The 58,373-nt window shown below is 32.9% G+C and overlaps 1 protein-coding gene across 5 annotated transcripts; it reads left to right on the top strand.

Moving 5' to 3' along the window:
- The first annotated feature begins 15,492 nt into the window (after positions 1-15,492).
- On the top strand, positions 15,493-53,644 carry LOC131930760 (thioredoxin domain-containing protein 6). 5 transcript variants are annotated; one of them, XM_059287378.1, is made up of 28 exons: positions 15,493-15,559; positions 20,717-20,824; positions 20,924-21,027; positions 21,220-21,291; positions 21,854-21,970; positions 22,495-22,576; positions 23,992-24,054; positions 26,587-26,663; positions 27,261-27,353; positions 27,795-27,949; positions 28,827-28,901; positions 30,343-30,455; positions 30,967-31,111; positions 31,868-31,975; positions 33,134-33,279; positions 34,185-34,329; positions 36,784-36,891; positions 39,409-39,539; positions 40,038-40,070; positions 40,940-40,999; positions 42,517-42,537; positions 44,603-44,641; positions 44,800-45,105; positions 48,302-48,391; positions 49,022-49,357; positions 51,138-51,272; positions 52,320-52,393; positions 52,889-53,642. In XM_059287378.1, exons 2-27 carry the CDS (start codon positions 20,734-20,736, stop codon positions 52,370-52,372), a joined length of 2,898 nt encoding a protein of 965 aa, XP_059143361.1. In that variant the 5' UTR covers positions 15,493-15,559; positions 20,717-20,733; the 3' UTR covers positions 52,373-52,393; positions 52,889-53,642. The 5 variants fall into 5 exon arrangements, with proteins under 5 accessions (XP_059143361.1, XP_059143354.1, XP_059143371.1 ...); XM_059287371.1 differs by having other exon boundaries at positions 20,704-20,824; XM_059287388.1 differs by lacking the exon at positions 40,940-40,999 and having other exon boundaries at positions 20,704-20,824; positions 52,889-53,644.
- The last annotated feature ends 4,729 nt before the right edge of the window (positions 53,645-58,373 follow it).

The following is a 58,373-nucleotide window of genomic DNA, read 5'->3' as shown; positions in this document are numbered from 1 at the left end:
CCAATCTGGGTAACATGTTATAAAATTTAAGACCCTTATAATCCAGCAGGGAAGTGATCAGACACATTAATACTGATGTTCAACCCTCATGATGGCCAGCTCCACCATTTTCTAGCCCACAATAAAACCAAAGAGGAGTCAGTACCACTGCCCTCCCCTGAAAATTTCTCACCTCCGTGATACCCAGGCCCACAGAGATAGTATCTCTTATATAATTTTGACCCTCAGGGCCCAGCAGGGAGAACAAAGGGGAAAGTCCCACTGCTCTCCCCTCAATATTTCTCACTTCGATGTCATGTTATGTCATTTATAGCACACATGGCTTATCAGGGGAAAGCATTAAGGCAGATTAGTTAGTACCATCCCTTTTTACATCCAAGAATGTTAACTCTGGACAGCTACACACTAGGTGCCTACTGTAAACTACTAGACTGTAGGCCCTATGTAGACCTGCAATTGTATCAATTATAGACTGGGTCCATTGTTATTATTCTAAACCATCTCACTTATAATGTTTCTATCTTGGTTTGTTTCTTTTATAAACAGTGAATTTTAAAAAAAAAAATTAGCCCATTCATTAACCTAATATTAATGTGGTTATTTCTTGTTGGTTGGTATGATCTAGATTCTACTACTAGGCTACATAAACTAGATACCCATTTGAATTTAATTAAACTCAGTCCAGTATCAGATACATATTGCTGTAAAAAGACACAAAGTAGGTAGGCCTTAGTAATTTATTAAAGCCTTCTACTACAATAATATCAACTACATGCTTGTATAAACTTTTAAAAATTTAATTTAAGTAGCAGATTCTAGATCTAAGTCTAGTCATATAATCTATTTCAATTTCAGAAAATTTCGTTTGCTAAAAAATGATTAGATTATAGAGCGAGATTTTAGATCTTAGAGACAATTAATTGCTTTATTAGGCCTATTATGACTACTTTTGATTTATTATGGCTGTATTTTAAATCGAATGTAGATCTAAATTTTGTAATTAAATTTAAGTAAATAAGTAGATTCTACCCAGCGGAGCCAGTCACCCTAAATCCAGAATCTAGATCTGTGGTCCGATTTTTTTTTACGCTATGTTTAGAGCTAGATTCTAGATCTAGACGTTAAAACACTATTATTAGGCCTACTTTTAAATCTTATTATTCTTATTGTTACTTTTGACTTTGTCTTTTACTACACAAAGTGTCGAGAACAGATTCGCATATTATTTTCCGCTGCTTCACTCACACCGCTGCGCTAAATATTGGCTAAAAATTGACGGCGTCTACGTTCTGTTAACTGTCAATCTCTATCATCTTGGTTTAATATAACCCTTGGCAGTCGAAATAAAGGAATCCCTTTAGATCTGCCACTTCGAGTATCACGACCTTTCACAGCACAGATCACCATTTTGAATGAAGATTTGTACACCGCGATGGCGGATGTTTACATTCAAGAACGGATGTGACGTCATATGAAAGGACTCTATTACAAGCTTTTATTTAACTCACTTCCTCTGTCTGTTGTCCGTCTAGATCGAAACGCCGGAGCGAAATTGCGGGTACTTCTAACTGACAGATACGGTTCGTAATTGGTTCTTGGGTCAAGACATGAAGACAATGCATCGTGACATTAAATTTGACTTAATTGGTCGCCTGATTATTTTTTTTATCAATTAATTAAAATTTAGACCAAATTAGTAGGCAGTTCTATCCACACGCGTCCTCACGGCAAAAGCGCGTCATCGCGTTCGATAGCTGCGTAATGGATTTAGTCATTCAGCTCTATTGTAAATAAAAACATGTAAAGTACTGAAAAAATTCATAAAAAATGTTGTAATAACAAGCTTTTATTAGTCATGTAACTCTATTGTAAATAGAAACATGTAAAGTACTAAAAAAAATTCATAAAAACGTTTTAATAACAAGCTTTTATGTTATAATGCACTAAAAAGTAGAACATAAATTATACACAACTATTTAAATTACTATAAATAAAAGCGTGGGTCTCTTCTTAAATATTAGCAAAGGTATCCCATAGATACTAAAGTAGCCCACGCTTTTCTTTATAGTAATTTAAATAGTAGTGTATAATTTAATTTCTACTTTTTTAGTGCATTATTACATAAAAGATTATTATTAAAACGTTTTTTATGAAAAAAAAAATTGCATGATCTTTGGTGAGCGATTTTTACCTGTGTTTCATGTCATGTGACATGGGATTATGTGTAGTTCGTACCTGTAGCCGTGTCAGTCAGACCCAAGGCTGCTGTGGACACGGAGGGTGACGTTGCCTATAGGTAGATCATAACAATGTAGACCTAATGAAGGTAATGTGGTAATATAAATTATGTTTATTATTAGAATACTTATTTGTGTATTCCTGCTAGTGTTGCATGTTGCACACTAGTTAGGTTGAGTATTTATTTAAGCATTTAGCATTGTACTGCTTATTGGTACTTGTTGGCAGTACTGTGTACTGGCCGTAACATATTTAATTACACGTGGTATTTCCAGTGATGTAACCTATTGTTTACATTTAAGGGTTCTGTTTTCGCTGTGTTCTACATTGTTTTTATGTGTTCTACTGTTCTCTACTGTTCTACATCGCCGTTTATGGTTTGATGTTAATGTCAATAAAGCCAGTAGTTGACAACACCAGCGTCGTTTCATTGTGTGCTTTATCTCAGGGTCAGCCCAAATGTAACACTCACTTAATGGGGATGCTTATTACACATTGAGGTGTTGTGTTTAAAAGGTCACACGTCGTCACAAAAAGCTAGACCCTCCCTCATAAAATGATGTCACACCTAAGCCTACCGCCCCCACCCCCCTCAAAATTGCTGTCGAATTGTTTTTAAAACATCGATATTTTTCCAAAATCTTGTCAGAACTCTGTCAACATAGAGTATTTTGATCAAATCCTATTACAATTTTTAAAACTGTTTTCTTAAACGCGAAATAACAGCTAAAACTTGTTTTCTAACATTGCTTTTTTTAATAATGCAAAAACGTCACACCATCTGAACCCCTCATAACACACCGTCACAAAATTACGGACCCCCCCCCCCCCCCACTTATCTCTACGAGTTTGACGTCATTTATGGACGAACCCTAGGCAGCGTGACCGACTGCTCCCCTTTTGATTATTTTCAGCAGAGCAGCGCCTTTATCGGAGATTTAAGTCAAATAAAATGTAAGCAAGTTAGGACTGCTGCAAAGACAACATATATAATCACCTTTCAGAAACTACGAATTGAAGCTGTCACTAAAGCTAATTTTATGTGTTGTAAATGGGCCAACCTAATTTTTATAACTCACTTCATGCTTACTTTTTCGCCTTCTCGGTGCCTGATTGAATAATATGCAAAACAAAAAATGGCTCACATTGTCTGTCAGTATCTTTACATAATATGTTCTTTATGTCATACATATAGCTTATGTATATACGCAGAGTTTCTTCAATGTATCTCTTGAGGGGGATGGGTTGGAAACGTCTAAGCCCCCTAAAGGAAATAGAATTTATATAGAAAATATATACTTCCCCCGGATACAAAAGTTTTTGGAAGAAAAACTGGATATACGCCATCAGTCACAGCAGATTACAAGTAGGCCTACAGACCTAAGTTTGTTTGCTCGTGTTTTATTTGCCATAAATTAAATGAGTGATCTATTTTCTTTTTCTGCTATCATTGGAGTATTTGTTTTTGCGTTGCCAATCTTGTGAGGTATGTTAACTGTTTTAGCAAAATCGTAACGATGCCGTCTGGTACTTCCTTTCAACAGAAAATGACAGGTCACTCGAAGGTCAGCAGAGGCGTAGAGACCCATCCTGCATCCCATGTGAAGTATCAATTTTTGCGCCCTCCCCCTCTCGCCCATTTATAAATATGGTTACCGTGAAAAAGCGCCCCCCTCCCCTGAATTAGAAAAGTTAGTGGCACTTTTTACCATTCACTATCTCGTAATGGATTTTCTTGTAGTGCCACAGAATTGACGTAGAAACAGTTAAATCATATTTGTATAGAATTTAATACTCCAATTTAAAATGAACTTTTAAATTTTTTCTACCACTTTTTGCTCCCCCTTAAGGTCGACCCCCCCCCCCCCCCCCAACCCGCATTCCCCAGCAACGCCATTAGATAGGATATCTTTCCAAGATGTTTTGAATTTTCATTTTAAATAGGTTGTTACTATTTAAATATGAGCCTCTGTTTCATTCAGCCTATGGGCTATCAGGTTCGAAAGATACTTTACTTACTTTTTTTATATTCTTTTAATCTAGAGATAGTTTTTATCTTTTCGAATAACAATAAAAGACTTCACTACATAATTACATGTTTGATGAAAACCAGTGTCATGCGATGATATTTCCCGTCCCGTCCAAGGTGGAGCCCCATCTGCTAGGTAATCAGATTGTATACCAAGATATGTAACCCGTACTACTTAAATAGAATTAAATGCGAAGGACGAATAAAACAACGTGTATAATAGTTTTGAAGCAACAAAAAAGTTTTCCAGAACACAACAGTCTCTGCTAACATGGTGGCCAAGCTTTTGGACTTCTTAAAAAACAAAAACAGATATAGTGTCGACATGGGTTTTGAACCCGAAACTGACGGGATGGATGACATGCTATCAACTCGGTCACTACAACACATATCAACGTATCAAAGTTTAGTAATTTATCGCGTGGTGTCTTTACATGTCGACGGCAGCGGGCTCCTGTGACGAGCAGATTTCTCGATCACGTCCACTGTTATTTGTTTTTAATTCAATCTAGAGTTAAGTACGCTAGCAGGACACGACAATGCACTTACATGCTATTTTTTGGTGATTATGACTTTGCAACCAAGGATTTAAGTAGATTAAAGTAAAGTATCGTAACATTTTTAAAAACCCTGAATACTTAAGACACTAAGAGGACTATCTGAGTCCCCAATCTTAAATGTCTGGAAACCACCGATAACAACACAAATTGTTATACATGAAAACGAACATTTAAATCGTAAAAATTACAAAACTACTACTTACAGGGAAGAAATCGTGATTTTTACAACTAAAATTGTAGATGTCTGGCTGTACAGAAAATAATTGCATTTTATATACGTTTTCATGAATTTGTTAACATCAATCTGAATAATAATGAGTTAGGTATTTTAGAAAATTAGTTTTAATTTTTGAATTGTCTTTGTAGTTGTTTGATCAAAGCTAATTATGCTTGAGCACAGCCTGTGATGACAAACAACCACGGCAGTGGCGGAACTAGAAAAAAAATGGCCTCCCCGCAAAATTTTTTTAGGCCCCCCCCCATATATATATATATATATATATATATATATATATATATATATATATATATATATATATATATATATATATATATATATATATATAAAACACAAAATACGAACAGAGCATAGGATACTGTTCGAGTTAACATTTTTTTTCAATTAAAACAAATTACTACATCATGTCATGTGGAAGTGCATTAGTTTTTTCTTTCTTTTTTTTTTTTTTTTTTTTTTTTTTTTAACTTTTATTTTCCATAAAACAAAAATACAACATATTTACAGTAACATAGTTTACATATCTTTGTAAGTGTATTAGTGTTTTGAGAATATCAGTTTCATTTTACCTGCTAAGTGTTCACTAATCATCAATCTGGCCAAAAGAATATAAAACATGAAATCTTTGTGTAAGTAATGGTATCTTGTGTTATGATTATTTTCATTTATTTATTTATTGTATTTATATTGTTAGTTTTAAATACATTTCCTTTTTATACAAGGTCATTCTTTAGTAAGTACTTCATGAACAAATAATTTGTTAAAGGGAAGTAATTGCTTTTTAATTTGTTTAGTACAAATCTATTAAAAGGAGCTTATGAGCACCCCAATTTGACTATTTAAAAAAGGGAAATAAGCCATGGAAGTGGTTTGAACGTTTCCTTATCTTTGTTAAGTTTAATTGTAGAAGAGAGAGAGATGACTTGGCTTTCACAGTGGTTTAAAAAGAAAGGGAAGAAGATTATACAAGAGCGTGGGGATGGTGTCTATAGAATAAAGGTAATCAAACCACAGCTATGGTAATCGTTTTACAAAACAAACATTAAGTCAAAAATTGCAAGAAAATTTGATTTTTTAAAAACTATAATAAAAACTATTAGGGTCGGCCGTGGGCCCCTAAATGGCATGGGCCCCCCGCATTGCGGGGTCTGGCGGCACTGTAGTTCCGCCCCTGAACCACGGACTAATTAGCAGCACAATTGTATTTTAATACCCGCATAATTTAAATATTTTAGGCACTCACGTGTCGAAGATAATTGTTTTTATCCAAGATGTTGCCAAGCGCAATTTTAAATAAACCGGGAGTGATCTCCCCTAAACTTTCTCGAATATTCTTACATAAAATAACAGGGTATGGAAACTCGGGCTATAGACATGATTTTTAATCCATTTTAAATACTTAAAGTTTTAAAAATAGAATAAAATCTCGTAGAGAAATTAATTGCACACCAAGTGAACGCCAAATAAAAAAGCGCATAATAGTGCGCAATATTATTAGTACTTTTAAAATTTACATTAGTTTTTTGAGAAATCGGAAGTTGCGTAAATTACTACTTCCGGTCAACGGAAATTACTCAAAATTTAACAGAAGGTAGAGAATTAGATCTTTTACTTTCATGTGAAATTTCATTTAACCATCTGAAATAGTACTCAAGTTATAGGCTTTTGAAAAATTCAAAGTAGGAAAAGTACCACTTCCGATTATCGGAAATCGCTCAAAAGTTGATACGGATCTACGATTTTGATAAAATACTTATATAAAAAAATTTCATCAATCTAGCTGTAACGGTACTCAAGTTATCGTGTTTACACACGGACACACACACACACAGACAGACACACAGACACACAGACACACGGACAAGATTGCAAAATTATGTTTTTCCGTATCAGTGAGGTGTAAAACGTCGAGATTTGTAAAAATCTCGAATTTTTTTTTGCACGAATACAAGACTTTCTCTATACTTCCTATATACGAGAAAGTAAAAAAAGGGAGTAGGTGTATGTGTTTGACAACCTATGTGTTTGACAACCTTGTCCATTTGCTATAGAGCCGAACGCTTTGTCATCACATTTGCAGCACAGGGATTGCTGACATAAATTTCTAAACAGAAAATCATTTGTGTTTTAAAATGTTTACATTTTTTGTTAAAAAATAGTAAACTTTTTTTCATATATATTAATTATCTTTTTTAGTAAGCAAATTAAAACAAAATATATATCTTTATAAAATTGTCGTTTTCTAAAAATTACACATTAAAGCATTAAAAGTTAAAAATTATTTTGATTGGAAACAAAGAACTCCCAAATTTATAATTTTACCACTTTGTGTTTGTTCAATTGTCTATGCTATCGTGTCATTAATAATGTTTTTAAATATTCAGTAAATAAAGCTTCCGATTGTAATAGCACTGCGAATTAATATTGTTTAAATTGTTTCATGGGCCGTTGGTAAAGCAATGGTAACCGCTCTTGTAATTTTTATTTTTAACGTATTCCTGACCCTACAGCCGGTTTTTTGTTTTATCTTAGCTTGTTTATTTTACGTGTAATTAAACCAACAATGATGTTTCAACTTTATATTTTAAAATACGTGTAAATGATGGGGGCTGGGGGAGGAGTATTAAATGTCCAACTAACCTTGAAGATTATAACATAGCTCTCGCAAAACACACGAAAAACATGAACATTTGAAATTGTTTTTAGTCAAGCAACTCTATTTGATAGAAAAATTTAAAATACTAAAAAAGTATATAACAAACTTTTTAAGAACAAGCTTTTTATGTAATAATGAAGCGAAACTCAGAAAAGAAATGATTTTATTTCAATATATAATACACTTTTATTTAAATAACTTTACAGAAAAGCGTGGGGTCACCTGATAAATATAAGAAAAGGAACCAAATAGACATAAAGTGACCCACGATTTTTAAAATAGTTATTAAAGTAGGAGTGTATTATTATATTACAATTGTGCAGTCTACATTTAGAAAGATGCCTCATTGGAAGGCAACATAAAATTACAGTTCAGTATGTGGAGTATAGATACTTTTAAAAAAGCAATATGTTTACTATTAAAGCATTTTAGTTAAAGGGCTCTTATTGTAACAGATTTGGAACCGCTGCAATTTTAATTTTACAGAGCGTATGTTAAAGTAGGGGCTTCTATTAATCTATTAGGTGAGCTAGACAGACGTGGGATATAAAATATAATAAATATATATAAATGAAACTTATCAAAAACATAATCTCTGTTCGTTGGTATCAACGAAGTTGTAAATAAAATAAACGGTTACTAAGAATTTAACAGACTTGGGCGTCAGAATTGTTTGAACTGCTGGATATTTTAAAAATGCCATTTTATTGTTCTATAGGGGTCGTCCATAAATGACGTCACATTCGTAATTTTGTGACGGTGTGTGATTAGGGGGAGGGGGGAGGGGTAAAGATGGTGCGACGTCACACTTTTGCATTATAAAAAAGCAATGTTAGAAAACGAATTTTAGACGTTATTTCGCGTTTTAGAAAACTGTTTAATAAATTGTAATAGAATAAAAATACTCTATTTTTGACAGAGTTCAGACAAGATTTTGGAAAAAATATCGATGTTTTAAAAAAAAATCAACTGCAATTTTGAGGGGGGGGGGGGGGTTGTAGGCTGAGGTGTGACGTCATTTTAGGGGGTGGGTCTGGCTTTTTGTGACGGTGTGTGACGGAAGGGTGGGGGGAGGTAAAAATCTCCAAAAAGCGTGACGTCATTTATGGATGACCCCATAAAAATTCTTTATCGTTTGTTTGCCTTCACAAACAAATAAATGACACCTGTTGGTTGAGCTCAGCTGGTGCATAATTAGCTGGAATCCAACAACTACAAAGACATTAAAAAGATTAAATTGTAGATTTCTTTAATATCTAACAAACTATTCTCAGATTACTTTCAAAATGTTTTGTTAAAACATGTATATAAAAATGTGATCTTTTTCTCAATGGTTTTCAAATCAACAGGATACTTCATTTTCGCCTTTTAAGAGAAAGACTTGTTCGCTGTAAAGTTTTATTTTTGTTATATTGTCTATACAACTTCCCATTAAGGTGTAAGGTTTTATATTTGTATCGAAATTGAATAGAAAATATTTGATTTGTGCTATTATAAAAAAGATATACCCCATAAAAAAAATATACAAAATATATTCGTAAGCGCTTTGTGACGTGGCCTAGATGTTCATAACGAAAGCGTGTGGGCACGGAGAGATTATGTGTGAGAGTGGCCTCTCCTTAGTAGTGTGTGAAATATTTTTTTATATGCCTCGTCTGTTTAGCTCACCAGATTAATAGAAGCCCCAGCTTCAGCAATTTTGAAAAATTAAAATTGCAGCTGTTCCAAATCTGTTACAAGAAGAGCCCTTTAACTAAAATGCTTTAATAGTAAATATATTGCTTTTTAAAAAGTATCTATACTGCAGATACTGAACTGTAATTTTATGTTGCCTTCCAATGAGGCATCTTTCTAAAATGTAGACTGCAACATTGTAATATAATAATACACTACTACTTTAATAACTATTTTAAAAATCGTGGGTCACTTTAATGTCTATTGGGTCCCTTTTCAAATATTTATGAGGTGACCCCACGCTTTTCTTTAAAGTTATTTAAATAATAGTGTATTATATATTGAAATAAAATCATTTCTTTTCTGATTTTTGCTTCATTATTACATACAAAGCTTGTTCTTAAAAAGTTTTTTTATGTACATTTTTAAAGTATTAAATTTTTTTTTACTAAATAGAGTTGCATGACTAAAAACAATTTCGCACTAAATATTCGTGTTTTTCGTGTGTTTTACGAGAGCTATACGTGTAATAATCTTCAAGGTTAGTTGTTACATTTAATACTCCCCCCCCCCATTATTTACACGTTTTTTAAATGTAACCTTCAAACATCATTGTTGGTTTAATTACAAGTAAAATAAACAAGCTAAGATAAAACAACACCTGTTGTAGGGCTAGGAATACGTTAAAAATATAAATTACAAGAGCGGTTATCGATTTTTTACCAACGGGCCATGAAACAATTTAAACAATATTAATTCGCAGTGCTATTACAATCGGAAGTTTTATTTACTGAATATTTAAAAACATTATTAATGACACGATAGCATAGACAATTGAACAAACACAAAGTGGTAAAATAATAAATTTGGGAGTTCTTTGTTTCCAATCAAAATAATTTTTAACTTTTAATGCTTTAATGTGTAATTTTTAGAAAACGACAATTTTATAAAGATATATATTTTGTTTTAATTTGCTTACTAAAAAAGAAAATTAATATATATGAAAAAAAGTTTACTTTTTTTACAAAAAAATGTAAGCATTTTAAAACATAAATGATTTTCTGTTTAGAAATTTATGTCAGCAATCCCTGTGCTGCAAATGTGATGACGAAGCGTCAGACTCTAATGCCTATGGAAAATGTAGGTTGATAAACGCAAACACCTACTTCCTTTTTTTTAAAATTACACTTGGCAACATCTTGGATAAAAGCAATTATCTTCGACACGCGGGTGTCTAAAATATTTAAATCATGCGGATATTAAAATACAATGATGCTGCTAATTAGTCCGTGGTTGTTTGTCATCACAGGCTGGGCTTAAGAATAATTAGCTTTGATCAAACATCTACAAAGACAATTCAAAAATTAAACTGTAAATTTCTCCAATAGCTAACTCATTATTATTCAGATTGATGTTAACAAATTCATGAAAACGTATATAAATGCAGTTATTTACTGTAAAGCCAGACATCTACAATTTTTCTTGTAAAAATTACGATTTCTTCCCTGTAAGTAGTAGTTTTGTAATTTTGACGATTTAAATGTTCGTTTTCATGTATAACAATTTGTGTTGTTATCAGTGGCTTCCAGACCTTGAAGATTGGGGACTCAGATAGTCCTCTTAGTGTCACAAGTATTCAGGGTTTTTAAAAATGTTACGATACTTTACTTCAATATTCTTAAATACTTGGTTGCGCAGTCAGAATCACCAAATGTATTATGTAAGTGCGTTGTCGTAACCTGCGAGCGTACTTAACTCTAGATTGAATTAAAAACAAATAACAGTGGACGTGATCGAGAAATCAGCTCGACACAGGAGCCCGCTACAGTCGACATGTAAAGACACCTCGCGATAAATTACTAAACTTTGATACATTGATATGTGTTGTAGTGACTGAGTTGATAGCATGTCATCCATCCCGTCAGTTTCGGGTTCAAAACCCATGTTGACACTATATCTGTTTTTGTTTTTTAAGAAGTCCAAAAGCTTGGCCACCATGTTAGCAGAGACTGTTGTGTTCTGGAAAACTTTTTTGTTGCTTCAAAACTATTATACACGTTGTTTTATTCGTCCTTCGCGTGTAATTCTATTTAAGTAGTACGGGATACATGTCTAGGTATACAATCTGATTACCTAGCAGATGAGGCTCCACATTGGCTCCACCTTGGACGGGATGGGAAATATCATCGCATGACACTGGTTTTCATCAAACATGTAATTATGTAGTGAAGTCTTTTATTGTTATTCGAAAAGATAAAAACTATCTCTAGATTAAAAGAATATAAAAAAAGTAAGTAAAGTATCTTTCGAACCTGATAGCCCATAGGGGTAGAAGAATTAGAGTTTGCGTGTTTTAGTGACGTCGGAATATAAAGTGATTGTGTGGTCGGCTCAACGCCCAGCCGCCTTTACTTTGCCGAACATGATTCAGGTAACCATTACAGCTTGGGTGGACTTTGGGATGTTCTATTAACCGGGAATCGAACTCGAGACTATCGAGGTAAAAGTCGTATGCTCAACCATCCAACCACCCAGTTCCCACAAGACTCGTATTGTAATTGGAACTTAACTCTGTGGAGAAAATATATTAAGTGATACATTTTTCTTCGGACACAACATTATAGTGTGATTATACCATAATGCGTATTATCGACGTGGTCGGGTACAGAGGCGTAGCGACCCTTCCCGGCGTCCGGGGACAAACTTTCGATTTGCACCCCCCCCCCCCCCCTCAAACTTTCTATTTGCACCCCCCACTCAAGATTTCGATTTGCACCCCCTCAAGGTTTCGATTTGCACCCCCAATCAAATTTTCGATTTGCACCCCCCCTTAAGCTTTCATTTTTATTTCCCCCCTCCCCTCACAGCCCCCCCCCTCTCCTCGCTACGCTAATAGTCGGGTCGGTTAAATTCGTGGTTGAGACAACCACTTATCTAGGAGAAACAACTGCTGTATTGTAAGTTTGTTGATTGTTGGACAGAGATTATAAAAGCAAATTCAACAAGAAAAAAAAGGCTCAAATCGGAGTCAACGACCGATGCGGATCATAACAATTTGACAATTAATACTTACTTGTGTTGAAAGGAATCTATTCCATAATAATTATTTAGAACGAAGAAAAATTGTAAATATGCAAATGAGTAACTACTTTTAATATCAACTTCCTAAAAAAAAACGCTTCTTCACAATGCAAAATATATGCTGCCAAATCTTTGATTTATATCTTTATTAAGGGTATTTCATAATCATTACTGCGAAAAGTGCATAATAGCCCATTTGACATAGGCCTACTTCATATCTAAATGTCTGTTTCAGTAATACAAAATGTACGGAAAACTTCTTGTTGTGCTGGGTTTAATTTCAGCAGTTTCATCAACTGACTGTAAGTATTTAGTTGTTACTTTAGACAGATATCATGTATCCTTTCAAATTCTTTATTTTGTTTCAAAAAGTATTTTTATTTTATTTTTCTGCTAAGTAGACGTAGTCTACAATCAAATTTATTGAGATTGTTTAAGGACGAACTTAATTCTACTATGTATAAAATATCATTTATTTGTTTCACTATAAATCTTTCATTTGATCTAAGTCACATTTTATTGATACCCATGATAAATTTGTTAAACAACAAAATAAAGACGATATAAACACGTTATTAACATCAATTTAAAATTGTAAGCAACAAAATTACGTTATCAGTTCCAGCATGCTTACAAAAGCTGGCTGAAAAAGTGGCCGGTCACAAAGAACAAGGTTCTGTCCCCTTTGGAAACTCCAACACCTATCAGGTGTCTGGGAATGATAAGCGAAGTTATCAAACTATCAAGTTCGCCAAGCCTTACGTGACGCCACCAACTGTAGTGGTAACAGTGGAAACTATGGATGCTAGTAAAGACACAAACTTGAGGTATTCGATTTGGGTGGGACAGATCACTACAACTGGTGCTCAAATCAGTTTGGGTACATGGGCAGATACATTGATCTACGGTGCCTATGTGCACTGGTATGCATTTGATTAGAAATCTTAAACAAAATTTAAAGACGGCTCTTTATTTTACATAACTGTTCTGATACTAACGTCTTTAAAAATTATGTTTTAATTTCTGCTCAATAAAAAGCAAAAGTGGCAAAAGTATTTGGTGTTATTTTATTTTAGTCTTTTTTTTTTAAAATCGAAATATTTTTCAGAATGTTAAAACATTTCGTCATTCAAATACAATCTATGATGTGATATTCCTTTTTTTCAAATCTAATTTGAAGAAGATGTTGGTAAATTGCGGGGTTAAGAGCCCCAGAAAGTAAAAGAACCCCAACTTTTAAAACTGCAAACATATCAACCAGCGATGCTTATTAGTGCATGCCTCGCCCAGGGAACTTATAAACATCAGATCCGCACCTGTATCACAGAAAATGATAACATACAATATCTCAGGTTATAATGATCTAGTCCACTAACACATTTGAGTTTTGTCATACATTTAACAGTCGATAACAAAAAATAAGATATATAAAAGAAGAGCCGCTTTCGTGAAGCTTTTTAAATGACATGATTTTACAAAAGCTGTTCTCGACAACATACTATTGAATGAAACACAGGCTCAGATTAAAATAGTAACAACCTATTTAAAATGAAAAGCCAAAACATCGTGGAAAGATGTCCTATCTAATGGCGTTGCTGGGGAATGCGGGTGGGGCGGTCGACCTTAAGGGGGAGCCAAAAGGGGTAGAAAAAAATTAAAAAGTCCATTTTAAGTTGGAGTGTTAAATTCTAAACAAATATGATTTAACTGTTTCTACATCAATTGTTTGGCACCACGAGAAAATCCTTTACAGGATAGTGAATGGTAAAAAGTGCTACTAACCTTTCCAATTCAGGGTGGGGGTGGGGGGAGCTTTTTTGCTAACTTTAACCATATTAATAAATGGGCGAGGGGGGGAAGCGCAAAACTGATACTTCACAGGAGCGCAGAATGGGTCTCTACGCCTCTGCCTATATCAGCTGACCTTCGAGTGACCTGTCATTTTCTGTTGAAAGGAAGTACCAGACGGCATCGTTACGACTTGCTAAAACAGTTAAAATACCTCACAAGATTGGCAATGCAAAAACAAATACTCCAATGATAGCAGAAAAAGAAAATAGATCACTCTTTTAACTTATGGAAAATAAAACACGAGCAAACAAACTTAGGCCTGTAGGCCTACTTGTAATCTGCTGTAACTGATGGCGTATGTCTAGTTTTTCTTCGAAAAACTTTGGATTTTGGAAAAAATATCGATCTTTTAAGAAAAACATCAACAGCAATTTTGAGGGGGGAGGGGGTGTAGGCTGAGGTGTGACGCCATTTTAGGGGGGGGGGGGTCTGGCTTTTTTGTGACGACGTGTGACGGAGGAGAGGGGGGAGGTAAAAATCGTCTAAAACATGAAATAACGGCTAAATTTCGTTTTCTAACATTGCTTTTTTATAATGCAAAAAAGTGACGTCACACCATCTGAACACCCCCCCCCCCTTCCCCTCATCACACACCGTCACGAAATTACGGACCCCCCTACCACCCTACGAGTATGACGTAATTTATGGACGCCCCCCTATACATACACACACACACACATACACACACACACACACACACACATATATATATATATATATATATATATATATATATATATATATATATATATATATATATATATATATATATATATATATTTTATTTTTTTTTTTTTATTTTTTTAATAATATGTTTCCTTCGGTGGAGGTGACACCATGAGTTACCGACCTAGCGACGCCACTGTAGTGGACAACATAATTAGATAGGTTAGGGAACCGGGGAATGGGCGGGTTGGATTTTTGTGAATTCGAACAAGAGGACGGTTTGTTTTTTGACGACTTTGTGAGTGGTGATACTGGAAAGAAAAGAAAGAAGGAGATGAACGTTGAAACTCGGCCAAATCAGTATGGACTTTCTTTAGAATACATTGTAAATTAAATAGTTTGTTCTGTAAAACTACGTAGTAATTTTGAAACCATATTTTTAGAAAGCCTGATTTTTACAAATCTTCCTTACCGGAAGTTTGCGTTACTACCAACAACACACTTCTCTAATTAGTTAAGGTAGTCAAAGGTGCTATCAAGAAACGACACTTACTTAGAAAGAAGCGGTAGGTCTAAACAAAATACGCTGTATCCCATATATTTTTAATTAAATGTCTATTATCGCAATTTCTATTTGCTTTTTTTCTTGGTTGCTTTAAAAATAAAGAATAGTAGTTAGGCCTAAAACTAAAATTGATTGAATTAAATTTGAATCTATTCCAATATTGAATACAATATTCCAATCTATTGATATTGACATTTTTAAAAATGCCTAGGCCCACTTAAAATATAAAAATTTTGCCTAAAAACACACTAAAACACTAAAATATGCCCTACTTTAAAAATTTAAAATAAATATGATGTGGCCATATTAAATTAAAATTAAAAGCATTCAAATTCAAATAAAAAAAACCTAAGTTAGTGTCAATTATTAGGGATTTAGGTAAAAAAACACTAATCATCATATAAAAATAAAAATTACATATTCTTGTAGAGCTCAACTATATGAAAACAAAACAAAAAAGATTTTCTGTCTAGCTCAAATAGTTTTTTTTTGGCGAATTTTTTTGTGAGGGGTGGAATCCCCTTGCTTTTGCATTGGCCAATTGTGACAAGTCATGGTATACCTGAATAAATTGAGCATAGTTATTTTACTTGCAGTTGTATTTTGTTCATATTTGCAGAGTTTAACTAGAATGATATATAGAACTTGTAAATGCTGTTGAAATTAATAAAAATAATACAGAACTTATATTTTTGTGTTGGCTTCCTCCCATAACCCCAAAAAGCTGTGTGCTGCGCAAATATGAAAATGTTTCTAATGCCATATTTTATATAAATACAGCAAATGAAAGAACTACAAAGTTAGAAATCTAAAGTAAATGACTTGAACACTGTTATGTGCATATAATTGCCTCATTATTTTGGGCAGGTGAAGTAGAGTCCATCTTTAAGCCATTTTGTTATAAAACTGCTGCGCAAATATGAAAATGTTTCTAAAGCAATATTTTATATAAATACAGTGAATGAAAGAACTCCATAGTCAGAAATCTAAAGTAAATGACATGAACACTGTAATGTGTCTATAACTGCCTTGTTATTTTGGGCAGGTGAAGTAGAGTCCATATAAAAGCCATTTTGTAATAAGTGAAATGAAGTTATCAGATCAATGTTTTTATGTGTGAATTGTGTATGGATTCTGATTTTCATCATATAACTATATCTAAGGGTAAGTAGAACTTGAATACTTAAAATTACAGTTAGCACAATGTTAGTGTATAGCAACAGACAGGTAACCTAGATCTAGATCTAGGTCTGACTCTTGTCAGTCTAGAGTCTAGTCTGACAAAATTGGATTTTTAGGAAAAACATATTCTAGAAAACTAGAACTAGAGCTGAAAAAATTAAAGATGGGTATGTAAATATATTTTGAAATAAAAAATTAGATTTGTTTGCACATGCCATAAGATTGCTGTTATTAGTGGACCAAACTTAAAGGCAGGAAGATCGGGATGAAAAAATATAACAATGGTGGCAGCGTGACCTACATACAGTGACTACGTTCGGAGGGGTATAACTAATGTCGGAGTCAAAATATCCAAAAACAAATTTCATTTCCAATTACTTAAGATATGTCTGATCAGTAATCTACTCTCATCTAGAGGAATCTTTTAAAAAATCGAGATTCCAACGTATTTGAAACTAACCTTGATACAGGGGGAAGACCAAAGCAGAGACAGCATGCAATCAGGTCGCAAAGCCATTAAAACTAAGGGACAACCACTCTACTTTTTAATTAACCTTAGGAAATGACCTTTTAAACTTAATTAATTACCATAAATTAAAAACTTATTAGTATGCAAAACCAAATCTCGTGGGTCCGGTATCAGAAAGTAATGGGCGATTTCGGGTCATGTTTTTACCGCGAACTCGGCGGATGCCGACAACCCTACAATTATTAATTTGCCTACTAATTAATAGTAATTAGTTATATAGGCCTAGGCCTATAAATAGTAGGGTAAAACTCCATTTTAGCGTATTTTATTCCCCGCTTCACAGACACAGTCACCTCCAGTTGAGCGTATTTTATTATAAACACAACCAAAACACACAAAAACATTAGGAAATCACTCAGGCTATTTCTTTATGGATTTTTGGTTTGGTTTTTTAAATTAATTTTGTCAAAACTTGAGAAAAATCCAAAATTTGGAATATTTAATGTGTACTATTCATCTAGATCTAGATTTAACTTTTTTTTTTCTTGAAAATGTGTGCGTGTCAGTTAAGATTTTCATGGCAATGGGTAAAGTAGAAACGCTATAATTGCAAGGCATGATACTATAAATTAACTTACATGAACTCACAATGACCCTAAGCTATGACGTATGCTGATAATTAAAGTCAATGTGAACTCACGGTGAACCCTTGACCATGTCAGGATTTTTCTCCAGCCGACGATGACACGCTATTTAATTAGAACTAGAATGATTATTTATGATAGGGGCCTATATTTTTTACTTTTTCTAATTAAAAAATATTCATAAAAAAATAAGTAGATCTATAGATCTATCTATCATCTAATGATTCTAGTCCTAGTATTTTCCTAACATTATTGTGGGTTTTGGTTGTGTTTTTAATAAAATATGCTAAACCGGAGGTAAATGCAGAGTTTCTTCCAGGCATCTCTTCGGGGGAAAAATTTCAAGTGCCCCCCCCCCCCCCCCCCCCCCCCGGAGAAAAAAGTCTGGAAGAAACACTATGTGAATGTTAAGCAGCAAATAAAATAAGCTAAAATGGAGTTTTACCAAAGTAGTTAGTTAATTAGGCTAATAATTTAAGTTAATATTTAGGCCTATTCGCCTAACCTAAACTAAACTGGCTAAGCTCGAGATTTTTTAAGGTAGTTTCTGAAACAGAAGTAATCATAAGTTCTATAACAGCTAGACTGCTGCTAGAATAATCAGAGTGCTTTGCTAATAATTAAAAATTTAAATAGGTCTATATATTAATAGTAAATATTACCTAAATAAAACTAGTACTAAGTAGTTACTAGACTAAGCCCTAAGCTGCACTAAGCACTGTACTGAATAAGAGAAAATATAAACAAAAATACATATCACCTGTTTATAATAAGTAGATATTCTCACTAATTCTTAATTGTAATTTGTTTTTGTTTAAAAATACCAATATAAACTAAAGATATATCTTAACCAACCAATTTGGTGATTCTAGCTCATTAGGGGCTAAAATACAGGATTTTAATTATTCGTGCTTAATAGCCGAGCTGGGACATGTTTTTCTGAGACAACCATTTGGAGCTCTAGTTCTAATAGTTGACCAGAATATGACCTTGGTGGTTCATAAAGATCAAGTGTGGGGTGGGGGAAGTGGCGGTATGGCAGCAATAAAACATAATCGAAAGGATATTTCATTATTTGTAACTTGGTTATGTAATCTATTTACAATATTTTAATATATGTCAAATGAATTAGCCAAATATAATCATGTTTAAATGTTAAAAAATACATAGATCTAAACTTTTTAAAGATATTCATTTTCATGTTTTAATCCATTTTGATTAATCAGTGTAAGTATTTTAGCAGTGTTAAATTAGGAAAATTAATAAAAGATTGAGTAAACGGAATCTAACCCTTCTACTTTACCGAGCATGGAACTGGCACGATATTCACAAAGCTTTGTCCAGGCTGAATTTTAAATATTTTAAAATTTATAGACATAAAAAAATATCTATTTGTTTTTTTTTTCTTTTAAAAACTGTCATTACATTAAAATTGATCACATGTGAACAAGAAATGCCTTCCAAACATAGTCACTCATAGGCTGTGCGTAGTGACGGCTCGCTCGCATTGTTTTGTCAACGAGAGAAACATCGCCAGTCCGAAGCTAGACATATCCAGGCGGAGTTTTAATACTTAAATTTGTATCTAGAGCTGGTGTCTAGATCTATTTAAAGATTGTTAGGCAAGGGGTATCATATTTAAGTTGATCTCTTGTGAGTGAAAAATTATGCATATTCGTCACAAGCCCACATGCGTTCTTTTGTCAAGCGAGCATGTGCAAGTCCCAGTACTGTGTTTACTAGATCTAAGCATGCCAACTAATTAGATGTGTTTATGCAGGCCGTCCTTTTCTAATATGATTATCATTTTTAATTTATTAGCCTAGTCCTTCTAGATTTAAATCTTAATAAACAGTTATAAAAAAATAAAAGCAATGAAAATAAAATTAATAACTATATTTAGTAGTATTTAGTAATAATAAAATCAAGCGAATAATACTAACTAGATTTATCGAGATCAGGAGATTGCGGTTCACAAGATCACTGATTTACTGGCTTTTACAGAAATACCAACTAGAATCTAATTCCTGTCTTCCCATGTTCAGATTGAAATGCTCAATTAATTTTTCCAGTAATGTAAAAATCAAAGTTGGAAAATATTCACGTAACACTCGTCAACATAAATATTAAATAAACAACACAAACGTAAAGTGTTGATAGAGCCACCTAGGCCAACGTGTCCCGCCTAATAGCAGTCACATGGGTTATAGAATTTGACTTTTGGTGGTGATTTTTTTTTGTGACTTTTAAAAAATAAAATAAAAGTGCATGTAATATTCGATTTATTTCTTCATTTTCTCTAAATCAAATATGGAACTACAAACGTGCACAATTCTATATCATTGCAGCTGATATTTAAAAGATCTACGAATGTTTATCGGCACCACCCTTTGAAAAAAATCGGTCTTCGTTATCTAAAGCAATTTATAGCATTTTCTCTGGCATATTTAATACTGCCATTTACAGTGTGTGTATATCACGTGGAAAAACTGCCATTTTTACATGGTAAACATTTTTAAAACTAATTCCAGGAAAGCCACTTGAACTAAGTAGGAAAATGTCTGAACACATGTGTCCAGTGAGGATGCCATATTGTTGTTAGCAACAAACCACGCCCCCTAGGTTTATAATTATTGCTATAATAAGTCAACTTGGATTTTATAAAGCTGCTGATGTGACAATACATAATAGAATCTATTGTTTTTTAATGAGTAGTAATGAGGTTTTAGTAATATAATATATTCTTAAAGTTTAAAGAATAAGAATGTGTATCTTTTCTAGATCTAAGTGTTTTGTCAGCCTATTTACAAAACTTAGAAATAAGTTATTATTTTGTATACTCAATTTCAGTATCTTTTATTAGACCAGTAGTACCACGCCATGGCTAGAAAGAAGCAAGAAATTCAGCTTCAGAGAGAAATAGAAACACAAGAAGAATGGGAAGAGGTTATGGCTATGGAAGGCCTTTGGGGTAAATATATGATCTCAAAATTTTCATTGGATTTTACTTTAACGAAAACCAAATGATGTTTTTAAGTTAATCATGTTTGAAAATGTTTATACATTTCAGTTGTTGATGTGTATCAAGAATGGTGTGGCCCATGTTTGGCTTTAGTTGGTAACTTCAGGAGACTTAAAAATGAACTGGGTGACAACTTGTTAAATTTTGCAATAGTAAGTCTGTTTCTCAAATAATTTCTTAAACTGTTTGTATTATTTAGATTTTTAAATTGCTTTTCATGTCATTATGTTTACAACAATATCTGGTACATTGTCATTCATATTACCAAGCACTTCACTAATGCATATCAGCTCTGGAGATATATCACAAATGTTTTTGGCTTAAATTATACATTTATTTTCCAGGCAAAAGCTGACACAATTGACGCTTTAGAAAAATACAGGGGAAGGTGTGAACCAACATTTTTATTTTATGCAGTAAGTCAAATTTTATAAAAAGTTTGTCTCTTGTAAAAAGGTAGGCTACATCAACAAGAAAATCTGCAAAAATATTATTATTCAATAGATGTATAGGGTTTAGTGCTTTTCCAGAATTGAAAAATTACTTAATACGTAAAAGTAAAGTACAAATCCATTTCAATCCTGACGATCCACAGGGAAAGTGAAGTAGAGTTCACCTGTTTCTGTGACCTCAGTATATGAAGAGATAGCATGGTCAACAATTAGCTCAGCTGCCTTATACCCATCAGGGCTTGGTGGAATCAGGGACGTTTTACGGACTTGAACCCGAATTCAAACTCAAGGCTTTCGTTTTGGCAGTCCTTTGCTCTTCCTTTTGACCATTAGTTACTCAATTAATTGTGGGAAATATTGAAACTTAAATGTAAAATCTCCCAAACCCTACCCTAAAAATTGTAGTTGTATGTATAAATATATCCAGCTACTCTGGAATAAACCATAGCATGTACAGACACTAAAGCAAAGTTTCAATAATTCTGTTGTGGCCAGATTTCTAAACAAAACAATGTTCTCTACACAGGGAGGTATCCTGACAAACTACATCCATGGTGCCAACGCACCCAAAGTTCAGCGGGTCATCACAGAGCAGCTGGCCCATGAACATAAAGTACTAGAAGGAACAGCAGAAAGAAAAGAGGTACCGAGACAGATTTTATTTGATGGGTTTTTATAGTTTGCAGCTTGCAACTGTTATTGTTTAATCATCTGTAAATAGTTACTACATAAGTTTAATTTTTTATTGTTAATGTATTAGTTTACCTGAAGGTTTTAATAAATTAGCTGCTACATTTTATTACAAAATTCTATCAAAAATGTTTTCAAATATTTATAACCTCAGCTAAAATTTAAAAAAAATTAATAAAAAATATTTTTAGTAAAAGCTTTTATACTTGTTCTAATAATAAACAAAATAAAATTATTTTCTTTAAATGTATAATAAAACACTACCATTTAAACAACTATAAAAAAAAAGCTATAAATAAACTGAATGCAACTCACACTTATCTTGAGTAGATTATACATTAAATTATTTTAATTTGAAACCAAGTAGTTTGCAGACTGCTTTTTTAAAATAGTTTTCCAAAATGAACATTAAAATACAAGAAATAGAGCTTTATTTTAAAAACCAAGAATTTTGTAAACCATTGAACATTTGTTTAGGTGAGAGATCCTGTCATTACTCGCATGCAAGAGATAGAAGCTGAGAAACTGGAAGAGGAAGAAGCCAGGCAACTAGCAGAAGGTAATGTAATCTTTGTACTATTTGTTTCAGTTTGTATATTTATTACACTTTATTAACTTATAACACTGATAAATATAAATCATATTCTATTCTCTAAATGGTGTTAGAATACACATTAAAAAAAACAACTCAAGTGTAAATTTGTGTCTAATTTTTGTTCAAAGATTTAAAGTAATGCTGTTGATTGTTTGTAAATGATGAATGCAATAATGACTCAGATGCTTTTGTTTTTCCCGGATGTTGTCCCTAAATGACATATTTTCATGTTCACGCCTTAGACACCAGGGCCATATTTAGTAGAGCTAAGCTAATCATGTGAATCAGGCACCCATCTAGGTAATCTCAGGGAATTTGTACAGATTAGAACTCATGACTTTTGTGTTAGCAGTTGAGCACTCTACCGCCCAACCATGTTGTCCCTTTAAGATTGTGACATCATTCTAGGATGGCATCCTTAGGGCATTGACTGTCTTTCAAGTTTTTGTTTGACATTGGCATTTTTATTTCATAGTGTTGTTTGATGTAGAAATCCAGGCAAACTGCATTATCATACAGGTATTAGTGGTAAATGATTGAACAAGCAGTTTATGCATCGTAGTTTTGTTAGTAAAAAAATACTCTTAGCTTTAATAGGTGCAGATGTAGATTTCATCTATTAACGCTTTTACTCTCTGCAATATTAGATATTGCATAAACCCCCATTCCCAACCACATTTAATTTCCCCAATTTAAGCCTGATAACCATTAGAGCTGGGTAGACTCAGATACATTTTATAGACTCGAGACTTTGTGTCATCAATAACATGCTTCAAATCTCAACAATAACTGTCTCCAATTTTACTTTGAATTATTCTACTCAAACTCTTATCCTGTGTATAATTCAACCAAACCCTTAATGTAATTTTTGGTTTATTTGTTTTACCCTACATTAGTAACTAATTAGGCTTATATAATTATAAATGACCATTGCCAACTCTAACTTTGATTTCTGCAGCTGCCAAATTTGAGAAGAGTATGTACCTGATAAATTCATGTTTTACAAATTTCCTCTTGTTCAAATTGAAGTTATTGTTGTTGGAAATAGTTTTGTTTCAAATGTTCTACAAATTGAAGAAAACAACATTACTTAAACAGTATCAGCTATTACATTAACAATTAATGTTATGCCATACAGAAAAAATCCCCACCCTATAATTCTGTGGATACTCATAGATACAGACAATTTAAGTTCTCCAATTTTAAAGATTATTGATAAATAAAAATGCATTTACGCTTATAGATAATATCACAATTTTAAATTGTTTGATATGTACACACCTATTGACCTTTGAAAACATAAAACAACAGTATGTCTACATAAATTACCACATAATATAATCCAGGGTACAATTTTGTTTTTTATTTAATATATTTAGACGATACAGGCACTGTTCCTGTATCTAAAACTCCTTCAGCTAAAAAGGTTAAGGATATGGAAGGTATTAGTTGTAACTGAACCACAACTGTTTTATTTGTAAATAACTAGCTAACCTCTGCTGCTTGTAAACAACAAACAACAACATTTGTGTGTGACTTGAGTTTAATTTACCTTGTATTTTAAAAACCTGCATTCATCTAAAATTTTGATGATGGTTATCTTTAATTTTGCTTTAATAAAAAAAAGAAAAAGCTAAATTAAACAAAGTGAAGATAAAAATGCATTGTGTTTTGCCTTAACCACCAGCCTTTTTTTCTGCTAAGTTTTATTCTCAGGTGCGGGTTTTAGATGTATTTTTGTACTGACTTAACACTTTGTCAAATCACAGAACTTTTCTTTCAGAGTCCTCTCTCTCAGAGGGAAATGTTACCCCTGGTCTAGGTCATGAGGGGTCATATCACGATGATACTGACCCCTCTGACGATGAGATGACGGAGATAATACCAGGTTTCTTGCTGTGGCTGCTACTAACTCACTGGTGTTAGATAGTCACTGTAACTTGCGTCATCTGACACCAATATTAACCACCTTTGTCCCACATCTTATTTAGTCCAGAATTTCACTTTCTCTTTGTTTTAGTTACAATGGTTTTCACTTTCTCATGATTTCACTTGCTCACCATTGACTTCCTCATGATTTCAGTTTTCTCATTGTTTCAGTTTTGCATGATTTCAATCTCTCATGATTTCAATTGCTCATAGTTTCAGTTTCTCATGATTTAATTTCACTAGTTCAATATTTCAATCTCTAGTGATTTAATTTCACTAGTTGAATATTTCCATCTTTCATGATTCCAATTTCTCATGATTTAATTTCACTAGTTTAATTTTTTAATCTCTCATGATTTCAATCTCTTATGATTTCAATCTCTTATGATTTTCAATATCTCATAATTTAATTTCACTAGATTAATAATTCAATCTCTCATGATTTCAATCTTTTATGATTTCAATCTCTTATGAATTCAATCTCTCATGATTTCAATCTTTTATGATTTCAATCTCTTATGAATTCAATCTCTCATGATTTCAATCTTTTATGATTTCAATCTCTTATGAATTCAATCTCTCAAGGTTTCAATCTCTCAGCATTTCAATATCTCATTATTCCAATTTCTCAGGATTTAATTTCACTAGTTCAATATTTCAATCTCTCATGATTCCATTTTCCCAGGATTTCAATCTCATAATTTTGTTCACAATTTCAGTTTCTCAAGACACATATCATGTTCTATCTCTGTCAAAAATACTAACCACCCACTAGCAACCCTTATCTTTTTAATTTCAGTTTCTCAAAATTTGTTTTCAGTCTTATATACATCCCCTAAACTCATGGTTACTTAGGGCTTCAAACAAGTAAAATTCAGAATATGCTTTTCCAACAAGAATATCATTATTCAAAATTTGTTCTCAATCCCATAGTTATTCCTTAGTTTCATTTAGAATATGGTTTCTTAATGAGAATATCAGCATTCAAAGATATCCTTTTCAGTCCTACAGTATTTCCATAGAAACTAGAATGTCTAGAGCTTCAAAATAGTTTCAGTCAGAATATGTTTTCACAATAAGAATATTATTATTCAAAAGCTTTCTTTCATGCTGTGTTATCAAATTTGTAATGCACAGCTTTAACTTCGGTGTTTTAATATTGGGTCAACCAGTCAAAAGAGAAACAATCTCTTAAAACATTGGTTTATAATTTTGTTTTACAAGGCCTATATATAATCCTTTAAACCCAATCAATCATGAATTGATGTTGTCATAACAATAGAGATGTTCATATATTTAAATGTGTTAGGTTGTTTCTGAGGAATGATATTTATTGTTATGTTTGTGTCTCATACTAATGCCTATGATATATTACAATTTTTTAAATGTACCGTTAATATGTTATGTACTTGTTTAAAATGTGTTGCTTTAAATGTAGCCTACTTGGCATTATCAACTGTTGAATGTCAGCATTTATTACATAACTTTTAATGAAAGCTTTAGAATCAATTCTTATATCTAATGTTGGTCCATCTTTTAATAAAATAAACATGAATAATTTTAAAAAAAAATGCAACACAATGTTTCTTAATTAAAAGATTACTTTGATACAAAGTTTAAAACTGTCCCTTCACAAGTTATTATTTTTTATTATATAAGTTCATTTGTAATGATAATCATTTATTTTTGTGAAATTATGTTTTGATATAAAAATTCATTTTGTCAAAAATAAAAAATAAAAATACTTTTAAGAACATTTTACAAAAAAGAAAATTTCATAATTGAAAAAAAAAACAATTAAAAAAAGACAGCAAACTTTAATGAGTTCCAGAGCTTTAGACCTTTTTGATGAATAAGATTTTTTAATTATTAATAATTCAGCATTATTCTTCCTTAACATGAACAAAATATAAATTAATTTAAAAAAATAAGAATTTGCATTGTTTTTGTTTTGTTTTTGTTATAAAATTGAAATTTAAAATGTACATTATAAAATAAGTTTAAAGTTTACTGAAGCTACACATTTTAATTTACTTACACTACAGCCCAGAAAGGAATCACAGTGGCCATTATAAAACCAGATGCCGTTGTCCAGGGTAAAACAGATGAGATTATTTCACTGGTAAGATCACACTTTTTTTTGTTAAATAAACTATGAGATTATTTCACTGGTAAGATCACACTTTTTTAAAAATAAATAAACTATGAGATTATTTCACTGGTAAGATCACACTTTTTTAAAAATAAATAAACTATGAGATTATTTCACTGGTAAGATCACAATTTTTTTTGTTAAATAAACTATGAGACTATTTTCAATGTCCAAAATGTATGTTACTATCCACATAGTTTGTTTAAACTGAATGGAACAATCCAAAATTTCAACAGTATGGGATTATTATCAATTTTTTAAATATATTTATTTAATACATTAATTAAAATTAACTTTTAGTGATTATCTGTAAAATATATTTACATAAATTTTAGTATGTCTTGTATTTACTTTATACTTAGCCATAATGCTACAATTGAATCAATTATTTAATGTAAAAAAAGGTAGAGTTCAGGTTTAAATGTTGTTCTCTATGTTACATCCTATCACTTACTATTATAATTTTTATTTAAGTTCTGTTTTCTTAAAAGTTTTTTAAAAAGAATATTTTAATGTAACTTAATGAACTAAAAATGTAATTCTCTAGTGTAACATGATTTTATGTAGATCAAAGAACATGAGTTTGAAATCTTGGCACAAGAGCAAAAAGAAATTACACCTGAAGAAGCTGAGGAGTTTTATGCTGACTTTGATTCCGAGGTGATTTATTAAACTTGGACTAGATCCTTTTTGAAATTAAATCTATAAATAACTAATTTTCAAATAGTTTAAAGTGTTTCCAAATTAAATTGTGGGTTTACCATTATATATACTAAGAAAGAAAATAGCCTTTTTAAATAGCAACTACACAAATCTAAAAAGACCTGTAATTCCTATGTACTAAATTTTATTTTGATCATAATTATAAGGCCTCTGTAAAAAACCTATCTGTAAAAGACAGAGTTTTGTGTTTTTTAACAGTATATACCCAGCATTGCCTGGGTCAAATATGGACATTGAGGAAATAACACATAAACCTAACTCTAAATATAAGCCTAACCACAACCAAAGCTCAAACATGAGCAAAATGCAAACATCAGTGTGTTAAACTAAATTTATTATTTTTGAATATTTATTTTTTTAAAATACTTTTTTTTAAAGAGCTACTTTGATGACCTGGTCAAATTTATCACAAGTGGTCCATCATATTGTCTTGTACTGACCAAAGGCAAAGGTGGTGAGACAGTAATTAAAGACTGGCTAGACCTGCTTGGTCCAGCTGAAGTAGAGGTGGCCAGAGAGGAAGATCCAAACTGGTACTGTTTTTTTTTAAACTTTTTTTTTCTTCACTTTTTTGGGTGCCTTAGACATGTAATTTACAGTTTAAGTTTACCTAGCCATACATGTTTGCTTTAGTATTACAGTTTTCATCATTGGCTCATGAAGACTGATACAGATTTACAATAGGAATACTTATTTCTGACATCCATAATGAGTTACTTATATATATTAAAAATGTCTAATTACAATTTTATTTTAAACCTGAAAATGCAAATGTTTAATTTAATAGTGATTCAACTATCTCAGGGGTCGGCAACCTTTTGAAGCGGAAGAGCCAAAAGTTACAATTTTCAAAATTTCCCCGATTTTAAAGAGCCACTAATATATTTTTAATTTCAAATATTTTATTTTTTGATTAAGACTATTAGTATTTGTGCAAGGAGCGCTGAAGAGCCGCATCTTGATATCAAAAGAGCCGCATGCGGCTCGCGAGCCGCAGGTTGCCGACCCCTGAACTATCTGGGTGTTTTAAAATGAATTTTTTTTTTTTTGCTGTTTTTTAAAATCATTAAATTTTTTCTCTTCTTAAAACCTTAAAGTGAGAGATTTTACATTATTTTATTTCCCCCACCCACTTACTCTCCTTTAACTCAGTAGAAAAATTAAAAAAATATTGTTTCTTAAAAAGAATATTGCATAGTTTTTAAATTTTTAAAACATAAGTTTATTAAAAAAGTTTGCCAATTTATATAATTTGTATTTACTCACCCACTTTCTTCCATTTCCTATCAGTATAAAGTTTAAAAAAAAAACCCACAATATTGTATTCTTTCAAAATGTAGAAGTTATGTGCCTTTACCATGTAGATAGTTTACAAAGTTGTGTCAATTTGTGTGATTTATATATACCCAGCCTCCGATCCAGATATGGTGAGAAAGGATACTTGAATGCCTTGCATGGCTCTCTCACAGCTCAAGCTGCTGAAAAGTAAGTTTTGCTCACGTTTGAAAAGTAAGTTTTGCTCACGTTTGAAAAGTAAGTTTTGCTCACGTTTAAAAAGTAAGTTTTGCTCACGTTTGAAAAGTAAGTTTTGCTCACGTTTGAAAAGTAAGTTTCGCTCACGTTTGAAAAGTAAGTTTTGCTCACGTTTGAAAAGTAAGTTTTGCCCACTAGTTTGAAAAGTAAGTTTTGCTCACGTTTGAAAAGTAAGGTTTGCCCACATTTGAAAAGTAATTTTTGCCCACATTTGAAAAGTAAGTTTTGCCTACTAGTTTGAAAAGTAAGTTTTGCCCACTAGTTTAAAAAGTAAGTTTGTCCACTAGTTTGAAAAGTACGTTTTGCCCACTAGTTTGAAAAGTAAGTTTTTCCCACATTTGTAAAGTATGTTTTGCCCACATTTGTAAAGTAAGTTTTGCCCACTAGTTTGAAAAGTAAGTTTTGCCCACTAGTTTGAAAATTATGTTTTGCCCACTAGTTTAAAAAGTAAGTTTTGCCCACTAGTTTGAAAAGTAAGTTTTTCCCACTAGTTTAAAAAGTAAGTTTTGCCCACTAGTTTGAAAAGTTAGTTTTGCCCACTAGTTTGAAATGTAAGTTTTGCCCACTAGTTTGAAAAGTTAGTTTTGCCCACTAGATCTAGTTTGAAAAGTGAGTTTTGCCCACTAAGTTTGAAAAGTAAGTTTTGCCCCCTAGTTTGAAAAGTAAGTTTTGCCCACTAGTTTGAAAAGTAAGTTTTGCCCACTAGTTTGAAAAGTAAGTTTTGCCCACTAGTTTGAAAAGTAAGTTTTGCCCACTAGTTTGAAAAGTAAGTTTTGCCCACTAGTTTGAAAAGTAAGTTTTGCCCACTAGTTTGATAGCTGCTACATTTATTCAACAGCTACCAAAAAGGTATAGTAAAATAGTAAAATAATAATAAAGTTTTCTATGACATAGAGTTCATCTGTTTCATTAACCATGATGTGTGGTCAGCATTGTGCTAGGCTACCCAGCAACTAGAACTGTGTTTTTCTACAAGGTTTTTACATTTTTGCCCAGTGGATCTCAATTAGTGGAACACATACCCCTGAGGATAAAATGGATGGGGTGTGTGGATTGAGGATGGTGGTAGTGCCATATTGAATATTTTCTGCACATACTGGTAGATTTGAACTCTTAGACATTCATATTAGCAGTTCTGCACTCTAACATTCAGCCACTCTATCCAATAACATAATGTATAATCTAATTAAAAATAATTTGGTTTATCTATGTGACTCTTTTAATAAACAATAAACATAAGAAGTAAGCAATGTACATTTTTTAAAAATAAATCAATACATTCTTTATTTTCCATTAAAATTAATTTAAATGTAGTGTTTAAATTTGTTTCATTAATTTCGGTTAGACATTACTTTTTGAATTGCTGTTAAATACTTTTTCTTTTATTTCACAGAGAGCTGAGGATATTGTTCCCTAACTTTGTTGTTCCAACTTATTTGAGGAAGAAGTTGAATATTCAGAGAACACTTGCTCTAGTCAGGCCTGAAGCCTATGCAAATAAGAAAGGTCAGTTCATAGCAGCAATATAGTATCTCAGTTCTGGCAAAAATGTAAACATAAATGTTCTTGAGCTGTAGCTGTGTGATAACAGGTAAGGCCATGATTTTTTTTTAATAAGAAGCCATGGTAGGTTTAGAATACCATCATCATTTTTTCCTGTTTGTGCCCATAAAAGTAATAAAGTAAATAATTATCTATAGACCTAGCGATCCATTGGGCAGATGAAGTGGAGTTCATATGTTTCTTGACCTCGGCATATGAATGAAGGTGTGGTCAGCACTTTGCCCAGCCGGCTTCACTTTCCCTAACATGAGTTAGGTACCCATCAGAGCTGGGTGGACTCAGGGATGTTCTACTGACTTGAACCTGAATTCGAACTCTAGACTCTACCACTTAGGCCACACAGTCCCATATATTAGAACATAACTGTGTATAAATCTAAAAAGGCGTTAAAGCAGCCTGGTTTTGTGGCCGTGAAGATCAATATCATTCAATGTCTTTGGTACTCACTCCTCAGAGGACATCATGCAAGCCATTAGCAAGCTGCCATTGAAGGTAGCCATGATGAAGGAGGTTCAACTCACCAAGGAACAAGCCTCAGAGCTGTACAAAGAACACGAACAGTTTGGTTTCTTTGATCTCTTGGTTGAAACCATGAGCAGGTCAGTCTTGTTTGACTCGGTGGCCAAAGGTTAAGTTGACATTTTAACTGGGTGGCTACAGGTTAAGTTGACATTTTCAACTGGGTGTCTAAAGGTTAAGTTGACATTTGTAACTGGGTGGCTAAAGGCAATGTTAGCTGTACCAGCTTAATACTAATCTCAAATCCTTTCTTTCCGAATTTTATTAAGTAGGCTGTATCATCTTTTCCCATTTGTGCCTAAGACACATAAGGTAGATGATGTAGAGTTCACCTGTTTCAGAGACCTTAACAGTATTTCCAGCCGCCTTTATTTCCCCTAACGTTAGTCAGAACTAGATGGACTCAGGGACATTCTACTGACTTGAACCCAGAAGTGAACTCCAGACTTTCGGGTTATCAGTCTAGCTCTCTAATGCTAGGCCACGCCATCCCATAAATAGGCTTAACTTACCAGAGGCGTAGCGACCCTTCCCGGTGCCCGGGGACAAACTTTCAGTTTGCACTCCCCCCCCCTCGAACTTTTGATTTGCACACCCCCTCTCAAACTTTCGATTTGTACTTCCCCCCCCCCCCCCTCGAACTTTTCATTTGCACCCCCCCCCCACCCCTCAAACTTTCAATTTTTGTTTCCAACCCATTTTGGCGCCCCCCCTAAGGTCAGCGCCTGGGGACATATGTCCCCCCCCCCTCGCTACGCCTCTGTAACTTAATAATAAAACATTTAAGTTTTCACAATGTAGCTTATCAGATAAATAATGTTTCCTTATTTCTTCAGTGGGACATTGTTGGCTATTGGGTTGATTGGAGATGAGGCCATTTCAGTGTGGCGGGACGCTCTTGGACCAGAGAACGTTGATGACGCCATGGAGAAGGCACCTAAGAGGTATAGGCATCATATGTTTACCTGCCCAGGTTTATAGGCATCATATGTTTACCTGCCCAGGTTTATAGGCATCATATGTTTACCCGCCCAAGTTTATAGGCATCATATGTTTACTTGGATAAGTTTATAGGCATCATATGTTTACCCGCCCAAGTTTATAGGCATCAAATGTTTGCCTGCCCAAGTTTATAGGAATCAAATGTGTACCTGCCCAAGTTTTTTTATAGGCATCATATGTTTACCTGCCCAAGTTTATAGGCATCATATGTTTACCTGCCCAGGTTTATAGGCATCGTATGTTTATCTATCCCAAGTTTATAGGCATCATATGTTTACCCGCCCAAGTTTATAGGCATCATATGTTTACCTGCCCAGGTTTATAGGCATCGTATGTTTACTTGGATAAGTTTATAATAGCATATAATTTTGAGAAAATAATGTGTCCTTCAAAAGATTTTTAAAAAAAGTAAAGTTCCCCTTACAGACATAACTAACCATACATAAGATGAAGTATAGTCCATTAGTTCCTTGACTTTGTTATGTGAAGGGTTGGCGAAGTCAGCACTAGGCACAGCCATGTTTACTTTCCCTAACTTGACTCAGATACCATCACAGCTGGGCTGACCAATAACCAAACTACCAATCTTATTTTTTTTAACTATATAGGTCTAATTTTTTTTATGGCATTTTATTTAATTCAAAATGGTAAAAATTCTCTGGGCTTTGATAGTCCTTACACTAAGAGAATAATATGAATTTATTTATAATTTCTGAAACAGTTAAAATGTTTTATCTGAAATAGTTAACATATATTATCTGACATATAATTATTATAATAATATTATAATATAATAATATTATAATAATATATATTATTTGACATAATTAAAATACATTATCTGACATACTTAAAATATATTATCTGTCAGTTAAAATGTATTATGTGACAAGGTTAAAATATATTGTCTGACATAGTTAAAATGTATTATCTGAGAGTTAAGATGTATTATATGTCACAGTAAAAATATATTATCTGACATAGTTAAAATATATTATCGTATGATTAAAATGTATTATATGTCACAGTAAAAATGTATTATCTGACATAGTTAAAATATATTATCGTACGGTTAAAATGTAATGATAAAACTGTTTTAGCTTGAGAGCCCGGTTCCCTGGTTCTAATGGCATGAACCAGTTCCATGGCTCAGCTTCAGTGGAGGCGGCCGAGAAAGAAATTGCAGAATTCTTCCCGATAGAACAGACAGTGGCCATGATTAAACCAAGCGGCATGGAGCATAAGGGTGAGTAGAACTGAGCCAATGGTTTCTTGTTAGCTAAGCTACTTGGATTATACCGGGTAAATAGTCACACAACTGAGCCAATTGTTTGTTGTTAGCTAAGCAACATGGATCACACTGGTTGAATAGTAACACAATTGAGCCAATTGTTTGTTGTTAACAAAATAACTTGGATCATACTGGGTGAATATTCACACAACTGAGCCAATTGTTTGTTGTTAACTAAGCTACTTGGATTATACTGGGTGAATAGTCACACAACTGAGCCAATTGTTTGTTGTTAGCTAAGCTACTTGGATCATACTGGGTGAATAGTCACACAACTGAGCCAATTGTTTGTTGTTAACTAAGCTACTTGGATAATACCTGGTGAATAGTCACACAACTGAGTAGGTTTCTGTGACCATAGATATTCCAAATTACAACAAAATGAATGCTTTACAGTTGGAGTTCAGTGTTTTTATTTAGTAAACAGATGTTCTATTGAACTTATTGGTCCATTGGGCATATTAAAAAAGTTTATCTGTTTATGTCACCTCAATATATGAAGTGATAGTGTGGTCAGCACTATGCCCAGCTGCCTCTACTTTCCCTAACATTAATCAGGTACCCATCAGAGCTTGGTTGATCAGGGACTTACTACATACTTAAGCAGTGCCGTGAAGAAGCTGGCTTTAAGATTGTCAAAGTGATTGTTAAAGTTTAATTGATGAGTTGATCACATTTCTCTAGATCAAATCCTCCAAAGGATTGAAGATGCTGGATTTAAGATTGTCAAAGTGATTGTTAAAGTTTAATTGATGAGTTAATCAAAACTCTTTAGATGAAATCCTCCAAAGGATTGAAGAAGCTGGCTTTAAGATTGTCAAAGTGATTGCTTAATTAATGAGTTAATCAAATTTCTCCAGATGAAATCCTCCAAAGGATTGAAGAAGCTGGCTTTAAGATTGTCGCTCAGCAAGAAGTCAACATCACCCAGACCAAAGCAGAGATTATGTACCCCCACAAGATCCACACTGAGTACTTTGATGACCTCGTCAACTCCCTGGCCAGGTAAACTCAGTCAGGGTTTCTTTCAGCCATTTGACTCCCAGGAGGTAACTGAAGCTTCCAGATTGGGGGGTGGGGAAGATAATGGTTAAAGTATTTTGTCAGAGTAGAAATGCTACTGGGAAGGTGGGGGAGAGGGGGGGGGAAAGTGTCCCTTGAGATATGCCTGCTAGAAACACTGAACACAGCAGTTCTCAACTAGTAATACACAAACCTCTGAGGGTGAAGTGGGTGGGGTGTTGGATACAGGGATTGTGTTAGAGCCTAAATAAATACTTTTCTGCAAATAATGGCAAAGTGCCTCCCTTTTAAAAAGAGCAACTTTGTTTCATTTTCTTATTTCCAGTGCACTTAATAGCTTGTTATTAAAGAGGTTTTATATTTCTTTTATTATTCTTACACAACAGACTTGAGTATTGCTCATTTCTAACACCCAAACAGCCAGCTGCTAGACCCATGGGCTTCCAGAAGGTTTGCAATTCCTCCATAGAACATTGCACCAGTTGTTTTTGTTATAAAAACAGTTTGGTGGGGGGAAATTTGTCAGGGGTGATTTGTGGGATCCCAATAGTAATTGACATAATAAAAGCTTGTAGTACAATATCTGTTGTTTAATTGAATGACTTCTTCACTCCTGTGTGCACTGGCCTACACACACCCCATCTGCCCATCCACCCTGTGGAAGTTTTTCACTTGCATCTACTTTCTCTCTGTTCTTTCATATATCCTCCTTATATCCTGCTCCATAACACACTCCATGTTACTCTGATCAGTTCCTTCCCTTGCAAATATTGTTCACTTTGTACAACATCAACATACACAAACGTCATACAGTCTGACAGTGGAATAATCACAGTACAAACACTATTTACAATACTAGACTCCACATAGCAATCTTTTACACAATTCACATCACCACAATGTACACATGCTTTTCAGGTTCTAACAAGAAAAAATAAACTATTTCCCTGTCTGTTGAACCCATTGCAACAATTCCAGTTTATTTTCCATAACAACTGTTAATACTTTGATATGTTTATCTTTATCTAACTTAGTCTAACACTTTAAATTTCACTGGTGTCTCTGTACTTAGTCCTGTTAGCCTAACAATATCTCCTTCCTTGTATTTTAGTGGTGTGTCTCTGTACTTAGTTCTGTTAGCCTAACAATACTCCCATCTTTGTATTTCAGTGGTGTGTCTCTGTACTTAGTCTAACAATATTCCCATCGTTGTATTTCAGTGGTGTGTCTCTGTACTTAGTTCTGTTAGCCTAACAATACTCCCATCTTTGTATTTCAGTGGTGTGTCTCTGTACTTAGCCTAACAATATCTCCTTGTATTTCAGTGGTGTGTCTCTGTACTTAGCCTAACAATATTCCCTTCCTTGTATTTCAGTGGTGTGTCTCTGTACTTAGCCTAACAATATCTCCTTTCTTTGTATTTCAGTGGTGTGTCTCTGTACTTAGCCTAACAATATCTCCTGTATTTCAGGGGTGTGTCTCTATACTTAGTTCTGTTAGCCTAACAATATCTCCTGTATTTCAGTGGTGTGTCTCTGTACTTAGCCTAACAATATCTCCTTTCTTGTATTTCAGTGGTGTGTCTCTGTACTTAGCCTAACAATATTCCCATCTTTGTATTTCAGTGGTGTGTCTCTGTACTTAGTTCTGTTGGTCTAACAATATCTCCTTGTATTTCAGTGGTGTGTCTCTGTACTTAGCCTAACCATATCTCCTTTCCTGTATTTCAGTGGTGTGTCTCTGTACTTAGCCTAACCATATCTCCTTTCCTGTATTTCAGTGGTGTGTCTCTGTACTTAGCCTAACAATATCTCCTTGTATTTCAGTGGTGTGTCTCTGTACTTAGCCTAACAATATCTCCTTGTATTTCAGTGGTGTGTCTCTGTACTTAGCCTAACAATATCTCCTTGTATTTCAGTGGTGGTTCTCTGTACTTAGCCTAACAATATCTCCTTGTATTTCAGTGGTGTGTCTCTGTACTTAGCCTAACAATATCTCCTGTATTTCAGTGGTGTGTCTCTGTACTTAGCCTAACAATATCTCCTTTATTTCAGTGGTGTGTCTCTGTACTTAGCCTAACAATATCTCCTTCCTTGTATTTCAGTGTTGTGTCTCTGTACTTAGCCTAACAATATCTCCTTCCTTGTATTTCAGTGGTGTGTCTCTGTACTTAGTCTAACAATATCTCCTTTATTTCAGTGGTGTGTCTCTGTACTTAGCCTAACAATATCTCCTTCCTTGTATTTCAGTGTTGTGTCTCTGTACTTAGCCTAACAATATCTCCTTCCTTGTATTTCAGTGGTGTGTCTCTGTACTTAGTCTAACAATATCTCCTTGTATTTCAGTGGTGTGTCTCTGTACTTAGCCTAACAATATCTCCTTGTATTTCAGTGGTGGTTCTCTGTACTTAGCCTAACAATATCTCCTTTATTTCAGTGGTGTGTCTCTGTACTTAGTTCTGTCTAGAGAAGATGCTGTTGATGGCTGGAGAAGAGAGATTGGAAATGTGGACCCTGTCCAGGCTAAAGAGGAAAATCCAACATCGTGAGTTGATCAAAAACTTGGATTAACAATTTATTATTATTTAGTGAACAAATAATCTCCAAAGTTTGAAAGATTAGCTTTTGCCTAGTAGTATTTCCAATTAGGCCTATGTAAATGTGGGTGGATATTATTTCTTATAAGGGGTTGGTGGGGTCGGGTTAGTGAGCTGATGGTTGCGAAGCTAAAAAATCCCGAGTTCTGATATCCGGGCAGATAAGACGTGATAACTTGGGACAGCAACCCATCTAGAAGAGAAAACTCCAAAATAAAACAACTGCTTCCTTGTAGTTTGCTCTTGGTTGGACAAAGGAAGGAAATCCTAAAAGAAAAGCAGGCTGAAATTTCAGTCAATGACCTCAATAGCGCATAACCAGTTGACTCGTAATACTTAGTTATGTTGAACAAAATCCCCTCCAACATTACAATTACGAACAACGATGATTTTAGAAGGTTTTAAGATTAAAGGTAAATAAAGTTACCCAAGCAGTCCATTGGGCAGATGTTTTAGAGTTCACCTGAACTATATGAAGGGATACTGTAGTCAGCACTATGCCCTGCTGCTTATACTTTCCCTAAAGTGATTCAGGTACCAATCAGTGCTATGTCAACTTAATGACATTCTATAAATTTGAATCCAGGGTCCAAACTTAAGACTTAAATGTTAGCACTGTACCATCTGTACCTGCTGTCTCATAAGTTTTTCAGATTAGTTGAGCTTACATAATAAGTTACTTAATAGTGACGAATGGGAAGCTGTGGATTAGCGGTAGAGCGCTAGACTGGTAAACCAACAGTCTTGAGTTTAAATCTGGGTTCAAGTCACAGAGTCCACCCAAGTCTGATAGGTACCTAGTACACATCAAGGAACGTAAAGGCTACCATAGTGCTGACCACACTATCCCTTCTTATGCCGAGGTCACAGAAACAGTTTAATTCTACTTCACTTGCCCGTGGGCTGTCAGGTTTTGAGAACTTTACTTATTAGTAAAAAAACTTGGAGTTGTTACACTTCATTGTGATTGTTTAGCTGCGTGTTAATATCTGTATGTATGATGACATCTAATAGTTTAGCTGCATGTTAATATCTGTATGTATGACAACATCTAATAGTTTAGCTGCATGTTAATATCTGTATGTATGATGACATCTAATAGTTTAGCTGCATGTTAATATCTGTATGTATGATGACATCTAATAGTTTAGCTGCATGTTAATATCTGTATGTATGACGACATCTATTAGTTTAGCTGCATGTTAATATCTGTATGTATGATGACATCTAATAGTTTAGCTGCATGTTAATATCTGTAAGTATGATGACATCTAATAGTTTAGCTGCATGTTAATATCTGTATGTATGATGACATCTAATAGTTTAGCTGCATGTTAATATCTGTATGTATGATGACATCTAATAGTTTAGCTGCATGTTAATATCTGTATGTATGATGACATCTAATAGTTTAGCTGCATGTTAATATCTGTATGTATGATGACATCTAATAGTTTAGCTGCATGTTAATATCTGTATGTATGATGACATCTAATAGTTTAGCTGCATGTTAATATCTGTATGTATGATGACATCTAATAGTTTAGCTGCATGTTAATATCTGTATGTATGATGACATCTAATAGTTTAGCTGCATGTTAATATCTGTAAGTATGATGACATCTAATAGTTTAGCTGCATGTTAATATCTGTATGTATGATGACATCTAATAGTTTAGCTGCATGTTAATATCTGTATGTATGATGACATCTAATACTTTAGCTGCATGTTAATGTCTGTATGTATGATGACATCTAATAGTTTAGCTGCATGTTAATAACTGTATGTATGATGACATCTAATAGTTTAGCTGCATGTTAATATCTGTATGTATGATGACATCTAATACTTTAGCTGCATGTTAATATCTGTATGTATGATGACATCTAATAGTTTAGCTGCATGTTAATGTCTGTATGTATGATGACATCTAATAGTTTAGCTGCATGTTAATAACTGTATGTATGACGACATCTAATAGTTTAGCTGCATGTTAATATCTGTATGTTTGATGACATCTAATAGTTTAGCTGCATGTTAATATCTGTATGTATGACGACATCTAATAGTTTAGCTGCATGTTAATATCTGTATGTATGATGACATCTAATAGTTTAGCTGCATGTTAATAACTGTATGTATGATGACATCTAATAGTTTAGCTGCATGTTAATATCTGTATGTATGATGACATCTAATAGTTTAGCTGCATGTTAATATCTGTATGTATGATGACATCTAATAGTTTAGCTGCATGTTAATATCTGTATGTATGACGACATCTATTAGTTTAGCTGCATGTTAATAACTGTATGTATGACGACATCTAATAGTTTAGCTGCATGTTAATATCTGTATGTATGATGACATCTAATAGTTTAGCTGCATGTTAATAACTGTATGTATGACGACATCTAATAGTTTAGCTGCATGTTAATATCTGTATGTATGATGACATCATCAGCCTCCGAGCTCTGTATGGGACAGACATCTTGAACAATGCAGTGCACGGCAGCTCCACGGTGGAACATGCCAAGGAGGAAATCAAAGCAGTCTTTGGTGACTTGAACTTTAATCCTGATGGCACTCTTAGAGGTGAGTTTTTTGCCATTGGTGTCAGAAGATGGGGTGTTGATGGATGCGGTGACCCATTGCGTCATCCCTACACCTTCCAGGAATTGCCAAGATATATCTAGTTTTGATCAGTTTTTAATTCATATACAAAGAACCCAACACACAACTTGTATCCCAAAACACAACGTGTATCCCAACACACAACTTGTATCCCAACACACAACTAGTATCCCAACACACAACTTGTATCCCAACACACAACTTGTATCCCAAAACACAACTTGTATTGCAACACACAACTTGTATCCCAAATCTGAGGATGTCATTACAGTCTCTACCTTGTGATTTTATAATGATTTTGACAAGCTCAACACGTGTAAAAGATGAATTAAGAGAAGTGTTATAGTGAGCCGTATTTATAGAAGGCTCTTGTTAAGTAGAGATGTATTAGTATACAAATAACACAAACAAACATGTCATGTATAGTAGTCTCACAATTATTTTGTTTATTTTCTTTAGGAGAAGAACCACAATTAGATGAAACAGCTGTTGGTAAGTAAAGATTAATCTTAATGTGTTGAATGTTTACTTCCTTTCATCTTTATGAATCAGAGTTTCGGGAAATGTGTTTTATACGTAAATCAAAATAACATAAGCAAGTAATTGATACATGTGTAAACTGTCCCCATTAGATAAAGCATTTTTTAAACCTTGCGTATTTATTTTAATTATTAATTTATTAATTTATTAATTTAAAAATGCTTTTGTGTAGCTAATGATTTAACTTATTCTAAAGGAAAAAAAAAATATTAAATTTCATACGTGATAATATCATATTCTCTTACACGTTTCTTAAATGAATGTAATTTTTTTTCTTTAAAAATTAGAATTTAAAAATAATTTTTTTAAAGAACATTTGTTTTATGTCTATTGCTATTGGTTAATGTTTTAAGCTTGTATTTTGCTAGTGTTGGGGAGCATTCTGTAAAAGTTTACTTCCAGTTTTTTTCATTAAGTAGATGTAATATTTATGAGCTCTTATCCACCCTGCAAGATACATGAATTTGAACACAACAGTGAAACACACACAAAAGGAATTTTTAAAATTAAAAAACTACAAATTAAAAATAAACCACATTTCTCAGCATATAGAAAAAATGCATTGTAAGAATGACAAATCAAGATTTAAAAATCACATAACTAAATACTAAATTGCATTTTCTGGTACTATGTAGTATTGTAAAAATAAAAATATTAAAAATTAGATAATTCAAGTTTAGTAAATTTTCTATTACAATTCTTCTAAAACTATCAAATTCAGTGATGGGATTAAACACTGATTGCTGTTAAAACAAAACAAAAGATCTATTTAGTTTGAAGTAGCTACACATATAACATTTAAATAATTATATTTTCTTTAGTCCATGAGAAGGAAAGATCTGATGAATCTAAAGCTGATTCTCCTCGCTCAAAGAAGAATGGTCAGCTATTGTATAATGACATATATAAACTTGTACTCAAAGCATTTTTATTTTATATAGAACTCACTAAAATTTAAAGGATGAAATTCAGTCATAGCAAATGAAAATAGAAAAAAAAATTATTTGGTTCTTTTTGTTTAGATTTTATATTTAAATAAATCTTCTCAGCTATCAAAATAATTTAAATTCCACACTTAAAACATTTCTAATACAAGTATCAAAATTAATTTAAATTTTATTTTAAAAAAACTTGCTGTTAATTTGTTACTAAATTTCATCCTTTAAGTATTTTGTAAAGGACATTAACTATTACTACAACAGCTTAGAACTGTTTAACTAGACCAAAACTGCAACATACAAAGTGGTCTGGCTTAGTCTGAGTTGCTTTCTTGCACTTGCTTATCAATTAATGAAAAGATATATTAAAAATGGTTGCTTTTTTTATTTACTTTTGTAGACACATGAAAAATAACAATACACATTAAGCCCTTAAAAAAATTATCTGTACCTTATTTCAGTGAAACTTGCAATTTAAAAAAATGTATATTAAGCAACTATTTGTGATGTTTTAAAAAATCAAGAAAAACATAGGAAAAAACTTGTCCTGCATTTAATTATCTATCATAACAATTGTTGTAGGAATATTGCTTAGCACACATCTACACTTAGATCTATATCATATTTGATAACATCACTGCACTATTTTACATTAAAACGGAATTACTATATAGAGTTGACAGTTGCTTTGCCAAATATTATTAGCTTTTTTTCTTTGGTTGCATATTTTTTAATTAGACTTGTAATATTCAGTCTTATATATGTGTATGTGTATACTTTATATGAATACATATTTTATCAGCTTCCCCCACACACATACCATAATCCTAGCTAATTAGTCCCTATATCATACCCCTTCCCCCAACCTTACCATCCCCACTAGAATTTATATAAAATCTTGATAGAAAATACTAATATACTAAGTACTATTATGTGAACTTCATACTTCATACTGTAGTGACAATTTTACCCAACTGTTAGTTGTCAATGACATGATTATCTCCCTTACAAAATAATCAAGAAATACATGTAGATTTTAATAAAATACATGACATTTTAAAGTAGATTTTTTAAATAGTATTTGTTCACTTAAACTAACTTACTATCAACAGTATCTGCTGTCTATATTTACCAATTTTTTTTACTAAAACCAAATGAATTCTTTTATAGCTTCCTTAATAAACACTAATCTAAAAAATATGTACTTTAATAAGATTTTAAAAATCAAACAGAAATTTAAAAAAAGAAATAATTTTTAAATGTGGAACATTATAGCTTAGTTTGCTATCACATGTTATTTTTCATCATCAATTCATATATAATACTGATTTACACTTATAAACTAGTTAAAATTGTATCTGTTTTTGAAAAAAATTATGATGATACTACATTAGTAAATGATTATGAATGAAAAATAAACTCATAAATTGACACTGGACATTTTATATTCTTTTTTTTAGAAGAATCAGAAGGACAAAGTGGTAAGTAGTTATCAGACGTAGACTATAACACTTCTAAAGGTAACATGCATATTTTGTTAAGTAAGGCCTACTTTTTTAACATAAATGTAGAAACTATAGGCTTCAATAAAATTTGAATACATTAAGTTTCACTGCAGAAACATTCTTTTAAATTGTAATTTTTGTCTGCTATCTTTAGATTGTACTTTTTGTCATTTTTGTGGGAATTTTGTTCTGTGAGATTAATGGCCATGTGTTTATATTCCATTGAAAAAATAATTCTCTATGGTACTTACCTATAAGAGAATGTCCATAAATGATGTCACCTCAAAGAAGGGGGGGTGGAGGATTTAGAATTTTGTGTGACGAGTGGGTGAGGGGTTCAGAATATGTCTTGATACACTTTTAGAGTTTTAATAAAGTAATGTTAGAAAATTAATTTCAGCTGTTATTTAGTGTTTTTAAAAGATTATTTTAAAAAAAGAATTATAATAGAAACTGACATTAAAAAAAAAATCAATGTTTAAAAACAAAAGTATAATTTTGTGTGTGATTGTAGGTTGACATCATTTTAGTGGGTATCTGGGTTTTTGTGATGAGGGGGGTGTGGGGGGGGGGGGTAAAATTGCTGTCCAAAAAAAAGTAATGCCATTTATGGATGACCCTAATGGCAGTTATTTTACTGCAAATAATTGAAAATCGAACCATAATTTCTGCTAGAGATTTTAAGATTAAAATATTTGCACTAAGAACCTCAGTAAAAGGTCTGCTTTATTTTAGTCCATTAAGAAATTTTACATAACACATGAGGTTGCTTGATTTTATATGATCGTACATTTGTATCAAACAAAAGTATTAATGCCATGCTAAAGATTGTCATTTAGGAGTATAAGTTATAAGGTAAAACCTGTTTTGTTTGTTAACTAAATTGGAATCCATTTTCTAAGTTTAATGTTGAAAATCAGTTCAATTTCATGTTTGTGTTCAAATGTTATTTATACAAGTAAAATACACATTTTTTGGGCTAATAATTGCATTAACATTGTCTTCACCTTAAGATATTAGTCTTTGATTTTAGTCAAAGGTTTAAAATTATATGTCACCACTACTAACTGGGAAGTCACCATTTAAATTAATATGTTAAATAATATAATATATTTTAAAATATATTTTATGTAAACCTAAATGATAACTGTAAAAGAGATAGAAATGTTTAAAGTTTCCACACTTCAAATGAAATATTTACTCTTACTATATTTACTCAATATCAATTAGATCTTTATAAGAATAAATTGTTACAAACATGCAATTCATACACATGTTTACTAACTGAATACTTTACAGTCACAGTATTTTCTAATTATGATGCTTACACTTTTTACTTTCTCGTATATACGAAGTATAGAGAAAGTCTTGTAATCGTGCAAAAAAAAAAATCGAGATTTTTGCAAATCTCGACGTTTTGCATCTCACTGATACGGAAAAACATAATTTTGCAATCTTGTCCGTATGTCTGTGTGTCTGTGTGTGTGTGTGTGTGTGTGTGTGTGTGTGTGTCCGTGTGTAAACACGATAACTTGAGTACCGTTACAGCTAGGTTGATGAAATTTCATATATAAGTATTTAATCAAAATCGTAGATCCGTATCAACTTTTGAGCGATTTCCGATAACCGGAAGTGGTACTTTTCCTACTTTGAATTTTTCAAAAGCCTATAACTTGAGTACTATTTCAGATAGATAAATGAAATTTCATACGTAAGTAAAAGATCTAATTCTCTACCTTCTATTAAACTTTGAGTCATTTCCGTTGACTGGAAGTAGTACTTTACGCTACTTCCGATTTCTCAAAAAACTAATGTAAATTTTAAAAGTAATAATAATATTGCGCACTATTATGCGCTTTTTTATTTCGCGTTCACTTGGTGTGCAATTAATTTGTCTACGAGATTTTATTCTATTTTTAAAACTTTAAGTATTTAACATGGATTAAAAATCATGTCTATAGCCCGAGTTCCCATCCCCTGTTATTTTATATAAGAATATTCGAGAAAGTTTAGGGGAGTTCACTCCCGGTTTATTAAACAGAAAAAGAACACAAAGAACATGAGGAAGAGAAAACTGAAGGTACATCTGTTTTTAGAATATTTTATGATTTTATTTCTAGATTATAAATACAAATTCTACATTATAATTTCAAGAGAAATTTTATAATAAAATTTAGTAGTAAATTTATTCTGGATAATGCTTATAGATCTAGCAAGTTTTATTTTAACTTGAAATAGGTCATGAGAAGCATGAAGGGGAACATAAAGGGGAACATGAAGGGGAACACAAAGGAGAGCATAAAGAGGAACACGAAGGGGAACACAAAGGAGAGCATAAAGGGGAACATGAAGGGGAACATAAAGGAGAGCATGAAGGGGAACACAAAGGAGAGCATAAAGAGGAACATGAAGGGGAACACAAAGGAGAGCATAAAGAGGAACATGAAGGGGAACATAAGAAGCATGAAGGGGAACATAAAGAGGAACATGAGGGAGAACATAAGGAGAAACCTAAGGAACATAAGGAAGGGCATGAGGAAGGAGGTAAGCCCATCAAATAGCCAGGCAGTTTAGTCAGCATGTTTGTTCTCTGTATAGTAAATAGCATCCTTTTTCCCAGTCAGGTTTATTCCCTGTATAGAACAAATCATCATTTTCCCAGTCTTGTTTGTTCTCTGTATAGTAAATATCATCCTTTTTCCCAGTCAGGTTTATTCCCTGTATAGAACAAATCATCATTTTCCCAGTCTTGTTTGTTCTTTGTATAGTAAATATCATCCTTTTTCCCAGTCAGGTTTATTCCCTGTATAGAACAAATCATCATTTTCCCAGTCTTGTTTGTTCTCTGTATAGTAAATATCATCCTTTTTCCCAGTCAGGTTTATTCCCTGTATAGAACAAATCATCATTTTCCCAGTCTTGTTTGTTCTCTGTATAGTAAATATCATCCTTTTTCCCAGTCAGGTTTATTCCCTGTATAGAACAAATCATCATTTTCCCAGTCTTGTTTGTTCCCTGTATAGAACAAATCATCATTTTCCCAGTCAGATTTATTCCCTGTATAGAACAAATCATAATTTTCCCAGTCTTGTTTGTTCTCTGTATAGAACAAATCATAATTTTCCCAGTCAGATTTATTCCCTGTATAGAACAAATCATCATTTTCCCAGTCTTGTTTGTTCTCTGTATAGTAAATATCATCCTTTTTCCCAGTCAGGTTTATTCCCTGTATAGAACAAATCATAATTTTCCCAGTCTTGTTTGTTCTTTGTATAGTAAATATCATCCTTTTTCCCAGTCAGGTTTATTCCCTGTATAGAACAAATCATCATTTTCCCAGTCTTGTTTGTTCTCTGTATAGTAAATATCATCCTTTTTCCCAGTCAGGTTTATTCCCTGTATAGAACAAATCATCATTTTCCCAGTCTTGTTTGTTCTTTGTATAGTAAATATCATCCTTTTTCCCAGTCAGGTTTATTCCCTGTATAGAACAAATCATCATTTTCCCAGTCTTGTTTGTTCTCTGTATAGTAAATATCATCCTTTTTCCCAGTCAGGTTTATTCCCTGTATAGAACAAATCATCATTTTCCCAGTCTTGTTTGTTCTCTGTATAGTAAATATCATCCTTTTTCCCAGTCAGGTTTATTCCCTGTATAGAACAAATCATCATTTTCCCAGTCTTGTTTGTTCCCTGTATAGAACAAATCATCATTTTCCCAGTCAGATTTATTCCCTGTATAGAACAAATCATAATTTTCCCAGTCTTGTTTGTTCTCTGTATAGAACAAATCATAATTTTCCCAGTCAGATTTATTCCCTGTATAGAACAAATCATCATTTTCCCAGTCTTGATTGTTCTCTGTATAGAACAAATCATTTTCCCAGTCTTGATTGTTCTCTGTATAGAACAAATCATTTTCCCAGTCTTGTTTGTTCTCTGTATAGAACAAATCATAATTTTCCCAGTCTTGTTTGTTCCCTGTATAGAACCAATCATCATTTTCCCAGTCTTGTTTGTTCTCTGTATAGAACAAATCATCATTATTACCAGTCTTGTTAAAGACAAAATGAGCAGGTGAGTGGCTCAGAATAAAATACCAGAAAGAGCTAGTAAGAGAACAGACAGATCCAGTTCCCTGGGGTAACAATTGTACTGTCCATAGAGCAAATGGGGAGCCGGACATTTTCCCAAAAGACACTTGCCCGAATGCCGTTTGCCCGAAGGTGGCAAGTGGCACTCGGGCATTTGTCGCATTCGGGCAAGTGTCCATTCTGGCATTTGTTGCATTCGGGCAAGTGTCCATTCGGGAAATCGGCCTTTGGGCAAATGGCATTCGGGCAAGTGTCTTTCGGGAATTTGTCGTAGACCCGAGCAAATGAAGTAGAGTTCATCTGTTTCTCTGACTAGCCATAATAAGGGATAGTGTGGTCTTTAAAATGCCAAGCTTCCTTTACCTGTAAGTCAGGTATTTATCAAAGCTAGCTAGGCTTAGGAACCTGTGACTTTTAAGTTACTTTTAAGCTACTCTGTCCCAACCAATTGATCCCAATTTTAATATATTTACTGCTTTGACAGTACACTTGTATGGGTTCCCAAAATTGTACATTTGTTTGACAATTCCCTCCTCAATGTTCAGCGTTATAGATAGTACCATCAGTGTTTCCTCTTTCTCTTCTCAAAATCTTGGAAATATTGCCATGTGTGCAGTATGGTTTATAATTCTGAATGTAAAAATATATAACATTTTGATAGAGGAGATTTCTGGGCAACTTGAATCTCTTGAAAATGAACAGCGTCATTACTTCCCTGAGCTGAAAGAAGTAGAAGCTACATTGACACGTAGTCCATTCTCTGCTTCTCTTAATGTTGACAGAATTCATGACTAATTAGTAGATGATTTCTTTGATTTGCAAAATGATTCCGCTGCATATATGTTGTTTAATGAAAGCCTGCTCATGCAATTTTGATGTGGTAATTATCATTGACTCCAAAAAGGTGACATTGCTTGTGTTTTGAGTTTTAGTTCCCTTTGTGTCCACATATAAAGACGAGAGTGGGCTTTTAACTTCTTCTTCTTTGTTCTTAATTTTTAGCTTTTAACATTTATCCATTAAAAAGATAAATACATTAAATGCTGAGACTGACATGAGTAGGGCATTAACAGAAAGTAACAGCAAATTTTGAGGCTAGCTAGTACCATGCAATCTCACTAATCGCATTTAATCCGTTATCTAACATGATTTAAAACAAAAATTATACTAGAATGTTTTATTTCAGTGTTAATTAATTTCCTTATGAATATTGACTTTTTAGTAAGGTAGGGGTTGCCCGGCCTTTTTTTTTTTTTTTTTTTTTTTTTGCCTGTCACTTGGCTATTAAAAACATGAACTAAAAAAGACAAATGCATATTGTTTAAACTTCAGGATCAATGCTTTACCAATTAAGTATATAATAAGTATAAAGGTTATCAATTTTTTTTTGAGTCAACTGATAATCCTTAAGTCTACAAAAATATGACAAATATACAAACAGTTATTTATTTGCTTTAATATCTTATTTAATAAAACAAGACATAGTGTATATACATTTTTCGTCTAATGTTAACTAACTTCTTTGTATTTTTTACCACTTTCTGGAATTTAGTTATGTGTTGTCTCCCTTGTTTAAAAAAAATGTAGCAGATGCAAATTTGTATTCAGTTAAAAGCAATGTCTGCCATTGTACAATTGTGCTCTAGATGATACAACAGCAGAAGAAAAAAGAGAATCAAAAGTGAACAGTCCAAGCACTGAAGTTGCAGCAGAGCACACAGAAACCAAGTCTAAAGGTCAGCTAGTTTTAAATACATTTTAAGATGGCTAAAAAGGCATTTTCAAAAGTAAAGATAATATTGGGTCTGTAGCAGAAAAAGTGTTGTCAAAATAGTTTTTAAATAGGCTGAGGTAACTAGTCATTCTATTTAAATGAAATTTAATTTTAGATAGATTTTTCTTTCTATTATTCATCACATGTATTTATGTCAAGTAGCTTGATCTATGCTGCAGATACATTAAGATATCTCACCTAAGAAATAAATTTTTTGAAATAGCTTGAGAGTATATTTATCAGCAAAAATTTTGACGAAAGTTTAATCAAGACCTCTACACTTTTTAAGCATTGAAGTTTTAGCTTATTAGTTATTAAAATAATTATACATTTTTACAAAATGAATAAGTAATTTTAATAAAACATAAAACAGCTAAATTAAAAATGGATTAAGGTGAATTCTATAAAACATAAAATTGAAGAAAAGCAGGTAAATTTTATTAAACATAATACACATAAATTAATAAATGAATAATTACTTTTAACAAAACAAAAATAGCTAATTTAAAAAAAGATATAAAGTCAATTTTATAACACATAAAACAGCTCAATTAAAAAAGGCGTAAGGTAAATTTTATAAAACATAAAACAGAAGAAAATAAGGTGGCGGAAGAACAAGCGCCTGACAGTGAACCTCAGAGAGAGGAAGCTGATGATGTTAAGGCAAAAGATGAGGCTGGTGGTGGTGCACCAGCTCAGGAAGACTCTGGGCACGATGGGGCAGCAGCTGAGGCGCCATCAGCAGATGTTGCTCCTACTAAACCTGACACCCCAGCAACAATGGAACCGCCCAAAGATTCTTCTCCAGCTAAACCTGACACCCCAGCAACAATGGAACCGCCCAAAGAATCTTCTCCAGCTAAACCTGACACCCCAGCAACAATGGAACCTCCCAAAGAATCTTCTCCAGAACCACAAGAACCTAATGGTACCAGTGTGCCCTGAACATGTATTCATGTATTGGCCACCAGTGTCACTTGTTAAATTTTGATGATTATATCAGCTGTGTTTTCACTACCGGCCTCTCACTTGAAAGTAAAAAATATTTATTTATCTACAGATTCGCCAAAATATTTAACCATTCCAAAAAAGGATCATATTTGAGATTGCTTTGATAATTTTTTTTTATATTTAAAAAAATGTCTTTTATAATTCCTTTTAATATTTTCAAAATATCTTTTATAATATTTTAAATATATTTAAGATTTTTATAGTTGGTAATAAAATACCAATTTTAAATACACCAATGAAAAGAATTTTTAAAAGTTTTATTAGTTTAGCAATTAAATTAAACATTTCTTTTTTAATTTTGTAAAACCAATATAATGTTTCTTTACAAAATTTAATCAAGCATTTTTACTTTCAAAGTGAGAGAACCAATATACCCTATACAATATACATTGACCCTGTGAAAATATACATATGATATGCATGGCTTTGTAATCATCTACACATATTCATTCTACGTGTGGGGAACCTTTGGCGAATACTTATATAATGATGATATTGTAATACAGATGTATTTTACAGTCTTTCTAATTTTATTGTTAAACAGCGCTTTGATTTGTTTTTGCTTTTAAGGCTAACAGAAGTCGGCTACATAACATGTTTATAATGGTGTTACACTGATACTTAAACTATGACAAAAACAATCATTACAGTGTGCTTGACTTCAGCAACATTATAACATCACTTCTTTGGTTTCAGATTTATTTCAGCACAGCATTTTGTTTATATCACATGATGTAGTGTTAACCCTTAAAGCGCGCCACGTGGCCTTACGCGTTTTAAGTTATGTAACAGCAAAGCCACAATCATGGCTTGGCATGCTTTATGAGTTAACCAAAGCAAAGTATTTTATTTTTAAATTTCTGCACAGATTTTAGTGTTGCTGTTTCTGTTATGTTTTTTTGTTAAAAAAAGCTATGTTTCAATATTGGATCTTGTATAGATAAGCTCTGCTACTAATGCAAAAAGTACACAGGTGAAAAGTTAAGTGCCACCATTTTTTGCCAGTTCCAATTTAAAATGCAAGCAAGCAACCTTGACCTATTTCTGATTTGAATATCTAAACACATTTCATAAAAACAACTGCTTATCAGCCTCTAGGGTAAGGGCTAGGGCTTGGGCTAGGGTTATGGTTAAGGTTTGGTGTTAGGGTTGGGGTTGGTCATGGTCATGGTCATGGTCATGGTTTAGGTTAGTGTTAAAAAATAAAAGTACAAGTTTATATCCTCTTGTTAAAATCTTTTCTGAGTGGTGGGTGTTAAGTTGTTGGTGGGGTGGGGCTTATCTGGACAAGATCCTTGATAGTTTCTAACAAATAAAACTTTATTATTGCACTTTGATATTTTGATGCAGTTTGAAATCAATACTAAAACTTGCTAGGAACATGCAGTTAACTAAATTATTTATAATACTATTTTGCATAATAATCCTTTACATGTTTTACAACTATGAATTTAAAAAATAAAATAAATTAATAAAATAATACTATTTTCAATGTAAATATTAAATTTTTAAATATAAAACAATAATACTAATTTCAATATGAATATTACTTTATTTTTTAGATTTTAAAGTAAAATTATTTGCTCCAAGCAATACTTTTTACTTCTTATTTAGAAATGTAAAATTTCACACCTTTTACCCCTTTATACCTACCTGTAGTGCTATGCTTAGTTCTTTGTGAACATTTTTACGAACAGAAGAGCCTAACCCATCTGTAGAAACTAGTTCTAAACCAGATGACACAGAACAGCAGACAGAACCCAAATCTGAGGCAACTCTGGAAGATAATCAAAGGGAAGTAATTCAGGAAGGGGAAAGTGGGGAGAATAAAGGTTGGTTTGGTTTGTTATCACATAAAAGAGTTTTGGTTTGGGATTGCCAATGAAAAATATTTAATATGTGCTTGAAATATCAAACACTGTTACAAATAATGTTTGTGAAAATTGAATGGATTTGGCATTAAAGAGAAAATGCTGTTAAAATATTAGAGTTTCTTTTCTTAAGTTTTGATCTGCTCATTCTTCTATTTCTTTTGAATATCACTTCTTTTTTAACTTAATACCATGCAGGCTTTTTTTTCATTATCAGGAGGAATTCAATGTAGGCCTACGCCGGCTTTTAGCTTTTAATTTTATTTCTATCATCTTGTGTAATTGACGAAATTTCCACCTTTTAATAAATTTTTTTACTTAGTCTATAATTATATTCAACTGGCTTTTACTTTATTTTAATTTTTTTAACTATTTATAATCACTGTGTATAACATTTTTAGTTTCTTCTCCAGTTTTTTTTTAATTTGAAATAATTTTCTTAAATATTTTTAAACATTCCTCACAATCTAGTGCATTTTTAATTTTTTTTTAAATTCTGTAGACTTAGAATTTTATTTTTAGACTTATTTTGCTTATTTGAAATTCCTTTCACAGATATTTGTTTGGTCTATGAAAACAAAAAAACCTGGACAACAAAGATAAAAATTTTATTTGTTCTTGAACAATTTTGTCTTTACAATTTTATGTTTGATTTGCTTCTGGTTTATGTTTCATAAACTTGTTTTACTTTTCAAAATGGATTCCAAGAGCAAAATGAATAAATCATTGATTAATGTAACCGTTTGTATTTAAAGTAAAAATGTTTTTAATTAAATTAAAATGTATGTTTACAGCCATAAAAATGACAGTAGATGTTGACGTTTATTTTTATCTTCTTTTTGCAGGAAAACTTTTTGTTACCAAATTCATTACATTTTTGTCTTAATTTTAATTATGTATCCCATTTTCAGCTCAAAGAAAATAGTGTAACACTGAAAAAAATTACCATACCCCAAATATTATTGTAGTGCATTGTATAACAACATTATGTTGTCTCTTGTCTTGCAGTAGTTGAAGAACCAACAGAAGAGGGTGCAGAGGCGCCCACAGAGGAGAGTTGAGTGAGTTCCAGCTTTTAACAGGTATCACGTCGCTTCCTTTTATCTTAGTACCTTGCTATAATGTAAAATGACTTTAAGGTATAACGTCACTTCTTTTATGTTAGCCCCTCCCTATAACGTAAATAGACTTAAAGGTATAATGCCGCTTCCTTCTATCTTAGTACCTTGCTATAATGTAAAATGACTTTAAGGTATAATGTCACTACTTTTATGTTAGCCCCTCCCTATAACGTAAATAGACTTAAAGGTATAACATCGCTTCCTTTTATCTTAGTACCTCGATATAATGTAAATAGACTAAAATGTATAATGCTACATGAATAATAAATTTTTACATAATGTTTCTTCCTTTAATATTAAGAAACTTAAAGAGCTTATGCCTAAAAGCATAGAAAATTGTAATGCCAAAAATATAACAATATATACAATGAGATATTCTAATTTAAATTACCAAGTGTTACGTAATATTATCTACGTGCTACTAAAGAAACCATTCCCTTCACATTCCCTCCACAGATTTACCTACCCACCTCAAATATTTTGACCATTAAACTAGGGGACAACAGACAGAAAATTTCTATAAAAACATCCCTGTGGAATAAACAACAAAAAATATTTGTAGATTCCGAAGCAGAAGATGGGAACTATTGTTTACCAAGAAATTTTGTACATAGAGATGTTTTCAATTTCGTAAATGTTATGCATAGAAGTGTGCAAATGAAATGCTAAATGGAATTTTTATTATGCCATAAATAACAAAATAACGGTGTGTTAAATTTTGAATGAAGGTTAAATATCCATATTGAGCATACGATTAAAAATGTGAACTTATTTATTATTATTTATAATTGACTATTATAAAGTTATTGCCAGATATAATAAAATCAGCAGATACAATGTTGAATCAACAAAATTTGTTTTTAAAGAAAAAATTCCTGTTTATAGCAAATTAAATTATGATTTTTTATTTTTAGTATCCAAATATTTTTAAAATTAATACAATTTGGTGGGAAATCAAATTAGTTAGTCTAAGTGTTAGCAGATTGCAGCCAAAATGCTTTATATTAGAGATATTATTTTTTAAATTCTTTTCAAACAATATGTGATATTATTGCTGTGATATACTAAATGACCTGAGGTTTTTAATTACAATAAATTTTTTATTAAAAAACTATTCCACTTGGAAAACACTTCTATTCTGTGATAATGGCATACAAATACATGTCTTATTGTATTATGTTTTTACAACTAATTTTGACTGAATAATATTATTAAAGCATTAAAATAGTTTGACGATTTTTGCTTTTGTTCTTGTTTAAAATTTCACTCATAGAAATAGCTGTTTATTTTTTGTTTCACAGATTACACTTTAAAAATCTTTTCTCAGACAAATTTCATCAAATCAATGCTGATATTTAGTTAATATTCTTTTACTGCTTTACTGTCTGGGTAACTGTTGCTCTTTTAACTGTGTACTTTTATAGATACAAACCTTATCTAAACCACAATAAAGATGACACAAAGATTCCATCAAGGGGAGATTACTACTATTTTGGTACCTTAAAATTTGCGATGAAATTGAATTAAGGGAAGTAACTTTTTATTATAATCATATACATTTTATGTGTTATATACCTTACATCTTTTAAGTTAGACAAAACGTCTGATATAAATGAGAAAAAGTTGAACAAGTTTACAAACTAGCGTCTGTGTTTTTCTCATTTGATTTACGCCTGTTTGAACATTGGCTCCCTCACTGATATCGTACCTAGCGTGAACTCGTTTGCTGAGGTTTCGGTTAGTACTAGCTTCCTGCTAGGGGGGGGGGGGGTTAATGAGGGAGTAGTAGGAATGAAGGAAGACGGCTTAATTTGGGGAGGGGCATACTTAGGGGTAAGAAGGAAGTCACTGATAGAGTGGAAGCCGTACAGTTTGAGGGGCGGAGGGGGGGGGGGAAAGCGGATTGCTATCATTTCCTTAAAGAAACCATTCTAAGGCGATATTTCTTATCTGATTGATTACTCTCACTGCCCGGATCCAATATTGATGACTGGGAATCCCGGCTGAGACGCTTTTAATGTTCTACTAGACTACCCGTTATCTAGTTAGATAACTGTGGGTTTCGGGGGGTCATCCATAAATGACATCACGTCTGCCAGCACTTATCATCCCAAAATAACCAGACCCCACATTCAAAAAGACGTTTTTTATATTTTAAAACTCTACTAAACTCTACTTCACCTGTCCAGTGCCCCGCCAAGTCTCAGACATGTTGGTATTTTTAAAAAAAAACGATTCCGACCGAGCATGGCTCTGACCACACTATCCCTTCATATGCTGAGAACATAGGAACAGGTGAACTCTACTTCACCTGCCCTCTGCCTCGCGAGGTCCTGATAGTCAAACTTATCATTCACATACAGGCGGCCTAAAGAAAAAATAATTGAACACGAGCCGACCCGCGGCGTATCATACGCCGCTATTTAGTTGATTTATTTTCTACTTTTCAGTAAATCATAATTTGTGAATTCGACAGTACCAATGCTGCCACTGAAAATATTTGCTTTAAAACACTAACCCCCCTCCTTTCCCCTAACCCCGACCCTACCCCCCCCCCCCCCCCCCCCCGTGAAAGCAGCCTCCTCTTAGTTACCTCCTCTAAGTTTAAAATCGTTTCAAACTAAATTATCTGCCCCTAATAGCCGTCACCAAACCCGTCTCTGTGATTGTAAAATGTAAACAGAGTGAACACCTCTCACCAGATCATGTGGGGGTGGGGTGGGGGTGGTAGTGATAGAGAGGAAGAGAGGGGACTGGAAAGGCGCGCTTGCAGCTTGTTTTCTAACTGATCCCAGAAGAGAATTATATATATAGATTGTTGTAAAATAAATCTTTTAACTATTGCCATAGTCAATGTTCTAAACTTTTATAATAATAAATGTGGTTATAATAATAATAATGTGGTTAATCTACTTATGAATATATCAATAAATTAATTAACGGCTTTAAATTAGTTAAAAATTAACAGTGTGTTCAAGAAAGAACAATATTTACCACCCAAAATCCTATTTTACAGCTCTACATATAACGCAGATTCTCCCCAATAACAATTCAAAAAACAAACAAACAAAAAAAATGAGTTATTAAACGTCACTATTCAGTCAAAATTAGGCCATTGTTCTAAAACTTTAAAAAAATAGTGGTTAATCTACCTATGAATAAATCAATAAATTAATTAACGTCTTTAAATAAATGTGTGATTAACAGTCAGTCTGCAATAAAAAATTGTTCTCTACCTACATACAATTTTAAGCCCCCCATATCGAATAGTTTCCTTACAGTAAGAAATCAGACAAACAAATAAATATTCAAACATGTAAACAAAGTTGAGTTTTAGTAGTATTAGATTAGTTGTGCCAGTTCTTCGGTTGGAGAACAATATTGAACAATAAACAAGGGTGTCTTTGAGATGGATTCTAAGCAGAAATACAGCCACAAAATTTAACAGATATAATAAAAGGGGATTTCTAACTCCCTAATGCTAATTACAGATTAGTACACTGTCCATTTCTATATGATTATTGACAACAGATTAGTATATATATATATATATATATATATATATATATATATATATATATATATATATATATATATATATATATATATATATATATATATATATATATATATATCTTATGCCTTATTTAAAAGTCATGCAGCGCTAAAATTTATTTTTTCATTTTTTTCTTTTACTTTTTTTTAAATTTTTAAATTTATTTGGATCTATCTATATATATAATTCTCTTCTTCGAGCCGTTAGAAAACAAGCTGCAAACACTCTCCCTACCTCCCCGCCCCTACATGGTTTTAGTGAGCTGTGTTCACTCTAAATGTTTACAAGCAGAGCCAACGATTTTAAGTAGGGGGGTGGGGGGAGGAGGGGGGGGAGGGAAGGAAGGGGGGGGGGGGTTATGGTCCTTAACGAGCTACTTATGGTGTTTTAAAGAAATATTTTCAGTGTCAGCGTTGGCACTGTCGAATTCACAAATTATGAATTATTGAAAATTAGAAACAACTAAATAGCGGCGTATGTTATGCCGCGGGCCGGCTCGTTTATTATATTTTTTTCCTTTTTTTTTTATTTTTTAAAAGAGTGTTGAAAGTATTAAACAAGTTAATAAAAAGTCTAGTGACAATTTAAGCGTAATTTCCTTAATTAATTTTTTGTGACCGAACGAAAGGATATTTTTGAAAACTTTCTTCGGCAATATTGGTCTAAATTATGGCAGGAATCGATTGGTAAAAGTTTCAAGTCGCTAAATGGTCTGGTTTCCGAGATATGGGCCAAAAACTGCATTTTTTAGAGTTTTTATGGCTTTTCCGGGAAATCCAGGAAGGAATTCCGGGAATTTTTTTGGCCCACAATCATCCTCGGAACTTGCTTAACATATTCGCTTTTGGAACTAGTCTTCGATATTGCTTCGTTGAGGATGAGATACGACTTAAAGCTGCGGACACACATCGGACACACATCGGAAACACATCCATCCAGAACGAATTAATAATCGCATTTGTCAGTATGGAAATTGCGCTAAAAAAAGCCAACGACAACCAATTAAAGCATATCAAAAATTTCAAAATTATAATATAGCATATTTCTTAGATATTTCTAGTGTTTAAGTTTCAAGTTTCGTACGTATTATAAATTGTTTTTAAAAAGAAAATATACGTTTTATTTTTTGTCAATATTTTTAATATAAAAATTAATTTTTCTAAATTAAGAGTTTGAACTTATGAACAGGTTCCTACGAACATTTTGAGCTATTTCAAAGCGTGAATTTAGTTTGTAGTTGTTTCCCTTAATAACTTACTTAATTTTACATGGGAGGCTATTACTTCAATTGCCTCTCAAATCACTATTATCAAACCTTTAACGTGTCATAACTATATTCCCCAAAATTCTGTTTACCAGTTTCTTTCTTTGATCTTTCTGTAGATAATATATTCTTTACTTAGGTTCCGCCCCCCCCCCCCCTGCGTTTGTCATTAACATCAAATTAACCATTTCAACCCCGTGTTTACAATAGGTAATTTTGTGATTGGTCTGATCGCCCTTTCTCAACTGTTTGTGTACAACTAACAGAGTTTCTTCCAGGCATCTCTTCGCCCCCCCCCCCGAAGAAAGTCTTCCGCCCCCACGAACGAGATGGATTTTAAATGGTAAACATACACTTTTACTAGTGTGCGCCCCCCCCTCCCCGAAAAATGTTGACCCCCCCACCCCCCCCCCCCCCCCCCGGAAATATCAAGTGCCCCCCGGAAAAAAAAGTCTGGAATAAACACTGACAACTAAGCATCAGTGATTTCATGGTTGGTAAGATATCTTATTTAAAAAAAAGTAAGATATCTAAGATAGCCAACAGACAGTTAAATATGATCTCCTTACTAGATTAGTATACTAATAGTATGTTACCGGAGGCGTACCAGAGGCGTAGCGAGGGGGGGGGGGCGGGGGACATATGTCCTTGGGCGCCGACCTTAGGGGGGCGCCAAAATGGGTTGAAAAATAAATTCAAAGCTTGAGGGGGGTGCAAATCGAAATCTTGAAGGGGGGGGGGGGGGTGCAAATAGAAAGTTTGTCCCCGGGCGCCGGGAAGGGTCGCTACGCCTCTGCGGCGTACCGAGAGTAAGCGCCGCCACGGGCGGTGATCCGAATTGCAACCATTATAACTAAAAATAATTTTTGTATTTTTTAAGATTTTCTGTCCAAGAGCTTACTAATTTAACAACTAATTACTGTCGTTAATGTGGATTGCTATACAGTTATTTTCTGCTGAGATAAATACATATGTGTGAGTAGGCCTATGTATAAAGATTCGCTGTAATTTAAAATCAGAAGTTCACCGACTTTATTTTTGTTAAAGTATAAGTAAAAATAAATTTAAAAAAAAAAACAACAACTAAATTCGTTCATATTATATAATAGTGCATATATTTA

The sequence above is a fragment of the Physella acuta genome, unplaced genomic scaffold (genome assembly GCF_028476545.2).
Source record: "Physella acuta isolate Inbredline_101_S28 unplaced genomic scaffold, ASM2847654v3 ptg000101l, whole genome shotgun sequence".
Lineage (NCBI taxonomy): Eukaryota > Metazoa > Mollusca > Gastropoda > Physidae > Physella > Physella acuta.
Note: the sequence above shows the minus strand (reverse complement) of the source record. Positions and strands in the feature narration are given on the sequence as shown.

Bases quoted from the DNA above. Each gene is read 5' to 3' on its own strand.
- LOC131930760 (XM_059287378.1), top strand. From the start codon at position 20,734: ATGGCTAGAAAGAAGCAAGAAATTCAGCTTCAGAGAGAAATAGAAACA. The intron at 22,577-23,991 runs GTAATGTAATCT...TAATATATTTAG, and splicing joins AGCCAGGCAACTAGCAGAAG to ACGATACAGGCACTGTTCCT. The intron at 41,000-42,516 runs GTCAGCTATTGT...TCTTTTTTTTAG, and splicing joins TCCTCGCTCAAAGAAGAATG to AAGAATCAGAAGGACAAAGT.